The sequence below is a fragment of the Bubalus kerabau genome, chromosome 1 (assembly GCF_029407905.1).
Source record: "Bubalus kerabau isolate K-KA32 ecotype Philippines breed swamp buffalo chromosome 1, PCC_UOA_SB_1v2, whole genome shotgun sequence".
Taxonomy (NCBI): Eukaryota; Metazoa; Chordata; class Mammalia; order Artiodactyla; family Bovidae; genus Bubalus; species Bubalus kerabau.
The window spans coordinates 142,163,430-142,235,518 of NC_073624.1; the positions used below are offsets into that span (position 1 = coordinate 142,163,430).

At 42.5% G+C, this 72,089-nt stretch overlaps 1 long non-coding RNA gene and 1 other non-coding gene across 2 annotated transcripts; both read left to right on the top strand.

Annotated features, from left to right (window-relative positions):
* Positions 1-30,653: 30,653 nt before the first annotated feature.
* Positions 30,654-30,726, top strand: TRNAG-CCC (transfer RNA glycine (anticodon CCC)). The gene has a single exon. It is a non-coding gene; the product is annotated as a tRNA-Gly (tRNA).
* A 13,684-nt stretch (positions 30,727-44,410) lies between these two features.
* LOC129641819 (uncharacterized) lies at positions 44,411-60,378 on the top strand. The gene is made up of 3 exons (XR_008709468.1): positions 44,411-44,549; positions 45,081-45,159; positions 60,334-60,378. It is a non-coding gene; the product is annotated as an uncharacterized LOC129641819 (long non-coding RNA).
* The last annotated feature ends 11,711 nt before the right edge of the window (positions 60,379-72,089 follow it).

The window sequence follows — 72,089 nt, forward strand, 5'->3', positions numbered from 1 at the left end:
AAAGGTCACTATAATCCTTCCAAGGTTGTGTTATCAATTACAACTGGTGAACCATCACCCAGAAATGTTTCCCCTTCCCCTATTCCCACAGCCAACAGGGCTCACAGTCCTCAAGGTAGCCAGTTGTTATTCAAAGCTGAGTGGAAAATAAATGTTACACAATTCCTTCAAGATGAATTTTAAAAAGGAAATCATCAGGGTGAGAAGAACAGAGACTTGACTGACCAGTTGAGGCTGTTGTACCAGGTGCATGAGCATACTTTATTTCTCAAATGCCCTGTGGCACACACCTGGATATCCTGGGTGCCTCGCTTATTGGGCAGGCAATCTGGTGGCATGTGAAACAAATCTGGAACTGGAGGGGCAGTCTGAGAGGATTAGGATAAGAAAAAAAAAAAATGGAAGGAGAGAAAGAAGGAAGGAAGAATTTAGTTTCATCTTGCTGGGCAAGAACATTGTGAAAGGAAACAAGCAGAAAGATATCTGAAATATGCCAATGCGTAGCCTCTGCTCTTGGTCTCATTCTGCGTGTGTGTGTTTGGTCGCTAAGTCATGTCCAATTCTTTGCGACCCCATGGACTGCAGCCCACCAGGCTGCTTTGTCCATGGGATATTCCAGGCAAGAATACTGGAGTGGGTTGCCACTTCCTTCTCCATGGTCTCATTCTAACTCATCATCAAAGTCTATCATTTTCTGCTTGTTCTGTGCATACCCGGTCTTCCCACCAGTAAAGACTTCCCACATTTACCTGTTTACATGTCTTTTGCCTTGACTGAGAATTCTTAGAAGATGAAGCACATTCCTTTATCTTTGTATCCTTGGTCCTAAGCACAACATCCGGTACTTAATGGACACTGTATTTGTTCCAATGGTGGTGATAGAAAGCCGTGTTTCCACAACTTTAATTACTAGCACGCCAACCTTGTGCTTTTTGTTCTAACCAAGTACCATCATCTGTACAATTATTTACTTCTTTCAATTTCTTCATGTTTTTTTTTTTTTAATCTCTGTGCCTTTCTTTGCCATCATATCTGTGAAATCACACAGATTGATGAGTGGGTTATATATTTCCTAATACATTTTAAAATAAGTAGACAACGATTAAACAGTATTCATTCAGGTATCACCTAAATCAGCACATCTGTGGTAGGCAGATCACTTCTGGTAAACACTGATTAGTCTTTGTTCTCTAAAATTGTGACATAGTTAAATGTATCAATTCTATACTTTTAGGCCTTTCAGTAGTAATCCTGCACACAATGTTGTCTTTCTTTAAAAGAAAGTTAATACTCTGAGTTTGAATTTTTCAATGTACCAGTTGTTTAATGGGTGCAGCACAACTTGTATCTAAGGAAGAGTGGTTATTTTTTCATCTTCCAAGTTATTGCGGTTAGGTTGATGTCTAATATTTAAAAGGTATTTGGCCATTTCAGCAGTCAGTGGAGATTTTCTCAAATTCTGGTTTTCTTCTCTGCTTCAACCACCCACCCCAAAGTCTTCCCCAAATCTGGACAGTCTGACTTGGAAATGGCTCTTAAAAACTCTCCAGAAGATAAATATGTGGCTGCTGATGCTAAGTCGCTTCAGTCGTGTCCGACCCTGTGTGACCCCATAGACGGCAGCCCACCAGGCTCCCCCGTCCCTGGGATTCTCCAGGCAAGAACACTGGAGTGGGTTTCCATTTCCTTCTCCAATGCATGAAAGGGAAAAGTGAAAGTGAAGTCGCTCAGTCATGTCCCACCCTCAGCGACCTCATGGACTGCAGCCCACCAGGCCCCTCCATCCATGGGATTTTCCAGGCAAGAGTACTGGAGTGGGATGCCGTTGGAGTGCACAACAATTCGCAAAAGAGGAAACGTAACTTGTCGACGAGGATATGGGAAAATACTCAACCCTACCAGTAATCAAATGAATGCAGATTAAAATTACGCTTAATATATCATTTTAAACACTTTAAATAGGAGGGATTTAAAAAATAATGCTTAATGCAAAGAGGGTGGGCTGAAATTGATAATCTCTTGGTCTGCATGGGGCTATATGATGCATAGAGGGTACGGGAACTGAAAAGCATTTCCAACTTGATATTTGGCAAAATATGAATCAAGGGTTCACAATTGCAATAAGGCCTTTGATCCGGTGGCAATTCTGTTTCTAGAAATCTACTCTATGGGAATAACTCTCTATATGGAAAAGATTATATGTGTGAAAATTCTTGTTGGTATATATATTAGTGAAAACTGAGGAAAGACAAAAATACCAACAATGAAGATAATAAAACTGGTGATCTATATCCATTGAGTGGATGATCACACATCCATAAAAAAATCAGGTTTATGAAAACATTTTATGACATGGCAGAATATTTTGGGTATAATAGGATAGAAAAATTTACACATAATGATGATAAATATGTAAAAGTATATGAGCCCAAGAAGAGACTGTGAGAAAATGGCCTTGTTCCTGGCAGGGCAATGTGTCTAATGGTTAAGTGCACCAGCTCTGCCATCAGATTGGCTCTGTTTGCAGCTCAGCTTTGCTGCTTATTAGCTTTGTGACCTTGGGTGAGTTGCTTAAGTTCTTTAAGACTAAATTTTTCTCCTCTGTAAAATATAATAGCTATCTCACCATGCTGTCCCGAGGATTAAGTAAGATAATTTATTAATATGTAAAACATCGAACAGAAAGCTGACTCACAATGGAACTGACTAAACTGTTATTCATCCTGCAAATATTTATCATTGACTATGTGCAAGATACCTAATATGCTGGCAAATCATGGGATAATATCATCTCTCTTCTGTTTTCTGCAACGCACTTGTATTATCTTTAAAAGGAAATGTTCCACTGGGCTTGCTTTGGTTGTCACCTTATTAGCAGGCTAATCATGCTTCCCGGCCTTTGTGCTCTTCTTATCTTACAGAGGGGAAACTAGTTACATTACTAGTAAATGGCAAAACTGAATTCACACCCAGCTCTAGAGTTTTAAGTTTTACCACATTGCTTCCCTGTTGCTCTTAATTATGTCTCTTGTAAACTTTCGAGTGGTATTTTGTAGCCTAGAGATTAATAGCAAATAATTATCCAAGGCCAGTTTCCAGTTCTAGTTCTGCAGCCTCCAAAGCCTGTGAGGAAGAAATGCCTCAGATGACCCCCTGTTGAAGTTCTAACCCCCAATATCTCGGAATGTGAACTTATTGGACATAGGATCATTGCAGATGCAGTTAGTCAAGTTAAGACAAAGTCATACTGGAGGAAGGCAGTCCCCTACTTCAATATGACTGTTGTCCTTAGAAGAAGAGGAGAAGAGATACTGGAACGTGTGAGGCACTGAAGTGCTGAAGAGCAAGCCAAGGATCTAGAAAACACAAGGACTGACAGCCACCCCCAGAAGCCGGGAGGAGAGGAAGGATTCTCCCTGACAGGTTTCAGAGGGTGCATGGATCTGATGACACCTTGATTTTGGACTTCTAGCCTCCAGAAAGCTGTGAGACAACAAGCTTCTGTTGTTTGGAGCCGCCCAGTTTGTGGCACTTTGTTAGAGCAGCCCTAAGAATCTCACACAGTCAGGAATTGGTGGGGTGGAGGGCAGCGTTCTCTCCCACCCATGGAAATAAACAGACTACGTCCTTCTGTGGGTTTCTGCACGTCAGCCCCACAAGAGCTGCGCTGTCTGCTGTCACTGTGATGATATAATGGCAACCATGACAGTGATATCATGGCGACACTGTGGGCTTCTCCCCAATAGCCATCCTTCCCCACTTTTGCTAACAGATTCCTATTTCACTCAGCTATTGGCCCCACATCCTTTGTGGGGCCTTTTAGTTCTATAACCACATGGACTTTATGCATTTGGAAGCATGCTCTGATTGGGCCCATCAAACTGAATTAACTTCCTTTAAAAAAATTTTTTATTGGAGTATAGTTGATTTACAATGTTGTCTTAGTTTCAGATATATGGTTGAATGGATCAATTATATATATACAGATCTACTCTTTTTTTGGATTCTTTTTCCATACAGGTCATTACAGAGTGCTGAGTAGAGTTCCATGTGCTATAAATTGTATAAATAGGTCCTTATTAGTTATCTATTTTACATATAGTAGCATGGATATGTGTGTATGTCAATCTCAGTCTCCCGACTTATCCCCACCCCTTCGCACCCTGCCTGATGAGCTTCTTGCAGCCCATTTTGTGGATGACACTAGCTCGGAGCTCAGGAGTCTGCCAGGTTTTACCATCCACATGCTGAGACCAAATGGGCTTATGCAGGCTGCATTTTCAGACTGAAAGGATGACATGAATGATTCACTCACCAACCTGAAAAATCAATATGTTTGGTGGCTTGTGTGGCATAATCACCAGCACTTACAGACCCCAACAAGAGTATCACCGGCACACTTAAGGGCATATAAGTAGTCATGCTTGTGCTTCTTCTCCCTCCCCTCCATCAAAACAAAGTGATGGATCAGCTTCTAATTCATATTAAATCTTCTAATTCAAATTGAATCTTCTTCTAATTCATATTAAATCTGATAATTTTAATTTTTAACATCTTTTCTTTTACATACTGCATGATGTGCACACATGCTAAGTCACTTTAGTTGTGCCCAACTCCTCGTGACGCCATGAATTCTGTCCATGGGATTCTCTAGGCAAGAATACTAGAGTGGGTTGCCATGCCCTCCTCCAGGGGCTCTTCCCAACCCAGGGATCGAATTCATGTCTCTTATATCTCTTGCATTGGTAGGTAGGTTCTTTACCACTAGCACCATCTGGGAAGCGAATACTGCATGATATCATTGATATAAAGTTCAGAAAAGGCAAATGAACATATTCCATTAGAAGTGAGGAAAGAGAGGTTAGGGTCACACCAGTAGACCTCAGGAGCCCTGGTACTGTTGTCTTTCTTCAGATGCGTGCTGGTCATACACGTGTGTTCACCTTGTAACATTTGTGATTTGTGCATTTTTCTGCATTTATGCTGTGTTTTGCTTCAGTAATTTTATCAAAGATATTATTTGGGGGGAATTTCCTGGTGGTCCAGTGATTAGGACTCAGTGTTTCACTGCCACGAGCCTGGGTTCAGTCTTCGGTCGGGGAATTAATATCCTGCAAGCCATACAGCATGACCAAAAAGATATCTTATTTTGGCTCCCACTAAGTCTGAGTGAAAGTCGCTCAGTCATGTCTGACTCTTTGCGATCCCATGGACTATATAGTCCATGGAATTCTCCAGGCCAGAATACTCGACTGGGTGGCCTTTCCCTTCTCCAGGGGATCTTCCCAACCGAGGAATCGAACCCAGGTCTCCCGCATTGGCAGATTCTTTACCAGCTGAGCCACAAATGCTTTTTTCCCTAGTACTGTCTCCACTCATGTGCATCCTGAAACAACACCTCCTGAAAGGCTGACTTAATAAAGGATCCCAGATTAAGTCATATCAGAGTGGTAACCTGGACCCCAACTCCTAGACGTTGTTGCCAATCGGGTCTGCCTCCTCTGCTCCCACTAAGTCACCACTTTCTGGTGGTTAACTAAGTAGTATTAACCGCTACTTCCTGATTCACATTTTTTTTAAAATTTTCTTTCTAGAGGACACTCTTCCTATGGAGGTCTTCCTGGTTTGCAGGAGATGATTTAAGTTCTATTCTACCTCATTCTTTGAATATGCAGTTTGTATATTACATAATATTCCCCCTAGTCCTCCCCCCACCCTGCCAAATTACATCTTTACTGCCTGTAGTTGAATTTATTAAACTGATCATTTACGTGAGCAAGGGCATCTCTTTCAAAACCAAGCAGTAAGCAAGTGACTAACTGCTCTCCCATCTGCTCACATGCTGCGCTGGCTTTTAGGGGTGTTTACCTAATACATCTAAAGCAGTTGTGAATAAACAAAATGCAGTTTTCAGAGGAACTGCTCATTATGTATTTCATCACATGACACTTCATCTTAGTTCAAGAAAGAAGCCAAAACAAAATCCCACATCTTCAGACAAATTCTGCTTATTCTGAATGTCATTTTGCTAACCATGGTGGCCAGCATATATAAAATACTAACAGAATAAATATTTTCAAAATTTCATCTAATGCATTCTTTTTTTTATTCATTAAACTATAGTTGATTTACAATTCGGTGTTAGGTTCAGGTGCGCAGTTCCAGATGCTTTTCCATTATAGGTCACTATAAGACACTGAATATAGTTCTACATGCTATACAGTAAATGCTTGTTATTTTATATATAGTGATGTGCATATGTCAACCCCACGCTCCTAATTTATCCTTTCCCCTCCTCTTTCCTACTGGGTAGTCATAAGTTTGTTTTCTGTTAGTGAGTCTGTTTCTGTTTGGTAAATAAATTGATTTGATTTTTTTAGATTCCACATGTAAGTGATATTATAAAATATTTGTCTTTCTCTGCCTGACTTATTTCACTTAGTGTGATTATTTCTAGGTCCATCCATGTTGCTGCAAATGGCATTGTTTCGTTCTTTTTTATTGTTGAGTAATGTCCATGTGTGTGTGTATGCACCACATCTTCTTTATCTGTTCTTCTATTGATGGATATTAAGTGCTTGCCATTTCTTCTGAGATTTTTGGGAAGAGCAAAATAAATCAAAAGTTTCTCAGTTTTCCCACTGAGGACCTCTGTTGTGAAGAATGCTTCATTCATTTGATAAACATTTACTTGTTATGTACTACAGGCTAAACTCTGTGGCTGGTTTTAAATAGATATAGATACATAGATCACTCAGTGGGTTTAAAATTTTTCTAAAAAAGAGAAAAATGTGAAAGAATTCCTACAAAGTAGATAGTAAAGAGTACTGGAAAAGAGGAACTGAGGTCAGAGCCCTGAGGAAGGTAACACAGACTCTTGAAGAACAGATGGGATTTTAAGGGTAGAGACAGGGAGAAAGGAAGGCCATTCCAGGGAAAGGGAGCAACTTTAGGAAATGCCAAAAAGTGAAGGAAGACAGAGCAGGGAAATATTGGAACACAACAACGATACAACGTGGCCAGAGTTTCTGGTGGGAGAGGGTATTAGGAATTAATACAGTCCTGAGAAGAAGGGTGGAAGCCAAATTTTGAAGAGTTTGAATTGAATTGCAGGCTTAAAAATATCTCTCAGGCAAATGGGAGTGAAGGAGTATTGTTGCCAGGCTATGTATGTGTGTGTGTGTGTGTGTGTGTTAAAATAGGCATAGCATGAAATTTACCATGTTCACTATTTTTAAGTGTGCATTCAGTTCAGTGATATTAAGTAATATTCACACTGTTGTAAAACCACCACCAGCCACCTTCAGAACTTTCTCACCTTCCCCAACTGAAACTCTGTACTCATTAAACACTAACTCTCTTCACCCTCTCCCCAGCTCCTGGCAATCAACAATCTCCTTTCTGTCTCTTTGATTTTCACTACTCTAGGTACTGTATGTAAGTGGAATGATATAGTAGTTGTCCTTTTGTGATTTATTTAATATTATGTTTTCAGGGTTTATTTCTGTTGTGGATTGTGTCAGAATTTCCTTCTTTTGTAATGCTGAATGATATTTCGTTTATCCATTTACACTTAGGTTTCTCCCATTTCTTGGCTATTATGAATAACACTGCTATGAACATGGGTGTCTATATATCTCTTCAAGATCCTGCTTTCAATGCTCTCCTGTTTATACCCAGAAGCAGAATTTCTGGGTCATATGGTAATTCTAGTTTAATTTTTTTAGGAATATCCACACTGTTTTCTATAGAAGTTGTACCACTTTACATTCTCATGAGCAATCTATAGAGTTCCACTGTCTCTACAGCCTTACCAACACTTGTTATTTTGTGGGACTTTTTGAATAAGAGCATCCTAAAAAATGTGAAGCAATATATTATTGACTTGATTTGTATTTTCCTAATTGTTAGTGATATTGAACATCCTTCTGTGTATTTATTGTATATCTTTTTGGAGAAAAGTCTACTTGAGTCCTTTGTTTGTTTTTTAATTGGGTTATCTGTTTTAATGTTGTTGAGGTGTAATAGTTGTTTATATAATCTGGATATTAATCCCCTATCCTATATGGGAATTGTAAATATGTTCTCTCATTCTCTGGCTTGCCTTTACCTGGCTTTTAATGTTCTTTCTTCTTTGCTGTAGCCATCTAAAGCTTCCACTCAGAGATCTGCCCTCTTAGACAAGAAGGTTATGATTTTAAAGTCTAGTCTAATTCTATTGCTGTTCAGTCACTGAGTTATGTCCTACTCTTTGCCTTCCCATGAACTGTAGCATGCCAGCCTCCCCTGTCCTTCACTATCTCCCAGAGTTTGTTCAAATTCATGTCCATTGATTTGGTGACACTATCTAACCATCTCATCCTCTGCTGCCCCCTTCTCCTTAGAGTGAAATTCATCATTTTAAAGTGCACACTTCGATGAGTTTTGACATGTGTATAGCTGTTGAATCTACAGGGCCAGGCTTGGAAGAGTGGACTTGATGGCAGTTTTGTCCATCTCACATGGAGAATGTGGGTTTGTTGTTCAGTTGTTTCTCAAAAATCCAACATAAAATTACCATATGAACCAGCAATTCCACTTCTACGTACAGATCCAAAAGTTAGAAATGGGGACTCAAACAGAAACTTACACCAATGGAACAGCAGCATTAGTCAGAATAGCCAAAATGAGGAAATAACTCCAATGTCTATAAATAAATGAATGAATAAACAAAATGTGGTATATACATACAATAGAATATTTTTTCCTTAAAAGGAAATAAAATTCTGACAAATGCTACAATCTGGATGAGCCTTCATAACATCATGCTAAGTGAAATGTCAGATACAAAAGGACAAATATTGCATGGTTTTATTTATATGAGGTACCTAGAATAATCAAATTCATAGAGGCAGAAAGTAGAATGTAAGGTTAAGAAAAAGACAAACTATATGATCTGTATGATCTCAACTATATGTATAATCTAAAAAAATTTAACCCATAGAAATAGCAGATTGGCAGTTGCCAGGGTTGGTGGGTGGGCTAAGGGGAAGGAGGAAGGGGGGGAATTAATGAAGGTGGTCAAAAGGTACAAATTTTCAGTTAAAAGACAAATATGTCATGGGGATACAGTGTACAGTGGTGAATACAGTTAATAATACTGCATAGTATATTTGATACTCACTATTTGCTGAAAGAATTATCTTAAAAGTTCTCACCACAAAAAAAATAAAAGGTAACTATGTAAGGTGATGAATTTGTTAACTAAAATTACTCTGGTAAACCTTTCACAATATATACATAAATCATTACATTGTATACTTTAAATTATACAGTGTTACATGTCAATTATATTTCAAATAAAGCTGGCAAGGGTTGGGGTGGGGAAGGAAGTTACCACGGGCTGGGAGGAGTGGGTAATGGGGAACTATGGCTTCGTAGCCAGAGTTTCTCTTTCCAATGATGAATCTTTTTGGAAATAGACAGATGTGAGGATTCCACAACACCGTGAATGTACTTAATGCCACTGAATTGTACACTTAAAAATGGTAAACTTCATGCTATGTATACCTTACCCATTTTAATATTTTAGTTTTTAAGAAGTGGGTTTGCTTTACCCCCAAGGGACACGGGTGACTCCAAGTCCTCTGGCTAAACACATTACACACATAAAACCACAGGAATAAATAAAAATATAAAATAAATAAAAAAGGATCAAAGAACACTGCAAGTTGGGAGAAGTTGGGAAAAGAGAGAAAACTGAATGCAGGGCCACCAGACAGGAGGCCACCGCGATGGCACCGGCCTGGCCTGAGTGGGAATGCGAGCACAGGGGAAGAAGGACGTACAAGAGGCAGACAGAACGCCAGGGCTAAGTGAACACACGCAGCACGAGGCAGGAGGAAGGGTGAGAACTGCCAGGCCAGGGCCCCACTGTGACTTTTGTGAGCCCTAGCTGCTTTTCTCAGAGGGAACCTTCCTCCACAAAAAAATAAAAAGTAACACTTCACTGTTGCATTGGTATAAGGGTGCATATACATATGTGTGTATGTGAGTATTATAGATTATAAACATTTTTTTTTGTCCTGAAAGTACATTTTTTTCCCCTTCTGATATTAAAAGAAATCAGAACTTTTTGTGGGCCCCTGAATACTCACATCTGGGCTACCTCTTCTGAGCATCCTAGAGCAGGGGGCCCTAGACCAGCCTGTGCCAGACACTGTCAGTCTTCTGCCCAAGACTGCCCTCCTTCCGCTTCCCTGCAGCCTCATGGACTGAGGAACTGCTCCAGGTACTAACGACTGTGTTACTGGGGGTATGTGATCCTCAGGCACAGTTGTAGGCTCGGTGTGGGGTTAAGACTGGATTCAGGAATCAGAGCAAGTTGAGTCTGAATCACAGCAAGTTGAGTCTGAATCATAGCTGCTCCTGCTTGGCTGTGTACACTGGAGCAAGTTACTTAACCTTTCTGAGCCCCAGTTTCTATCTGTAAAATGCGCATAAGAGTTTCTAACATCACAGAGGATTTGTGAGGCTGAAATGTGGTGAGAAACAACCAGTTTAGCATGACATCTGTTCTGATCTGTGGCTGGCATCCCTTAGCTATCCTTAAATCTGGCCCTTACTCAGCACCACTTCTCACTTGGTTTTAAACAGCCACAGTGATTTGAGGGAGGAGGAAAGGTATAAAGATACCTGGAGAGGGGAACACAGAGGGGTGAGGATGTCCAGAGAGCAACGGAAGGAACATGAACTATTTCACACTTTTGCCCAGGACAAGTCCAGGGAGCCTACAATCTCCCATCTACTGCCTTTAGTATTGCCTCTTTAAAAAATATATATAGATAGATAGATAGATTTATTAATTTATTTGGCTGCACTGGGTCTTATTTGTGACCTGTGAACTCTTAGTTGTAGCATGTGGGATCTAGTTCCCTGACCAGGGTTGGAATTTGTGTTCCCTGCATTGGGAGCATGGAGTCTTAGCCACTGGACCACCAGGGAAGTCCTACCTTCTACAGATGCCCTCAAGGTAGTCCCCTCAGAGCAAGTTTCCAAGTCTCTATAAGTCTCATGTCCCTAGGTCCCTGTTCCCTCCTTTCCCCTGCCCTCCTCTATTCTAGACTTGCCATCCCTCACACACCCCCTGTCTGTTTTGTTTACATGTCTTTTGCCTCCAGGGTCTTCTTGGTGAACTTCTACTCATCCTACAAAACTCAGCCCTGATGGTTCCTCCTTCTGCAACTGCTTCAGCAAGATCAGTTCAGTCACTCAGTCATGTCCGACTCTTTGTGATCCCATGGACTGCAGCATGCCAGGCCTCCCTGTTCATCACCAACTCCTGGAGTTTACTCAAACTTATATCCGTTGAGTCGGTGATGCCATCTAAGCATCTCATTCTCTGTCGTCCCCTTCTCCTCCTGCCTTCAATCTTTCCCAGCATCAGGGTCTTTTTCAGTGAGTCAGTTCTTTGCATCAGGTGGCCAAAGCATTGGAGTTTCAGCTTCAGCATCAGTCCTTCCAATGAACACTCAGGACTGATTTCCTTTAGGACGGACTGGCTGGATCTCCTTGCTGTCCAAGAGACTCTCAAGAGTCTTCTCCAACACCATAGTTCAAAAGCATCAATTCTCTGGCACTCAGCTTTCTTTATAGTCCAACTCTCACATCCATACATGACCACTGGAAAAACCATAGCCTTGACTAGATGGACTTTTGTTGGCAAAGTAAATGTCTCTGCTTTTTAATATGCTGTCTAGGTTGGTCATAACTTTTCTTCCAAGGAACAAGGGTCTTTTAATTTCATGCTGCAATCACCATCTGCAGTGATTTTGGAGCCCGAGAAAATAAAGTTTGTCACTGTTTCCATTGCTTCTCCATCCATTTGCCATGAAGTGATGGGACCAGATGCCATGATCTTCGTTTTCTGAATGTTGAGCTTTAAGCCAACTTTTTCACTTTCCTCTTTCACTTTCATCAAGAGACTCTTTAGTTCTTATTCACTTTCTGCCATAAGGGTGGTGTCATCTGCATATCTGAGGTTATTGATATTTCTCCCAGCAATCTTGATTCCAGCTTGTGCTTCTTCCAGCCCAGCATTTCTCATAATGTGCTCTGCATATAAGTTAAATGGGCAAGGTGACAATATACAGCCTTGATGTACTCTTTTTCCTATTTGGAACCAGTCTGTTGTTCCATGTCCAGCTCTAACTGTTGCTTCCTGACCTGCCTACAGATTTCTCAGGAGGCAGGTCAGGTGGTCTGGTAGTCCCATCTCTTTCAGAATTTTCCACAGTTTCTTGTGATCCACAGTCAAAGGCTTTGGCATAGTCAATAAAGCAGAAGTAGATGTTTTTCTGGAACTTTCTTGCTTTTTTGATGATCCAACAGATGTTGGCAATTTGATCTCTGGTTCCTCTGACTTTTCTAAATCCAGCTTGAACATCTGGAAGTTCATGGTTCATGTATTGTTGAAGCCTGGCTTGGAGAATTTTGAGCATTAATTTGCTAACGTGTGAGATGAGTGCAATTGTGTGGTAGCTTGAGCGTTCTTTGGTATTGCCTTTCTTAGGGATTGGAATGAAAACTGACCTTTTCCAGTCCTGTGGCCACTGCTGAGTCTTCCAAATTTACTGACGTATTAAGTGCAGCATTTGCACAGCATCATCTTGTAGGATTTGAAATAGCTCAACTGGAATTCCATCACTTCCATTAGCTTTGTTCGTAGTGATGCTTCCTAAAGCCCACTTGACTTATTCCAGGATGTCTGGCTCTAGGTGAGTAATCACACCATTGTGATTATCTGAGTCATGAAGATATTTTTTGTATAGTTCTTCTGTGTTGTTGCCACCTCTTCTTAATATCTTCTGCTTCTGTTGGTCCATGCCATTTCTGTCCTTTATTGAGCCCATCTTTGCATGAAATGTTTCCTTGGTATCTCTGATTTTCTTGAAGAGATTTCTAGTCTTTCCCATTCTATTGTTTTCCTCGATTTCTTTGCACTAATCACTGAGGAAGGATTTCTTATCTCTCCTAGCTATTCTTTGGAACTCTGCATTCAAATGGGTATATCTTTCCTTTTCTCCTTTGCCTTTTGCTTTAACCCCTCCCTTTCCTGGGCTCCCACAGCACCTGCATCTCCATGCTAAACAGATTACCTTGTTTGATAATCATTTGTTTACATATCTTTTCCCAGCTGGAAGGTGTGTTCCAAAAAGGGAGGGGCCGCTGGATTCTCATTCACAGACTCCCTCCACCACCAGGTTCCCACCCCAATCACTGCGCCACTCCTGCACACCTTGGCAGTCTGTGAAAGAGGGACGGAAAGTTTCTTCATTGTTTATTCGGTTTAGGAATCTCTTCTCACACCTGTTCCAACACTGGTTGGTTCCAACACTGCTGGTTTATGCAGCAAATTAAAGATTCAACCCTTAGCAAAGCCACAATAAGGCATCAAGTAGCAAGAAGCTATGGGCTTCCCAGGTGGCTCAGTGGTAAAGAATCCGCCTGTCATTGCAGGAGGTGTAAGAGACGCAGGTTTGATCCCTAAGATGGGAAGATCCCCTGAAGAAGGAAATGGCAATTTGCCCCTAGTATTATTCTTACCTGGAAAATTCCATGGACAGAGGAGCCTGGTGGGCTCCAGCCCATGGGGCCACAAAAACTAGTAGAACTGTTTCCAGTTGGGACAATATCAGGAGTATTAAGTGGACGATTACACCTGGCCTCCAGGTGGCCATTGCTAAGGGAACAGGAGTGGAGGGAGTCGATGGTACCTCCAAAGACTTGGGATTCATCTTTCTAATTAATACCCAGTGGGTAAGAGGGCAAAAAGCTGGACAGCCGCTTCTCACATCAGCCTCCCACTTCTTGTACATTTCTCACCAAATCCCCCTCTTTCCCCCTAAATGGCACCTGACCGCTTCTCCTTCAAGGCCCTACCCCTAACTCCTCCAGTTTCTCTTTGATCCTCAGTTCATCCAGATGAAAACCCTCAGATTGGGGAGCATTTGTCTCTAGTCCCTAGGAAAGTTCTGGAACTCTTTTCCTGTAGGGGAAGCAGGCTACACTTTGGCAGCAAGCACTGGGCTACACGCACAGGGCAGATGCCAATGCTCCTGATTCATTCTGGAATCCTATTTTATCCTCATCTGACTCCATCACCTGGAGCCTGGAGCAGTGGCATTTTGCCAGAAACCCCTGGCCAAGAGCCACAGGAGGGTTGGGGTGTGCTTATTCTCATCAGGGCTCTGGCGACTGATAAGTGAAGAGTGGCTTCCGAAGCATGATCCTAAGAAAAGAGGCTGCCATGGCCCTGCAGCCCCAAACCCTGCTTCTTCCGGGGCCTCTGCGGAGCCTTTTCTGAATCCAGTCGGCTGGGAGGCATCCTGCTCAGATGCAGCCCTGGGGCAAGATGGAGCTCTGGAAGCTGTGCACACACTACAGACAGCCAGCTTCACCCCCTCAGTTCCTGAGGAACTAGCCATTCCTACCGTCTTCAGCATCCGTTGCCTCCTTTCCATTCTCAAGGCCACCGCCCTGGCTCAAAGTCCTCATTTCACATCTCACCTGAGATCTTGTAATAATCTAGCTTTTCCTCACTTAAACTTTTCTCTGCAGTGCTGCTGAAGAAACTCCCTAAAATATGGACTCTGTATGAGTCCATTTCCATGAAGTGTAAGAACAGATAAAACTAACCTAGGTGTCAAAAGTCCAAAATGGTGGTTACTTGTGTGTGTGGATAGGGGATTCAGAATTGTCTAGGAGGAAGCATGAGGGGACCTCTGGGATGTTTGGAATGCTCCATGTTTTGATCTGTGTACTCACTGCATATACAAAAATTCACAGAAGGGACTTCCTTGGTAGTCCAGTGGTTAAGACTCTACATTCCCAATGCAGGGGTTTCAGATTCAATCCCTGGTCAGAGAACTAAGATCCCACAGGCTGCTCAGCCAAAAAAGAAAAAAAACATACAGTGTTAAACACTTAAGATCCTTGCCTTTGTATATGTTAAGGCTTAATCAGGAAGTAAATAAAATAAAGTGAACTAAATCTGCCTTCATTTAACAAGTATTTTTCAAGCATCCACAGTGTGGTAGGGATTCAGGCGTGAAAGACACAACTCCCACAACCCACTCCTTCCCACACTTGCCTTTCAGACTTCTATTCTTCTGAACAAACACAACTAGACTACTAGCTAATGTGCCAAACACATCCCTTTACCATCGCAGCTCCCTCCAAAACCTTACCTGGGCCTCGCTCCCATCACTACCTGTTTCTACTCCCAGTCCCACTTGGGAAATTCTTCTGCAAGGCTCAAAAATAAGATTAGCTCCTGAATGGAGCCTTCTCGGGGCTTGCCAAGTAGCTCAGTGGGTAAAGAATCTGCCTACAATGCAGGAGACGTGGGTACAATCCCTGGGTTGGGAAGATCTGGAGGAGATCATGACAACCCACCTAGTATTCTTGCCTGGAGAATGCCCTGGACAGAGGAGCCTGGTAAGCTACAGTCCATAGTGTGGCAAAGAGCTGGACATGACTCAGCATGCACGCACTAGGCCGTCTCCTCTGGGGTGACGGTGCTCCACACTGCAACCCTGTGTGCGCCTCTTGGGGCCTCCTGTTTTGGGAGATCTGTGCCTCCTGCCTGACCTTTCCTCATAAACACAAGACTCATCTCTGATTCACCTCCACTCCATGAACACCTGCTGAATTGAAAGACCAAAGAAACAAAAGGGGGAAACACCTTAAAAGCTTCCTGGGCTGCCCAGCTTGGTCTCTGCCTGCTTCATTGTTCAGGAGCCCACAGAAGAAGCAAAAACCCCATAACCATTACACCACAACCCTCCCTGCTCTGAGATCATGCCTCTGGTTTGCATGAGGGATTGGGAAGATCCCCTGGAGAAGGGAATGGCAACCTACTCCAGCATTCTTGCCTGGGAATTCTCATGGATTTCCCTCCTCCCAGGAGGAGCATGGAGGGCTACAGTCCATGGGGTCACAAAGAGCTGGACATGACTGAGTGACTAACACTTTTCACTTTCACTTTGAATGCAAAGGTTTGTTAAGGCCTTCAGTGCTCCAAGCATATCTCCAGAGATCTCAAAAGAAAAAAAAAGTGGTTGGGGGGCGGCGCATGGGGGGAGGAAGAGGACAGGGAAGTGAGCAAATACTCCTGCTCATGCAGGTGGTCCCTCTTGGGGTCTAATCTTTTTCCTTTTCCCTAAGGTCTCTGGGCGGGGGATGGGGGGGGCGCGGTCACTTTTGCATCCAGAGGACAGGTTCTTACCATGTATGTTTCAAATGTGAGAGCAGACCCAATTTCAAGGTATCGACCCTGATACCCAAAAAGCTGTCAACTCTGGGTTTGCACTTCCATTTCAGAGCACCACTTCAAAACACGACTTTTTGTGTTAGCTTACAAATTCGTATGTTGCATGAAGTATGTATGAATAAATATATTTAAATATATTGATTGTCTACCATAGGTAGGGAATTCCCTGGTAGTTCAGATGGTAAAAAGTCTGCCTACAATGCAGGAGACCCTGGTTCAATTTCTGGGTTGGGAAGATCCCCTGGAGGAGGGCATGGTGGCTCACTCCAGTATTCTTGCCTGAAGAAGCCCCATGGAGAGAGGAGCCTGGCCGGCTACAGTCCATGTGGTCACAGAGTTGGACACGACTGAGTGACTAAGCACAGTACAGCAAGCACCTTAGGTAGGACCTTGTGCTGAGGGGGGAAGAGAAGATTTAAAAGCTAGAGTTCACCATTTCTGCCTCCCAAAGGGTTTGTAAGCAATTTGTCAGCATGTATGGGAAGTTCACTGAAGCATTGTTCAAAACAAGGAAAAAAAAATAGAAACAATCTGAATATCCATCATGAGAAGGACCAATAAAATGTATCATGCTGGCTTCCTGGAATACAATAGAGTGCTTTAATGGAACTAACTAGGGATTGTATGTCAACACGAATAGATCTTGAAAATACAGACAGCGAAAAAGATAGATTGTAGAATGATGTATATCATAGAATATCACTCATGCAAGAACACACATAATGAAAATAATACTCTACATATTCTATGAATGCATTAGAATCTGCATTAGATTCTAATCCGCATTAGAATCTAATCTGCATTAGAATCTAAAAGTATGTTTTTTAAATGGTACAGAGGGACATATACTTTCTCTCAGGGAGAGGGGAAGATACAGAGATAGACCTAGATGAAAGAGGGCTTTTGTTTTTTCTGTAATTACTCTCATTTTTTAAAGTAATTAGGAAAGTACTGCCTAAATACATGAGAAGCTAAGTAATGAGTTTATCGATAACTGCAACAACAATCAAAGTGACATCACAGAGCACAATGGATTTACTGTCCTGGGGTTAGCATCTGCGCTAATGGCTGGGAGCTTAGAAAAGGAAGAACTGGGGGCTGGGGAGCTCTGAGGAGGAGCTAAGGAATTAGTACTTCCTGGGAAGTCTTTTGGAAAGGGAATGCTGTGACAGAGGTGGAGTTACATGAAGATTCCTCTGGCCACAGGTGTGCAATATAAAAATTTGCATTATGAGTGTATGTGGGATTTTTTTCCTCATACTTGTCAGGCTCTGGAATTGAAGAACACAGTATTGCACAAACTAAGCTCTGAGAGGAAATCAGATTAGGAAAATGAGGGATGCTTTGCTGTAACCCTTGAGCCAAATGAACTAGGGATCAAGGACTCTTGGGGCTCCTGGGGGTCAGCAATATAGACTTCGTTTCCTTCACTGGACTGTCAGCTTCTCGGGCTGGGCTGTGATGTCTTCCTTCCTGGAGCCCCAATGTACAGAACAGTTCATGATATCAGATCGCAGACATTCAGTGAACACTTGTTGAATGAATGAGTGGGTGAATGAATGAATGGGTGGATGGATGAATATCACAGAAAGGTCAAAGAGAATAAAGACTACAAGGAGGCTTGTGGCTTGAACGGCTAACTCTCTAGCTCTGAGGCACTTCTGTCCTTCTACTTTCTCCTGGATGGTGCCCGTCCCTCGGAGGGGGGCTTTTATTTGCCTCCCTCATCATTTCCCCTCCACAACTCCACCCCTAAACCCTGGGGTCCATCTTAGGATGGGGGGTAGGAGTGACTATCAACTCACAGGGAGGTCGGAAGAAAATAAAATAAAAAACCATTTGAAGAACTGAGCTGGGAACATCCTCACAGAAGTTGGATTGAGGTGGAGCAGTGTACATGAGGGGTGGGGTAGGGGTGGAACTCTAAACTAAGGCCTAGGGGAAATGAGCCTATAGGAAGAGAAGAGCAGGCAGGTGGAAGGACTGGGGCCAGATATCAGAAAACTGGCTGAGGAACCAGTTTACACAGATGGTTTCAAACCTGGAGCTCAGAATCCCAGGATTTCACAGACAACCTCCAGCGGTTTCCCAAACAATGAGGTGTTTTCTGCCAAGGAGAGCTTAAAATTGCCAGAGGGATCTGTTTATCTATTATCTGCCCTACATCCTGGGGTTCTGAGTAAGACCTCATTTGAAGGCAAGAGACAAGGGTGTGTGTGTGTGTGTGTGTGTGTAGAGGTGGGGAGTACAGGGCAGGGAAAAGAGGAGGGGAAGGGAGGGAAGGGAAGGGGAGAAGAGAGAGTATCATTCAGCTAAAACATTTGAAAGAACATAGAGTACATAGTCTCTCTCCCTCTTGAAATGAGGTCATATATAAAAAGTATTCTGTGTGGAAAAGCCTCTCAATGAGTGTTTGTATTGGACTTGACACAGGAAAAGAATTCAATCAAAAAACAAATTCACTTGAAATTACCAAAAATTGCCTAGCCCACCCCATTCACAGGATTGGCATTATCCCCAAAAGATCAAAATTGGGAGATGCAAAGCCCAGAGTAAAGGAAGCAGGGAGGTATAGATGATTGGTGTTGAGTTCTTGTTAATAATCATTAACACTCTACTGAGCACTTTTCAGGAGCTCTGCTTAACTCTCGCCTGCGTAATCTCATGAATTCTCACAATAGGCTAGGAAGTAGGCCCTATGAGCATCCCCACACCAAGGCTTAGAGAGGTGGAGCAACTTTCCCAGTATCACACCAGATCATAGGCAGCAAGGCTGGACTTTGAATCCAGGCAGCCTGACTGCCAAGTCTCTGAGCACAAGATGCAATCATGTCTCCCAAAGACTATGGCCTGAGCCAGTGTGGTTGAAGTAAGGCAGGTGCAGGCACCTGCAGCCTGCAGGAAGAAAGGACAACATCTTCATTTCTGGGAGGGTCCAAGTGACACAGTCCTTCATAGAAAATCCCAGAAACCCTGTCTCTGTTGGAACAGTTGCCTTCCCGGGCCCTGGGGTGGACTGAACACTCCTGGAAGGTTCATTCCCTTCTCGATGCCACATATTCTGAGAGCTTAAAGGCATCTCATCTTGAGCCAATGAAGAGCAGGATGAAGGACCTAGATAACTCAAAAGGAAGATGAGGACACTTAAGGTAAAGAAGAGAAAATTAGAAGGGGAAAGCTATCCCAAACATTCAGCTCTCTCAAAGAAGAGTGACCAAGTTTGTTCTGTGCAGCTCTGGGTGGCAGAACTAGGTTCAGTGGAGAAGTAAGAGGGAGACAAAGTTAATCAACATCACATATGATTTTCCTTAGATCTCTCTGAAAATGAAGTTGGCCTCACTGAAGATACTAAAAAGATAGTGAGCACACTGTCAGAGGAAGCAATCAAGCAAAAACAGTTAGGAATCATATGTCCTGAGAGGGAACTCACGTGTTGGGTAGAAGATTCAGTTAAGTTCAGTCACTCAGTCGTGTCCGACTCTTTGCGATCCCATGAATCGCAGCACGCCAGGCCTCCCTGTCCATCACCAACTCCCGGAGTTCACTCAAACTCATGTCCATCGAGTCGGTGATACCATCCAGCCATCTCATCCTCTGTCGTCCCCTTTTCCTCCTGCCCCCAATGAAGATTAGTTGACTACTAAAGACTCTTCTGACTTGGAGATTCTGCAAATTTATAATTATGAGGTTTCTTCTCCTTCTCAAAATTTCTGAGCCAAATTTCAGTCAAAGAATGAACCCAGGGCTTCCCTGATGGCTCAGCTGTAAAGAATCCACCTGACAACCCAGGAGACAAGCGTTCAATTCCTGTTCCAAGAAGATCCCATATGCTGTGGAGCAACTAAACCCGTGTGCCACAACCACTGAGCCTGTGCTCTAGAGCCCAGGAACCACAGCTACTGAAGCCGTGTGCCCTAGAGCCTGTGCTCCACGAGAGAAGCCACTGTAATGAAAAGCCTGTGTACTACAACTACAGAAAAACCTGCACAACAACGAAGACCCAGCACAGCCAAAATTATATATATATACACAAGGACTCATTGGAAAAGACTCTGATGCTGGGAGGGATTGGGGGCAGGAGGAGAAGCGGACGACCGAGGATGAGATGGCTGGATGGCATCACTGACTCGATGGACGTGAGTCTGAGTGAACTCCGGGAGTTGGTGATGGACAGGGAGGCCTGGCGTGCTGCGATTCATGGGGTCGCAGAGTCGGATACGACCGAGCGACTGGACTGAACTAACTGATATATATATATATATATATATATATATAAAGAATGAATCCAATGGTCACTCCAGCCACTGAAATCATAAGGCCTTATAAATTCTTATATTCTGCGTGTCTACAAAGGGAGCCCCACCTGTGACACAGGCCTATCTGTCTGTCAGCAGGGGCAGCATTTTTCACACTAATAGTACAAGTCAGAATAAATACCATCTCCATTTGGAAGACAGTCTCTGACAGAAGAGAATTGGCCTGCTTGATTAGGAGTATATGTCAGGCGCTGATAATAGGGAAATCCTTTTCAGCTGAGCCCTAGAACCTGAACAGTCATAATGAGACCGATTTAATGAGCCTCCTGTTCTACAACAATATTAATTACAACCCTGTCACAGAAGGCAGCCAACTCGAGATAAAATAGGTAAAATGCACAGGAATTGGATTGCATTCAGCATCTTTCTCCCAAATAGGCTCTTATAGTCATGTATATATGTCTCTAGTGAGCGACTGGATTTAACACCTTCTTTAAGCTGTTTGGAAGAAATGCTCATGCAGTGTGTCTAAACAGCAGAAATGCTTCTGAACTTTGGGTTTCTCCTCAGAATGCATCTACCCCAAGTCTGTCTGATTGAACTTGATCAATCGCAGCTTGTGGCTCCCTTGGAAAGAGAAGAGAAAGATGCAGCAGAGGCCCTTCTTGTTGAGCAGGTAGGCACACCTCCAATGCTTTATTTTGGTCAAGTCTCACAAATCTCTCCCTTTAAAGAAATGGAATTCCTTTCAGGTAAAATTTAAACTTGAAATTGTCATCAGTCCAGTTGAATAAATCATCACGAGGGGCCTAATTATGCTAATATATACTGAGCTCTACCAAGCACTCTGGTAATGCAAAACACCTTGCAATCAGTACTGACAGTGTGCTCTTTATAGGAAGCCCAGAGATGTTAGGCGCTTCATTCAAGGGCATACGTGCAGGTCGGTGGAGCCAGAGTTCAAACTTAGGCTGACCAATTTCAGAGCCAGGGTGCTTAACCACAGGGCCATGCTGTGCATGGTGTTCGCAGTCGGCTTATTCATTCAGCAAGTGTTAACTGAGCACCTCCTATGTACCAGGCACTGTGCTGGGTGCTGAGCAGAAATGAAAGACACAAACCTGTCCAGAGCCATTCCAGCAGACTGTAACAAACTGTCCCATTCCCTGGGCATCAGCAAGGGCTCCAGGAAATGATGAGGTGTAACCAGAGACCTTAAAGATAAGAATTAGGCAGTGAGTGGAGAGGGGCCTGAGAAGGAAGGAGGTTACTGAAGGATCCTTTGGGATCAGAATGGCAGAAAAGCAGCATTGTGAGACCTTAAGGAATCACACAACACAGAGAGGAGAAAGCTTTCCTACAGGAAGGACTGGGTGGAGGCAAAACTTGAGCTAGAGCCTTAAAAATAGACATGGTAAAAAAGATGGGCAGTGTATATGTTGTATACTTTAAAAATCTGCTGAAACTCTCTCATGTGTACATAACCCTTTCACTCTAACTCAGAACCAGGGAACTTTGTCATGTGGACAAGACTCCAAGGGGTTAATCACCTGCCAATCAAAAGAGGCCACAGTGGTTCCGCTCTCACTTCTTACTAAGTCCACGTTGTTGAGATTTTGAGGATTCAAAGATTGTGGGCAGCTTTGGAAGGAATGATGCTAAAGCTGAAACTCCAATACTTTGGCCACCTCATGCGAAGAGTTGACTCATTGGAAAAGACTCTGATGCTGGGAGGGATTGGGGGCAGGAGGAGAAGGGGATGACAGAGGATGAGATGGCTGAATGGCATCACCAACTCGATGGACATGAGTTTGAGTGAACTCTGGGAGTTGGTGATGGACAAGGAGGCCTGGCGTGCTGCTATTCATGGGGTCACAAAGAGTTGGATACGACTAAGTGACTGAACTGAACTGAACTGAATGAAGGCAGCACGGGAAAGAACAGACACGGAGTCCTGAGCCTCAACTCAGGCAGACCGCAGTGACCCCGAATCTGACAGAGAAGCAGAAAGTGCTAGAAGCAAAGCAAGAGTTCCGTAGGCCTAAAAACTCACACCAAGCCCTGGCTCTGACCCTAGAACCCACTGACTTGTGAACCCATGAAATGGTCCACATCCACCCCCCACTCCCATCACCAAAGTGCAGGTGGCCTTGCCTGAATCACCTGGCTCTGCTCCTCTCCATGCTGCCCGCATCTGCAGTGGTTCTCCAATTTTAGTGCATATTGGTACCACCCACAAGGCTGACAGAACAACAGAATTGATAGACCTCACCTTCAGAGTTTCCAATTCCAGTAGGTCTGCAGTAGTGCTAATAGTTTGCATTTCTGACAAGTTACCAGGAGATGCTGATGGTGGTCCCACACTTTGGGAACCGCTGCTTCATGGCACAAGTGTGGGACTACCCCAGTTCCACTGGCTTCTTTTCCCAGTCTTACTACACAATTAAGGTAAACCCACTGCCTCGAGGAGGAGCCAGACAGGCAATGGAAAATGAAGGAATTGGATGAGCTCAGATGTATATGCATGGTGTGGGAGATGGGAACAGTGGCGAACCTGGAACATTCAGGCCCCAATAAAAGGGGGAAACTCACTCAGCTCTAGCCAGTTTTTGATGAACGTCATTACAAGTCCAGGATTGCCAGGTGTTCTTATTTTCAAGAGAAGGTAAAAATAATGATTTCTCTGTAAGATGTTCCAGTTTCTCAAAGTTGGTTTAAGATTTTTAAAGACAATATCAGCGTCAGTCAGGGGATGTCTTAGGCCTCTTGCAGCTTTAATACTTGGTGGTTCGGGCTTGTAGTAAAGGGTTCTGATGATGTGTTCTGGCCTATTCTAACATTTAAGTTTTACTTAAAATAATGAAATCAGTAAGCTATAACGTTTTTCTTAAAAACTAAAAAAAAAATAAAATAAAATTCATGGGAAATCTGATCTATGGGTCACCAGTTTTCAGCTTTTGATTAAAAACAAAAACAAAAAAAACACCTCTTACAGTTCATAGAATCTTAACTCTAGACATGTTCTTTGGTATCCCTGTCTTTGAAATGTTTTCAGAAAAAGCTGGAGTTCCGAAAAGTTTAAATCACTTCTCCAGAAAATCAGCTCCACTTCTGCCCTGCCCTTTTTTCACCACACCCTACTCCTTCCATCATTTGTTTACTTCAGATGCGAAACACCTTATTTCCTGCATCAGACTAGAAGCAATTTGAGGGCATGCTTCATGCATGACTAATATTGGTAACTCAGCATCTCTCACATAACAGGTATCTAATAAAAACTCCTATTTTTATTGTTACATTGAAGAGGAATGCTCTTTGGTATCTCCCTCACTGTATTTGGGAAACAGCTGTCAAATGATTAACTGGGTAAGTCTCTCTCTGATTTCTTTAAAATTAATTTTTATTTGGAGTATAGTTGTTTTATAATGTTGCATTGGTTTCTACTGTACAGCAAAGTGAATCAGCTATAACTATACATATATTCAGTCTGTTTTGGATTTCTTTCCCATTTAGGTCACCTCGGGTGGCACAGTTGGTAAAGAACCAGCCTGCTAATGCAGGAGACACAAGAGACTTGGGTTCAATCCCTGGGTCAGGAAGATCCCCTGGAGGAGGCAATGGCAACCCACTCCAGTTTTCTTGCCTGGAAAATTCCAAGGGCAGAGGAGCTTGGTGGGCTACAGTCCATGGGGTCACAAAGAGTTGGCTGCGACGGAGCACAACAGCAACATGGGTCACCACAGAGCACTGAGTAGGGTCCCCTGAGCCATACAGTAGGTTCTCATTAGTTATCTATTTAATACGTAGTATCAATAGTGCATATGTGTCGATTGCAATCTCCCAGGTCATCCCTCACCCTCCCCAACTGAAGTCTCTTAGCCCAAGGAAGACTTTCTTAGGTTCCTCATCTGTAAAACAAGAGAGTTGGACCTGCTTCTTCTGCCAAGTATGATCCCTGGACCGGTGGCACTGACACCACCTGGAAGCCTGTTCTGACTGAAATTTCAGGCCCCGGCCACACCTACTGAATCAGAGCCCGCTTTTTAACAAGATTTCCTGAGGTGATTTGTATGCTTGTTAAAGTCTGAGAAGCATGGGACTACTTCTCAAAGTTTAGTGTGCATGAAATCACCGGGGGTGCTTAAAAATGCTGATATTCTCTTATATGTGGAATTTTTTAAAAAAATAGATACAAATGAACTTATATACAAAACAGACTCACAGACTTTGAGAATGAACATACAGTTGCCAAGAGGCAAGGGTGAGACAGAGGGATAGATATATTGGGAGTTTGGGACTGACCTGTATACACTGCTATATTTTAAAAAGATGACCAACAAAGCGCTACTGTTAACAATTTTTTTTTAATTTCTTAAAATGCAGATATTTAGGCCCCAGCACAGATCAATGGACAGAAATTTCTGGGCAGGGAGGCTGGGGCTCAGCATTTTTAAAAATTAATTTTTATTGGAGTTTTATTACTTTACAATGCTGTGTTAGTTTCTACTGTACAGCAAAACGAATCAGCTATACATATGCATATATCCCTTCCCTTTTGGATTTCCTTCCCATTCAGGTCACCACAGTGCACTGAGTAGAGTTCCCTGTGCTATCCAGTATGTACTCATCGGGACTCAGCATTTTTTAATGCGTTCCCCAGGGCCTCACTTTGAGAAACACTGCATGGCCTGTGCCCTCTCACCCCATACCCCACTGAACATTCTGTTTTCACCTCACCTTATGGCCTGTCCCTGGCCCCAGAGACCCAAGAAGATTGTATCTTTCAGGTCAGGAGTCCCAGGCTATTGTTCCGGCATATCCACTCTCAGGTAGAGGAAAGGAGACCCATGATTTATAGCAGTTGCCTTGTGGAAATACTGCCATCACGGAGGATTTCAAGCACCCACTGAGAAGTCTCTGAATACAGAACTGGGGACAGATGGGCACACTCAGTTCTTTACTAGGCGTGGGCTGCAGCACACCAGAGTCCGCGGCCCTTGTTGTACCTGCAGATTCTCAGTGAGCCAAGCCTGGCTTTGGTCCTGATGACATGCCAGTCGTGCACTGAATACTCTACTAAAGGTTAGCGAGGACAGCAAAGGGGTATAAAAGATTAGGCAACAGGGTAGAGTGATTAAGCCTTCAGGCCTTAAGACAGGCCTGGTTTCAACTCCAGATCTGTCTCTTATAACCGTATAACAGGGCAAAGGCTAACAGAGTTTTGCCAAGAGAATGCACTGGCCACAGCAAACACCCTCTTTCAACAACACAAGAGAAGACTCTACACATGGACATCACCAGATGGTCAACACTGAAATCAGATTGATTATATTCTTCGCAACCAAAGATGGAGAAGCTCCATACAATCAGCAAAAACAAGACCAGGAGCTGACTGTGGCTCAGATCATGAACTCCTTATTACCAAATTCAGACTCAAATTGAAGAAAGTAGGGAAAACCACTAGACCATTCAGGTATGACCTAAATCAAATCCCTTAGGATCGATTATACAGCAGAAGTGAGAAATAGATTTAAGGGACTAGATCTGATAGATAGACTGCCTGAGGAACTATGGACGGAGGTTCATGACATTGTACAGGAGACAGGGATCAAGACCATCCCCATGGAAAAGAAATGCAAAAAAGCAAAAATGGCTGTCTGAGGAGGCCTTACAAATAGCTGTGAAAAGAAGAGAAGTGAAAAGCAAAGGAGAAAAGGAAAGATATAAGCATCTGAATGCAGAGTTCCAAAGAATAGCAAGAAGAGATAAGAAAGCCTTCCTCAGCGATCAATGCAGAGAAATAGAGGAAAACAACTGAATGGGAAAGACTAGAGATCTCTTCAAGAAAATTAGAGATACCAAGGGAACATTTCATGCAAAGATGGGCTCGATAAAGGACAGAAATGTTATGGACCTAACAGAAGCAGAAGATATTAAGAAGAGGTGGTGAGAATACACAGAAGAACTGTACAAGAAATATCTTCACGACCCAGATAATCACGAGGGTGTGATCTCTCACCTAGAGCCAGACATCCTGGAATGTGAAGTCAAATGGGCCTTGGAAAGCATCACTACAAACAAAGCTAGTGAAGGTGATGAAATTCCAGTTGAGCTATTTCAAATCCTGAAAGATGATGCTGTGAAAGTGCTGCACTCAATATGCCAGCAAATTTGGAAAACCCAGCAGTGGCCACAGGACTGGAAAAGGTCAGTTTTCATTCCAATCCCAAAGAAAGGCAATGCCAAAGAATGCTCAAACTACTGCACAATTGCACTCATCTCACGTGCTAGTAAAGTAATGCTCAAAATTCTCCAAGCCAGGCTTCAGCAGTACGTGAACTGTGAACGTCAGCAAAATGAATGTTCAAGCTAGTTTTAGAAAAGGCAGAGGAACAAAAAGATGTTCAAGCTAGTTTTAGAAAAGGCAGAGGAACCAGAAATCAAATGTCCAACATCCGCTGGATCATGGAAAAAGCAAGAGAGTTCCAGAAAAACATCTATTTCTGCTTTATTGACTATGCCAAAGCCTTTGACTGTGTGGATCACAAGAAACTGTGGACAATTCTGAAAGAGATGGGAATACCAGACCACCTGACCTGCCTCTTGAGAAACCTGTATGCAGGTCAGGAAGCAACGGTTAGCACTGGACATGGAACAACAGACTGGTTCCAAATAGGAAAAGGAGTACGTCAAGGCTGTATATTGTCACCTTGCTTATTTAACTTCTATGCAGAGTACATTATGAGAAACGCTGGGCTGGATGAAGAACAAGCTGGAATCAAGATTGCCGGGAGAAATATCAATAACCTCAGATACACAGATGACACCACTCTTATGGCAGAAAGTGAAGTGGAACTAAAAAGCCTCTTGATGAAAGTGAAAGAGGAGAGTGAAAAAGTTGGCTTAAAGCTCAACATTCAGAAAACGAAGATCATGGCATCTGGTCCCATCACTTCATGGGAAATAGCTGGGGAAACAGTGGAAACAGTGTCAGACTTTATTTTTTTGGCCTCCAAAATCACTGCAGATGGTGATTTCAGCCATGAAATTAAAAGACGCTTACTCCTTGGAAGGAAAGTTATGACCAACCTAGATAGCATATTCAAAAGCAGAGACATTACTTTGCCAACAAAGGTCCATCTAGTCAGGGCTATGGTTTTTCGAGTGGTCGTGTATGGATGTGAGAGCTGGACTGTGAAGAAAGTTGAGCTCCGAAGAATTGATGCTTTTGAACTGTGGTGTTGGAGAAGACTCTTGAGAGCCCCTTGGACCGCAAGGAGATCCAACCAGTCCATCCTAAAGGAGATCAGTCCTGGGTGTTCATTGGAAAGACTGATGCTAAAGCTGAGACTCCAATACTTTGGCCACCTTATGTGAAGAGTTGGCTCATTGGAAAAGACTCTGATGCTGGGAGGGATTGGGGCAGGAGGAGAAGGGGACGACAGAGTATGAGATGGCTGGATGGCATCACCTACTCGATGGACATGGGATGGGTGAACTCCGGGGATTGGTGATGGACAGGGAGGCCTGGCATGCTGCGATTCATGGGGTTGCAAAGAGTCAGACACGACTGAGTGACTGGACTGAACTGAACTGAACCTTGGTCAGATTGCTTAACCTCTTTAAGCAATTTATTCTATATTAAAGTATATGTATGATATATATACTATATATATATACACACACATGATAGTGCCAAATGCTAAATATATATATATATGTTTATATACGTGTGTAAAGACATACTATATACAATATACACACAACCTCATGGAGTTTTTGGTCTAGCCCTTATAAGGAAATATTAACATGTTCTAATTTAAAACCTGAATGGTAGATACTGTGTATTCATTTTTTATTTGTCTTTAATTATAAATATATGGCATATACTCTTTTGAATGTAGTTTGTTTCACAATAAAAATGGCAATACAAGCCCAAATGAAGTTAATCACTAAAATGTGTCATCTCATTATGACAGCTCTTCCATGTCATTATCTTGCTCATCCATGTCACTGTCTTGAAAAGTGGGGTCCTGACCCCCTGGGAACCTGGCTGAGAACTTGGGTCTGTTGATATGTAAGCTATGCTTGATGAAAGTGTTAGTCACTCAGTCATGTCTAACCCTTGGTGACCCCATGGACTGTAGCCTGCCAGGCTCCTCTATCCATGAAATTTTTCAGGCAAGAATACAGGAGCCAGGTGCCATGCCCTTCTCCAGCGGATCTTCCCGACCAAGGGATCAAACCCAAGTCTCCTGCCTTGCAGGCAGATTCTTTACCATCTGAGACACTAGGGAAGCACCAGATGCTTGATGAAGAACATCTAATTCTCTTTGAAGCTTGTGGGTGCAAACTTGAGGAGACATGAAAGAACCCCATTCAACGAAGAGGAACTTTGTTTATGCTTTGTGGGGACCTGAGTCAGAAATTCTACCACTGCCACCAGCAGATGTAATTGAAATATAAACCCACAGGCAGGCTCAGAAATGGGGCAGGAGGAGAGGAACAGTGTGACTCAGGAAAGCATAGTCCCTTCCCTCCTTTCACTGAACCACTCCTCAGTGGCAAGTCTTTCTAACAACTGGAATAAGTCCTTCCTTTTCCTTTCTAGGATCCACTAAATGTCTCAGCCACCTCCCCCCTTTTCAGGCAATGTCTTGTTTTCACACCACCATGGCCAGGCTACTGGTGGACAGCAGGCACTTGAATCTGACCGTTAAGATTGTGGGTCCTTCTTTAGGCCTCAGGCTCTTTCCTAAGCCAGCAAGATGGGTCAGGTGACCTCTCAAACCTCTGATAATTCTAATACCCCATGGTTTAGGCCATAGTAGATTATTCTACCGAGAAGGCAATGGTACCCTACTCCAGTACTCTTGCCTGGAAAATCCCATGGATGGAGGAGCCTGGTAGGCTGCAGTCCATGGGGTCGTGAAGAGTCGGACACGACTGAGCAACTTCACTTTCGCTTTTCATTTTCATGCATTGGAGAAGGAAATGGCAACCCACTCCATTGTTCTTGCCTGGAGAATCCCAGGGACGGGGGAGCCTGGTGGGCTGCCGTCTGTGGGGTCGCACAGAGTCGGACACGACTGAAGCGACGCAGCAGCAGATTATTCTAGTGATGTGTCAGGCCAATTAAGGGGATGATGAATTGACACTTTCAAATCACATCACTCCCTTGATTTCTTATGCTTTTCCTGCTTTGTTTCTTATAGTTTTATGTAGGAAATAAATAGGGGATATAGTACATTGCATTTGGCCAAGTAAATAAAGAAAAAAGTGGGAGGGGGGTGGTGCTTCCCGGGTGGTACTGATGATAAAGAATCCGCCTGCAATGCAGGAGACCCATATTTGATCCCTGAGTCAGGAAGATCCCCTGGAGAAAGGCATGACAACCCATTCTAATATTCTTGCCTGGAGAATCCCATGGACAGAGGAGCCTGATGGGCTATGGTCCATGGGGTCTCAATGAGTTGGATATGACTGAAGTGAGTTAGCATACATGCGTAATAAAAATAGCTAAGACTTAAGTAATGTGCCAGTAATAAAAATAGCTAACACTTAAGTAATGTGCCAGGGCACCACTCTAAATGCTTTACAACATACTGATTCGACTGAGGAATATATTACTGTTATCATTATCCCCAGTTTACACGGGGGTAAACTGAGGCTCAGAGCAATTAAGTGGTTTGTCCAAGGTCATACAACCTGTACATGTCAGAGCCAGGATTATGAACCCAGCTTGGCTCTGGAATCTGTACTTTCATCACTGTGCTGTGTTGCTTTTGAATTGTGTTATCCAAACTGTTCCTGATAGAGCAGCCTTTCTTCAAGGAGGTAAAGCTAGGAGAGCCCATTTTATCAAACTGGGAAACTACTCAGAATCCAGAAGCTTGAAGTCTCTGTTTAGAAATGTTGCTGTCTCAGATTCTAGAAACAATTCTCTGCTTTGGCCTGAAAAGCTATCCAAAAGATATGCCTTCACATTTCCTTAACCATCACTTCTTCACAGATCAGCAGTGGGATGGTTTTAAACACAGGGCAAATCAAGCTGGTGGAGAACCTAGTTAAGAGAGGCACGGACTTCCCTGGGGGTCCAGTGGTTAGGACTCTGCGCTCCCAATGCAGGGGGCCTGGGTTCAATCCCTGGTCAGGGAACTAGATCCCGCATGCTGCAACGAAGACCTGGCACAGCCAGATTTAAAAGAAAGAGAGAGAAAAGCAGAATGTCAGTCATTCAGCTTCTAGCCCAGGAAGCTGTGCACCTGCAGGGAGGTGCTTCACCTCTCTGGATCTCAGATGTCTCACTCAGAAAGTAAAGAAGTGAAAACAGATGACTTCCAAGGTCCCTCGCCTCCCTGAAAGAGATTCTTCCCTCAGCCACACCAGTTGTTGGCAATGAAGTGATAAGGCAAATGACAAGCAAGTTTTGACGGTGCTCTGAAAGCAGACACCAGACATGTAAATTCAGATCCCAGGAATGTGAGAGAAAGCTCTGGCATGGCCTTCCTATTTCAACAAACAACTAATCAATGCAGAAACAGCCAGGTCGTTAAAAACCATTTTAATTTTCATTTTCAGACTTTGTTCATAATGGACCCATCCTTCAAATGATCTATTTTTTTCCCGCAGTTCATCCCAGACCCAGGAAACAGAGATAAGGAGGGACCATTCCCCCTCCACAATCTTTCTTCACATTCCACTTTTCACATTTGGTGATACAAATAAAACCTTTAAAATACTCAACACAAAACGTTTGAGACTTCCAAAGTTTGTGAATCATAACATATCATCGATCTGTTCAAAACTTGACAAATAGACGATAAGTTCCCTCGTTATACCTCAACATCTGATGAAGACGCACTCAATAAATATTTGTTGATTAGTAACAAATGTGTTGATGGAAAGTTCTAATCATTACCAGCGAAGAATCAGGCTCACGTATGTGCTGATTAAACCTCTGATCGCTTCTTCTGGGTTCATCACAAACTCCATTCATCCTCCAACAAGGAAGTGAGACTCCCTTAACTTTTAGCTCAGACAGATTTTACCAGAGCATGTGATGCTCAGACTGCCTTCCCACGTGTTTCACTGAGGAACAGGTAAGAAGGACCCGGCACACAGACACCAATACCTAAATCCTTAAGACTTGATGAGGGTTTGGTGGATTATCCCCCAGCCCTCTTACGCATTTAGTTTTGTAACCGCCAAGAGGTCAGAGCCAAAAGGGTTGAAAAGTAAACGAAAGTGCCCGGGGGGAGGAGAGGAAGGGCAGGATCATTAGCGAATTTAGGAAGTCACAGTACAGCGGCCAAAGCTGACGTCTCTGAAGAACCCAATGTTCTTGCTTTGAGGGACACTGGATCTCAATGATATTGCCACCTGGCTTGGAAAAGCCTGCCTTGTGCAAGCCAGGAGACGAGAATCCATTATCTTAGTCTGTGTCTTTGTAATCATGACACCGGGTCCGAGTAGCCCAAGGGTCTTTTCTGCATGACTGACAAACATCCAAATCAGGCTTGAACCGTGAGTGAACTTGAGAGTGAGGTCTGATGGGATCTATGTTCAATTCAAGAGGAAGATTATTGGTTAGGCTAAAGAAGATCTTTGCTTTAAAATCATCATTTTCGCTACCTGAAGGTAGTAAGTGGCCCTGGACCCCTGTAGGATCTAGGGAAGATGATCTGTGGGGAAAAAAATTCCCTTTGGGAATTTAAGCACATCTCAATTACTCCAAGCACCTGTTAGCCTTACAAAGAAGGCAGGGTTCCTCACTTGAGACCTAGCCTAGGTTAGGAGGGTCGAAGCCTGAATTTTAGTTTTGATGAGTAGAGAAAGCCACACGGCCATTGGCTAAGCTTCCATCCTCAGCTGAGCATTCTTCTCTTAGAAATAATCACAATAACTGTCATAATTCCATCCATAATTGTATCAGTGTATCTATTGTATATAAATATATGTATAAGTGTATCTTCTCAACTTCTAAAACAACTTCCCAAACAGCATCTCATTTGTATCAACCCATTCCACCTCTCTTTATTTTAACATGGCATTCTGTGTTCTTTTTCTTTCTTTGTGTTCAGCCAGTTCTAAAATCCTACTCAGCTTTCTACTGTGGAGCACTCCATGGCCTCCTCGAACCTACCTGGCTTAAGAGAACAAAGGATTAAGAACAGTTCTGTCCTGAGGAACTTTCTGCAAAGATGGAAATATTATGTTACCTACACGGTCTGATAGAGTAACTGATACCACCATATAGCTACTGAATACTTAAAATGAGACTAATGTGACTAAGGAACAAAGTATTAAATTTTACTTCATTTTAACTAATTTGAATGAAAACAGCTACACAGGACTACTGATGCCTGGATGGGACAGTGCAATTCTGAGGACTTTTCACAGCACTGGAAAGAAAAGATCAAACTGTCAGTCATCATTCCTGACTATCGACCATCATGCTACTGATTTCCACACGTGGAAATGAAAAGATTTTTTTTCAAACTTTAAATCAAACGTGTATAGTCCACATGGCTTAATAGCTGGGGTTGTATGCTTTTTCCTCAAATGCAAATATGGCTCAACACAATGTGCGGCAGTAGCAACTTTATTCTTTGGCAGGGTCCAGGGACCTTCACATCCCTGCTGGGAGGGCCCCATGCTCTCAGGCTTATGAATTCTACACCCTGCACCCACACAGCTCGAGACTTCTAAAGAGTGCCCTTTGTCTCCTTGGCTTGTGTGTCAAGGAGGCAAAGGGTTCTGCTGCACGGCAATTAATCAAATGGTCCACTTCTACCTTTGATCTGGGAGAAAATAGTCAAGATAACATTCAGGAGGAGAAAGTGAGAGACAGAGACACGGAGAGGGGAGGGAGAGGAGAAACTGTGCCAGAAAGAGAAGAGGAAAAGGTAAGGTGAAAAGAGAGATAGATGATAGGAAGGGCATGGGTATTTCAAAGAGTCCAGCCTCCATTCTCTGATCCGTCTTCTTTTAAAAACCAGGATGTCTCACGCTACCATGGCAAGTCCGTTTCCTACTACTGGTCAAATTCAAGCCCCCAGCTATCTTAACTCAGAAGAAAGGCCTCATAAAGGCTTATTGGAAATAATACGTTTAGACATACCTATTAACTTCCTACTCCAACACCCGTACGTCTAGTTTTCACTCAGGTCAACAACGGGTGTACTTAAAGGTGGCACTCAGAAACGTCCTGACTAGGAGAGAGCACTCCTCGGAAAATATGGTAAGCCTGCTGGTCTCTGAGAGCTCCTGGAGACATTTAAACTTTCTTTATCCTGACTGAAAAACCAGAAATCCATGATTAACTGCAGAGAAGGCAGGAACTAGTAATCATTTATGATTAACTACAATAGTATAGTAGCAAAACTTTGCTCAAGGTCTTGCAGGGTTTACCTTTAAATGAACTTCTTTACACAATGGTTGGGTGGAGGGTAGCCCTAAAAAAGAGAGAATTGAAAAAGAAATGGTGTTATTTTGTTCAACTGAAGAGAAATGAAGTATTCAAAAACAAGGATTATATGGGCATTTGTTTTGCTTTCCTAAAAAAAAAAAGAGCTATAATATGTGTTCCTTTTGTACGTCTTAAAAACATGTTAGGGACACACTGAGCTGATAGATATGAAAAATTATGAATATTCCACTCAATAATTAAGCATGTCTTCTTTTTGTTGGCCTTTTTCGTGACAGCATTTCCTGCACAATCCCTTTTAATCCAATTCTTTGATATTTAAAAAAAATGGAGATTTCTCTAATTGATTCACAGAAAAACTTTATTTATCCAGAGGAACTGAGAAAAGTTAGGCTTGGAGATATGAGCTGGTTTTTTTTTTATGAGGTTACTGAGCAGCAGCAGCAGCACTGAGTTGGCCTTACAGGGTAAATGACTTAGAGATGCAGCAAATTGATCTGCAGGTTTCTAGAGAACAAACGTGATGATTTCACTAGTTGGCATAAACATACAGACCCAAACACACTTACCCTCTCGACAGTTGTGAGGTCAGCTCGATTTGGGGCCAGACTAACGTTATAAATGTTCTAAATGAGGATCCCAAGCATTGTGGGTTCTCTAAAACACATCCAGTTTTCCCAGACCAGACATTGGAGTCTAGTTATATCTGTCACAGATGAATGAGTTTGTTCTTGGCCTGGCCTATCCAACTCAAACCCCGTAGGAACCTCTTTGAAAACCACAGAACATCATTCCATGCTTGATTTTGCACTAAGATCTTTCAATGGATTGAAACATACAGCACATAAGAGCAGGTGTTCCCAGCTCATGGCCCAGCTCCACGGCTGAGGAGGCCGCAGAGGGCATGTTATTCTCATTAACAATGCACCATCTCCACATCTCTTCCTGAAACAGGCTCTCCTTGTTTCAGACAGGAGAATAAGGACTGAGGCGGGCAATGTCTTGACCACTCCATCTCCCAGAAGAATGCTTAAGTCAAGTTAAGTCACTCACTCAGTCGTGTCCGACTCTTTGCGATCCCGTGGACTGTAGCCCACCAGGCTCCTCCATCTATGGGATTCTCCAGGCAAGAATACTGGAGTGGGTTGCCATTTCCTTCTCCAGGGGATCTTCCCGACCCAGGGATCGAACCCAGGTCTCCCGCATTGCAGGCAGATGCTTTAATTAATACATGACTGCTTACTAGAAACCTTCAGAAAGTCCCCAAAATGTCTTGAGGGCAAATCTTATCCTTGATCTATTCACACCTACCTGATCTATTCATACCTACAACCCTGATCTATTCATACCTACACTGATCCAAACATGTGGGAAAATCTAATGGGTATTTCCAGTGACCCTGGATTACCAAACGGAATTTTAGATATCATGGTGTATGATGAATGGCTGGGATGGTAGGGAAGATTTCCAAATTCAGAGGGCTCAGGGACTCATTCTACTTCTCTAATTTACAAATGAAGTGCAAATTTTGGTCCACTGGTAACTTATACAAGCTGACAAAATAACATCCCTTTCCAAACATTAGCTGCTGCATCCGCTCTGGACAGTTGCTAACCTAAAGTGCTAAGTAACAATGAAACGTTGCAAAATCACAAAGACTCACGCTGTCCATTTGCCTGGGATGTCACGTACAGCACTGAGAAAGAATGCCTCCTGTCACCGGTCCACCCACAGCCTTCACTGCCGACTTGGGGGTGGGGTGACTTTGCAGGCATGGAGCCCTGTACCCAGCTCACTCACGCCACAAGTCTTTCTTCACATCAGCCTGGCTAGCTGACTCCAGGCCTCCAAAAATGGGAGGAAAAAAAGTATCACTTTAATCAAAAGAATTCATAGTGCTGCTTCCAGATACTTTATTCCCTTTGCGCTTCAGTTGCTGTAACAGGAAAAAAAAAAAAGGGGTGCTGCTCCACGAAGTATGAGAGAAAATGACAAGACCACATGAGGGCAAGAAATTAGAAGGTGCGAGAGTCTTTGTTATGAAAACAATTTGTTCTAGAAAAATAATAACACTTATCAAATGCATACTACATGCCAAGCACTGGACATACATTATTTCATTTACTTCAAATACATATTGCCCCGAGATATAGGCATTTGATCTCCGTTTTATAGTTGAGGAAAACCAACTTTTTGTTCAAAGTCACAAAGAAATTGACTGAGAAAGGCAGGGTTTGCATCTAGATAATCTGACTCCCAGGCCTGGCTCTTAACCACTCTGCTGTAACAGCCAGATAGTGCCCCATGAGGGCTCCTTTTAACCCAGCTGACATCTTTTGAGCAAGAGAAAATCTTTTCTATGTCATATTTCACAATTACCCACCATTACATTTTAGGAGGTCAGTCCTCCAGGAGGCTTTCTCCTGGCTCTCTCCCTAGGGACCAACTCAGGGGGAGTCATGTGGATGAGAAATCAGACATCACCTGCATGGCTGCAAAATAAAAATTCCTGCATGTGGCAATGAAGATCGAAGATCCTGCATGCTGCAACTAACGCCCAGTGCAGCCAAACAAATAAATAAATATTTTTTAAAAATCAGACATCAGTCACAGGTGACTGGCACAGGTTCACAGGGGCCAAGTTAGGCCAGATGAAGGTCAACACATTTTCTTTTTAATTGAGGTTATTAGTCTGCTCAATCAGGGAACATGGTATGTCTGATTTTCATCTAGATATTTGGCCAAATCTCTCAGGATATTTTGGTAGACAGGATGGAAAATGTGGTGATTAGAGTTGTGGGAAACTGTCTTCCCTAAAGAAGATCAATTAATGGATTGGTGTCAGTCTCAGACACCACTGACCAACATTTTTACAACCACCCAGACACTCGCCAATCCCACAGCTGCTTCCACTGCCCTTCTCCTGGTACCTGTCTCTGCTAGACCCATCTACGTGTACCCTCCACCCACACCCCAAGCTTTATTTTCTTTCGTCTTTGGTCTTTGACTCATGTGATTTCCCAGGCTGGAACACTTTTTTTTTTTTTTTAATATTTTTAAAAATTGTATTGGAGTATAGTTATTTCTTGCCTGGAAAATCCTATGGACGGACGAGCCTGGTAGGCTCCAGTCCGTGGGGTCGCTAAGAGTCGGGCACGACTGCGCGACTTCACTTTCACTTTTCACTTTCATGCATTGGAGAAGGAAATGGCAACCCGCTCCAGTGTTCTTGCCTGGAGAATCCCAGGGACAGAGGAGCCTAGTGGGCTGCCGTCTATGGGGTTGCACAGAGTCGGACACGACTGAAGTGACTTAGCAGCAGCAGCAGCACCATAGTTGATTTACAGTATATGTTTGTTAGTTTCGTTGACAGGAAGGTTCTTTACCACTAGCACCACATGGGCAGACCCATAAAGTCATGTGGCTGTAAAAAAACAAACTATGTGAGGACACATGATTTTAACAGCACGTGTAAAAAAAACATGGGATTTTTAAATGACTATGAGTTGAATGTGACTGGGCCACCCAAAAAGATACGTATTTTCAGTCCTTATGCTTGTGTGGTTGCTAAGTTGCTTCAGTCATGTCTGACACTTTGTGACCCTATGGGCTGTAGCCCACCAGGCTCCTCTGTCCACGGGATTCTCCAGGCAAGAACAATGGAGTGGGTTGCCATGCCCTCCTCCAGGGGATCTTCCTGACCCAGGGACCAAACTCACATCTCTCGTGTCTCCTGCATTGACAGGCAGGTTCTTTACCACTAGTGCCCCCTGGGAAGCCCACAGTCCTTGTAGTTAGGAGAGAAATATCTAGAAATCATGAGTTCTGAGTTGGTCAAACCACACTGAATACTATGACTATTTCAGGTGTCATTTTTTAATACAAAAAGAAAAAAAAAAATGACCAAACAGACTTCACTTAGAAGAAAAGAATCAGAATGAAGAAAATTGAAAATCAAATTACACAAAGAATGGCAAAGTACCTTGGGTTGTTCAGGCCAAACAAGAACAGTTTAGATAGAGAGCATGATTGTTGTCATGTGGAAAGCAAATTGACCTTGTTCTGAATCTCTCTTGAAAATAGGATCAGGGACTTCCTTGGTGGTCCATGGCTAAGACTCCGTGCTCCCAATGAAGGGGGGGGCCAGAGTTCGATCCCTGGTCAGGGAACTACACCCCACATGCCACAACAAAGAGTTTGCAGGTCCCAACGAAAAGATCCCTGTGCCACAACTAAGACCCAGCACAGCCAAATAAATAAATTAAAAAAATAAGTAGTTTCAAGAATAGAGAAGGCACTGGCAACCCACTCCAGTGCTCTTGCCTGGAAAATCCCATGGACGGAGGAGTCTGGTAGGCTGCAGTCCATGGGGTCGCTAAGAGTCAGACACGACTAAGCAACTTCACTTTCCCTTTTCCCTTTCATGCATTGGAGAAGGAAATGGCAACCCACTCCAGTATTTTTGCCTGGAGGATCCCAGGGACGGGCGAGCCTGGTGGGCTGCCGTCTATGGGGTTGCACAGAGTCAGACACGACTGAAGCGACTTAGCAGCAGCAGTTTCAAGAAGGAGGAGGCACATGTATACCTATGGCTGATTTATGTTGATGTATAGCAGAAACCAACATAATATTGTAAAGCAATTATCTTTCAATTAAAAAATAACAAATATTGAAAAGAAAGAAAGAGTAGCCTCGGCAATAGAAGCTTAAGGTGGGGAGGAGAGATTTCCAGCTCAAAAGGAAAGTAATTATAATGGGAAATAAGCTGTTAGAAAGTGGACAGAGAGAGGGGCTCAGGGTGGTTGGGGACATATTTATCCCTCAGTGAGTCAGTTCAGTTGCTCAGTCATGTCCAACTCTTTGCGACCCCATCAATCCCAGCACGCCAGGCCTCCCTGTCCATCACCAACTCCCAGAGTTCACTGAGACTCACGTCCATCGAGTCAGTGATGCCATCCAGCCATCTCATCTTCTGTCGTCCCCTTCTCCTCCTGCCCCCAATCCCTCCCAGCATCAGAGTCTTTTCCAATGAGTCAAATCTTTGCATGAGGTGGCCAAAGTACTGGAATTTCAGCTTCAGCATCATTCCTTCCAAAGAAATCCCAGGGCTGATCTCCTTCAGAATGGACTGGCTGGATCTCCTTGCAGTCCAAGGGACTCTCAAGAGTCTTCTCCAACACCACAGTTCCAAAGCATCAATTCTTTGGCGCTCAGCCTTCTTCACAGTCCAACTCTCACATCCATACATGACCACAGGAAAAACCATAGCCTTGACTAGACGGACCTTTGTTGGCAAAGTAATGTCTCTGCTTTCAAATATGCTATCTAGGTTGGTCATAACTTTTCTTCCAAGGAGTAAGCGTCTTTTAATTTCATGCTGCAATCACCACCTGCAGTGATTTTGGAGCCCCAAAAAATGAAGTCTGACACCGTTTCCACTGTGTCCCCATCTATTTCCCTTATTGCCAAATTCAGACTTAAATTGAAGAAAGTAGGGAAAACCACTAGACCATTCAGGTATGACCTAAATCAAATCCCTTATGATTATACAGTGAAAGGGAGAAATAGATTTAAGGGCCTAGATTTGATAGACAGAGTGCCTGATGAACTATGGAATGAGGTTCGTGACATTGTACAGGAGACAGGGATCAAGACCATCCCCATGGAAAAGAAATGCGAAAAAGCAAAATGGCTATCTGGGGAGGCCTTACAAATAGCTGTGAAAAGAAGAGAAGTGAAAAGCAAAGGAGAAAAGGGAAGATATAAGTATCTGAATGCAGAGTTCCAAAGAATAGCAAGGAGAGATAAGAAAGCCTTCCTCAGCAATCAATGCATAGAAACAGAGGAAAACAACAGAATGGGAAAGACTAGAGATCTCTTCAAGAAAATTAGAGATACCAAGGAAATATTTCATGCAAAGATGGGCTTGATAAAAGACAGAAATGGTATGGACCTAACAGAAGCAGAAGATATTAAGAAGAGGTGGCAAGAATACACAGAACTGTACAAAAAAGATCTTCACAACCCAGATAATCACGATGGTGTGATCACTCACCTAGAGCCAGACATCCTGGAATGTGAAGTCAAGTGGGCCTTAGAAAGCATCACTCTGAACAAAGCTAGTGGAGGTGATGGAATTCCAGTTGAGCTATTCCAAATCCTGAAAGATGATGCTATGAAAGTGCTGCACTCAATATGCCAGCAAATTTGGAAAACTCAGCAGTGGCCACAGGACTGGAAAAGGCCAGTTTTCATTCCAATCCCAAAGAAAGGCAATGCCAAGGAATGCTCAAACTACCGCACAATTACACTCATCTCACACGCTAGTAAACTAATGCTCAAAATTCTCCAAGCCAGGCTTCAGCAATACGTGAACTGTGAACTTCCAGATGTTCAAGTTGGTTTTAGAAAAGGCAGAGGAACCAGAGATCAAATTGCCAACATCCGCTGGATCATTGAAAAAGCAAGAGAGTTCCAGAAAAACAACTATTTCTGCTTTTTTGGGGCTTCCCTGGTGGCTCAGAGGTTACAGCGTCTGCCTGGAATGTGGGAGACCTGGGTTCAATCCCTGGGTGGGGAAGATTTCCTGGGGAAGGGAATGGCAACCCACTCCAGTACTCTTGCCTGAAGAATCCCGTAGAGGGAGTCCACGGGGTCTCAAAGAGTCAGAAGCAACTGAGTGACTTCACTTTCTTTCTGCTTTATTGACTATTTATCCCTAGAAATCTTCAAACAAATCTTCAACCAAATCGATGCCCACTTGGCACCAGGGATTTTAAGAACTGAATGCAAGTTTAGACTTGATAACCTACACAAAGACCTTTCCAGATAATTCAGGAAAGAATCTATGGTCCTCATATTTCTGCATTTCAGTAACATCCTCAAATTTACATGTTTGAGGCAGCCACATGGCTCAGTCCCATAAACCCTGAGCTATTTTACTTCTACGTTGTCTTGTCTCACCTAATGCCTCATAGCCTCATAAACTAAAAGGTAGGAGAACCCAGTTTCTAGTCCCAGATTTGTTACCGGTTAGTTGTGGGTTTATCATCTCGTTTAAGCTCAATTTCTTCCTTTGAAAAATAAGGAAGTTTGGGCTCATTACCCCATTTAGTTCTTTTCACATTAAAATTCTAAAGCATTAATGATTCTCAGACTTTGTCCTCAGACCATAAGCATTAAAATCAGCAAAGAAGGCTGTTTAACATGAAGGTACTTGGGCCCCATCATATTAATAGAATTCAAGGGGAACCCAAGAGCATGAATTCTTAGTAACGCACCATAAATTGTTAACATGCACGCTGAAGATCCAGAAACAACCCCTAAGAGGCTGTGTGCCCTTGAGATTGGAACAACAGAGAAGCAGAATTCAGGCACAGGAAGGTTCATTCAGTTGCCCAAAATCTCAAAGTACAACCAGAGTTGTTCCCAGAAGAAAATAAAACGGATTATTTCCTATTGTCTTAAAGGACCTGAAGACTTAAAGTGAGGAGGTATGAGGAGAACTAGAATAGTCTCCAAGGTGTGTCTAGTAGAGCTGGAAAAGCCCCAAACCCTGTCTGGTGAGGAAGGAGTCAGAGCTTTGTTAACAAGAAGCAGCCTTACATCCTGCAAGCCTTCGAAGTAGGTGTGGCCTCCAGGCTGCAGGAAAAAGTGGAATGCGCAGGGTTGGTCCTGCAGGGTTGAACTGATACAAGTCAGGATTTGAAAAGCTGGGAAAACAGAAAAGCAAGTAGTGCTTTTAACTAAAAATGATCCTCGGCCAGGCCCAGATCAGCAAGCCTCTGACTCTATCATAGGAATGTTCATTATTTAGAAATAGCCCAGCAAAATATTTTTATTTTCCTCCCCAGTTCCAAGGCCCCAGAGAGCTGTTTTCCAAAATCGCCACAATAGGGACTTTCCCTAGTGGACCAGTAGCTAAGACTCTGAACTCCCAGTGCAAGGCTTCTGGGTTCGATCCTTGGTTAGGTAACTAGATCCCCCACACTACAACTGAAGATCCCACGTGCCACATCTAAGACCCAGTACAGCCAAACAAATAAATACTTTTTTAAAACATAAAAAAAACAACCAAAATTCCCATGACACATTCTTGATTTGAAGACCTACTGAAAATAGTAGAGTTCTTTATTTGAATTGGAAAAGAGGAGTTGGTTTTTGAAAGTCCATTTGGCTGCAGACCCCACACAGATGTAAGGTTGTTATTACTAACATGTCCACTTTCTTATATATATTTTCACTGAGGTTTTCTTATATGCATATTTTCACTGAGAATCATCAGTATAACTTTTTCTTAATTTCTATTTAAAACACACATGCCATCACTGATTTTGAAAATTCCATTTCTGTCCTATAAGCTTATTATTCAGGCACGCACCCTAAAATAACAAATAGTTTCACTAACTCAGTGGCTTGCATAAGGCTCTCTGTCTGATAATTAAGCTTAAAAAGCCCAGATATTGGCACATTCATTATTTATACATTTAGCAACCACCTCAAAGCCTTCCCCCACCCGCTCCCCAAAAGCAAATTTATAAATGCTTATCATAAATGTAACTATTGTCTAGTACAGGGTTTCCAACTGTTCAGATGAGGCACCCTGAAACGGTCAAGACCCCAGACATGCTCACGAACATGTCACATATGTGGGTCTTGTGCAAACCTAAAAAACTTCTGGTGCTCTTCTCCCTATAAAATTACAGAAAGGCTTTACTTATAAGTTGTGGGGACTAGTCAGTCACTAAGTAATTATCATGTTGAAATCTCTGGCAGCAATTCCTTAAATGACACCATCTACCTCTCAGCTCTAAAAGTCACTTAAGTGTCTCTATCAAATTATCTATAAAGCAAATAAACTCTAGGAAGATATCTAACACAAATACTCCCAAGGCTGAGAAAAATAAAAAGAAAAGCTTGCTTATAAAGAAAGCTAATTTCATATTCCTATCAGAGAGCCATCAAGTAATACTGCTGGAAAAAATAAAAAGTACCTTACCCAAACAGTTGAATTAAGCAGATGGATTTTGACAGGACCCGAATAATTAAATTTTCTGCTGCAGCTTTAGAAACTCCTGTTCTGAAGCCCATTTTGTCAGCCAATGCTAAAGAATGTTTTTTTGGCTCAGGAACATACAATCCAAACAGTCCCAGAGGAGAAGATGCCTCTCGGTCTCGACACCTTCAGACACTGCCCTTCAAAGAACAACTCTTTTCCCCTGGAAAAGAATCTGCCATGGACATTGTCATGTTAATTGGCCAAATTCAAACACAAGTCATCTCTAGAAACTGCGATAGGAAAACCTTTGGGTAGACTGTTTCAAAACTTTTTCCTAAAGGATAAGAGACATGCTAATAAAAAGTCAACCTTGGCATATTAGACTCTTAACAATTAAGAACCCAAAACCAAAATGCTTTCTGTTGGCTACTGCTGGCCAAGATTTTTTCTCTCTGCTCTTTATTGGGCAGCAAGAAAAGTCACCCAGACTTCAAAACTCTACATGATAATAAATGTTTGGAGGTGGTATGTATCTTGTCACCCTGCTTATTTAACTTATATGCAGAGTACATCAGGAGAAACGCTGGGCTGGAAGAAGTACAGGCTGGAATCAAGATTGCCAGGAGAAATATCAATAACCTCAGATATGCAGATGACACCACCCTTATGGCAGAAAGTGAAGAGGAACTCAAAAGCCTCTTGATGAAGGTGAAAGGAGAGTGAAAAATTGGCTTAAAACTCAACATTCAGAAAATGAAGATCATGGTATCTGGTCCCATCACTTTATGGGAAATAGATGGGGAAACAATGGAAACAGTGTCAGACTTTATTTTTGGGGTCTCCAAAATCACTGCAGGTGGTGACTGCAGCCATGAAATTAAAAGACGCTTATTCCTTGGAAGGAAAGTTATGACCAACCTAGATAGCATATTGAAAAGCAGAGACATTACTTTGCCAACAAAGGTCCGTCTAGTCAAGGCTATGGTTTTTCCAGTGGTCATGTATGGATGTGAGAGTTGGACTGTAAAGAATGCTGAGTGCTGAAGATTTGATGGTTTTGAACTGTGGTGTTGGAGAAGACCTTTGAGAGTCCCTTGGACTGCAAGGAGATCCAGCCAGTCCATTCTGAAGGAGATCAGCCCTGGGATTTCTTTGGAAGGAATGATGCTGAAGCTGAAACTCTAGTACTTTGGCCACCTCATGCAAAGAGTTGACTCATTGGAAAAAACTCTGGGATGCTGGGAGGGATTGAGGGCAGGAGGAGAAGGGGACGCCAGAGGATGAGATGGCTGGATGGCATCACTGACTCAATGGACGTGAGTCTGAGTGAACTCCGGGAGTTGGTGATGGACAGGGAGGCCTGGCCTGCTGCGATTGATGGGGTCGCAAGGAGTCAGACATGACTGAGCAACTGAACTGAACTGAATTGATGGAGAAGTTTTCAACCACATATAATCCAAAACTTTGTATCAACCAGCAGTCTTGCTTTTGCTTGAATCTGAAGCAAATTTCATTCCAGATCTGTTCACAAGGAGTAGAAATCTATATTTAAAGGTGAGCCACTGAAGGTCCCACGGAGCCGGGCTCCCGTGTCCAGGCTCCTATACAAGGCAACCAGTGGAGGGGACCGAGGGACAAACACAGAAGAAAAAGCCCTCTTTGATGAGATAAGGTCAGGCCACTTAAGGTGCCAGTTCTCTTGCTCTCTGTACGTCCCCTGCTTGCCCAGCGCCTGCTTCACCTACACCTACTCGAATAACTGACATTCCTTTCCCCCAGCTCCAACTATTGATTGTTCTAATCTGTACAGCAGAACATCTCCACCTGTAACAATCAAAGGGGTGATGAGGGGCATGCCCCTCTGCTAGTTTCCCTGGTAACCACTGAGTCAATCTGAGGTTGGTTCCCCATATAACTTGAATCCGCCCCCTCCCACTGGGAGCAAAGATGGCTCCCGTGCCCCACCCGTCATGACACGCCCGCACACTGTGGCTGTCCCTTTAGGACCTTGCTTCCGACAGGTAAGCTACCCAAACCCATTAAGCCACTGATGTCTCTTTCGCTAACTCTGGGCTCTTTCTTTAGTCCAGAGGCTGAGCAAGTCCAGAGCTTGCAGACCTGCAGGGAGCAGGCTGAGGAAACTTCCATGAGTGCTGAGAAGCTGGTAAGTAAGGACGGGAGTGGGAAGTTGTGAGGCCTCCACTAGCATGTGAGACTCAAAAGTTTCAGGGGATAATCCCAAAAGTCACAGGGGCAATCCCAGGGTGGCTGCCATTAATCTGTGGAGCCCCATGATGGCTGTCCTTGAAGAGTTGGGGGCTGGCGAGAGAGAACGGAGAACTCATAGATGGCCCTGAGGCTGTGGTGGAAATTCTGGCCACCATTACAGTGGGAAAAAGAGGTTAGACCATAAGGCAGTGGCCACAGTTCTGGGCTGGCCCCTGCTTTTATATTAAGAAAGGCCACAGGCACCAAGCAAACAGTGGAGATGGAGGTTAGGTGCCCAGGTATGGGAAGACATTATGTTAACTGGCCAAGATGTATCAAAGACGGCCTCTGTGACCAGCCACCCAGCCCTCCAGCAGCACTTATATGGGGCCATCTACGAGGGCAGACTTCTTTCCCTGCTCTCTTGGTTAGTAGCCACCTGCCTGCCAAGGAAGAGGATGTGATCAGTCCTCATTGGCAATCATAGAAGATGTATAAGAGAGCAACACCTCCTAATGCTTCTGATACTGTATCAAAGTGAGCCTTTTGGAAATGGTTGGGATTTTATCTTGGGTGTGCGTCTGAGTGTCTCAGTACCTGAGACCAAATCCTGTGTTCTCCTCCTGGTTTTAACCCTCTTTAGGGTGTCCTAGTAACTTGAATGGTGATTCATGTTCCTCAGAAAGTGAGGCATGTGAATATAAATGAATGATACATATGATTGTCTATTACTGTTATTCATTTAAACAGAATTGGCTGTTTATAAACTGAAGAAATTCCTGAAAGTGTCCAGGATGGGACTCGATGTTTTAAAACTGGTTTTTGCACATGTGGTTAGAGGAAGCTAGCTTTCTATTAATAGAAGGAATTGGTATTTCTCTTCTTGTGCCTTTGAGATATAAATGATCTACCTGGGCTTTCTGGAACTTTAATCACCTGTGATTCCTGAGAGTGAAGGGAAAAAAGCCTTTTTAAACTTTAGTAGGAAAACTGTGAGATCTGTGTCTATGTATGTAGATATGTTCATGTGTATTTTATAAATGTGAAGTGTCTCTCCTTCCAAATGACTTTGCCAAAATTGGTTTGTGGATGAGTTCTGTTTAATTGGCTTAAAAAATTTAGCACTCAAATAAATTCTCAGAAATATAGAAGAAACTCCAGAATGAAATTCAGGTTCATGTGATCTGCGAAATATTAGAATTAAACCCATATCTGGTATTGAAACTAGCTTAAGCTTGTTAGTTTGATTAATATAGACATGTCTTTAGTCATCAGTGTTAAATATATCTGTTGTGCCTAGGCTTATCTGAGACCAAATATGACCTTATTATACCTGTTGCAAATTTGTCAGCAGCGAAAATAACTTGATAAGATGAAACTTTAAGTAAATAAGAGCCTTTAAGTAAACTCTATAGGAATAATTATGTTTTGGGAATGTTTATCCAAAGCGGTTCCTCGAGATTTTGGTAACCATGACCTGCCCACTGTCTGTCGCACACAGTAGGATGTGTACCTTGTTTCAGACGTGTAAGATCCCCCTCGCCATTAAACCACTGATGTCTCTGTTGCTGTCTGGGCTCTTTGGTCTCAAAGTTGGGCAAGTACAGGGCTTGCAGGCCTGCAGGGTACAGCCCAACAGATGGATAAAAGGTGCCATTCCCCCCAAAACTACCCTCCCTGCCTACAAAAACAAAGCAAAGTGAACAACATTCTTGAGATGAGATTTAGATTTCTGGGCCTGAAGGTAAGACATGTGCTACCGAAACCAGCACATTTCTGAGTCATTCCTTTCCTGGCTCTGGAAATGACCCTGGCAGAGCCTGGAGAAGGATGAATTAGTTTCTGGGGCTCCATAGTTGGGAACCTCTGTAGCTTAAACCCTATCTCATCATCTACTGGACAATAAGTTATTTTTGATAGACTTTTTCTGCCTGGTTCATATCTACTGAGGACATAGCTTTTTAAATCATTAAAAGAAATAAATGACAGTTGGAAAGAAAAACTTGAAAGATCTCCTCCATTTGGAAAGAGTAGATTTTAAATACCTGAAAACATGTCAACTTTGGCTACAAAACAGTTTGTGTAAAACTCCTCCCATTATTTGAAACCCCCAAGCATTTGTTCGGAGGAGTCACTCCGAGAGACTGTTACTCAACTAGCTGTGAGGATCTGGTCTTGGCAAGTGCGCAACATGTCTCTTTTGTTTAGAAATCATACTGTGTCAGGCCACCAGTGTTGTGAAATAGTCTTGCGTCTTAGGAACAGTACTGAAGACTCAGTCTGTGTGTGCCTGAAAACTGGAAAAGCTCAGGAAACTGATTCTCTAGGCCAGAAATGAGCAAAGAGGAAGAGCAAGGTCTGATTAAGTGACCTCCAAGTCACTGCTGTCTTATGTTGGGGAGTTGTCTTATGTTGGGGAGGCTCCCTGTACCAGTTCCAGGAGGCCAGGCACTTTGAACATTCCTGGAGGACAGACACTTAGGCCTCTTAGGGATGGATGGACATTATTGTGACATTGCCTCCCAGGTAGAACTGGGGGTCAAGAAAGAAGGAGCAGAAAAGGGTCCTTCGGGTTTAGGAAGACTATAAAAGTTGCTTGATCCCAAAGTGTATACAGTGGAGGGGTATACACTTTATTTTGGGTAGAGTTCCGTATAACTGATGAGAAAACAAAAATATGAATATAGAACTGTACCTTAGCACTGTTTTTTTTTGTTTGTTTGTTTTTTTTAGGAAAATACTTCTTGATTAGCATTTTGCCCCAAGACAGTGATAACATCCTAACAAAAAAAGTAAAAGGTAATCTGATGTGGATTGACTAGGAATACAAAATGCTTTCACCAATAATTTGGTCATACATTCAAACTTAACAACCAAGCCCTAATGGGTACTGCCATCATCCTGATCATCCAAGCCTAGGGACTATTTTGTGAAATTGTGTGGGATACTGAGAAAGAGATTTTCAGTCAAGCAAATCTAGCAATAAGATCCAGCAGACTAAACTGTCAGTATTGGTTTTAAGCAGAGCTGGAAGAAACCAGTAGTTCCCCAAAGGCTGATCCAGTTTTCAAAACTACTGTCTCCTATCTTATCACCCAGTGCTCATATACACATACACAGGCACACACACATACATATACATTTTATACACGTGAAATCAGGCTGAAGAATGATAGGTACAGTCAGAGAACACTGAATCTTACCTGCTTAAGTGACCAAAGAGAAAATTGAGGTTAGAGACTTCTGTGACTTACCTAAGATGGAGGCAAGACTACAGCCCAGCCACCCAGTCTCCTAACCTAGTACTCTTCCTGCTGCACAAGCTGAAATGTCAGACAAAGGCTTTAACCACAGTAATAATAGCCATTCTCCCACTCTCTCCACTTATAGCACCTGTGATCACAGCCAGGCATTTCAATGGCCTGAACTCTCCCTCAACATGACTCCTACCTCTCATCCCTGACACTTCACCCTTTCCACACCCTGACCTCCTGTCTGCAGTCTGTCAGCTGAGACACCAAGGGTCTCTCAGCTCATTTCAGCAAAGCCACAAAAACACAAATATGAGGAGGCCAGGAATGGTGATCACAGAGTTGAGTGGGGCTGGAGTACAGTGTGTTTATGGAAGGAGGTAATGGGACTGTTGGAGAGGAAAGGTATTTTGAGGGTATATTGCAATGGGTCTTTTTTTTTTTTTTTTAATCTTTTGGCCATGCTGCATGTGGTATATGGGATCTTAATTCCCCGAGAAGGGATCTAGCCCAAGTTCCACAGAGTCTTAACCACTGGACTGCCAGGGAAGTCCCTGTGGTGGGTCTTGAATGTCCTGCTGAGAGGTAGAGAATAAAAAAGGCCAGGAACTTTTCTAATACATGGGTCCAGTCTACTTAAAAGAAAACATCTGATCCACCATGACAATTGTTATTAGTTTCTTTCTCTGTTTAATACGTTTGATCTCACTAGAGTAGATGCCCCATGAAGGCAGGGACAATGCCTTATCACTCAGCACCATAGCCTAGGTGACTGACAGAGTGCCTGGCTTACACAGGTCCTGCCTTTGCAGGACTGATATAACAGTTACTGATGGATGCGAACACAACAAATACAGACATGCAGCTCCCCTTACACTTGTCAAATGCAGGCTCTTAGAGTCACTGGCCAACATTTCTATTTTGGGAAGTAAGAATAGCTTACCTGGCATTCTCCCCTCCACCATCCCCATCCCTATAGTTTTCCCCCACCAGTTATAAGAATAGTGGTAGAGTTCTACATTCGTATTTCTGTTTCTGCCTCAGTTACATGGAACCTAACCCAGAATACAATATATTCTCCCCATTTTAAACCTTTCTGGATCAAGCAATTTCTATAGCCTTCTGAAACCCCAAAGACAATATCAAGAGGGTAGAACAATGGTCTAGGAATATTTTCCTGGTGGTTCAGTCTCTGACTCACACCTGACCAAGAACAAATCATTTAACCTCAGTTTGGCTTGTTTTTACTGTATGCAAAATAGAGCCTATAACAATATAAGCCTCCTCCCTCCCTCCAAGGGCTATTCTGAGAATTGGGGAGATGCTATCTTGGAATGATTAGAGCTCCTAAGAACTGGGCTCTCAATACAGAAGTGGTGTTGTTCCCAGGGTGTGTTACAGCTGCTGTTTTCCAGCATGAAAGGTAGAGTTGTCAGGCCTTGTTGGCAAGGAAAGCAAGTTGTGGCTGTGTTGTCACGGTGATACAACAAGCAGGAGGGCAGGTACCTCAAAGGTTTAATGGATCTGATTTCATTCATTGATTTCCTTCTTCTTTACCTCAAACCTCCATTTCCATTATTCTGCATGGATAGGTGTTATTTTTTATTTTCCAAGTTTCCCCAGCTGCCAGAACATCTAGAGAAAAACAAAGCTCATTTAAGACATATAGTTTTCCTGATTGAATCATAGAACCCCAGAGGGTAGTGAAGGTAGGGGACATTGCTTCTTAAGGCATCATTTAGTTAATTCAGTTTAACAATCAGAGAATTTCGGAGTGTTTTCTATAACAGGTATATAAAGAGGAATAAAAGTTGAGACTATGTTTTCTGAACAGATGTATGGTCAGATAGCCATGAGAATACTTAGGAGTGCGTGTGTGTGTGTTCAGTTACTCAGTCGTGGCCAACTCTTTGTGACCCCATAGACTGTAGCCCACCAGGCTCCTCTGTCTATGCAATTTTCCAGGCAAGGATACTGGAGTGGGTTGCCATTTCCTCCTCCAGGGGATCTTCCTGACCCAGAGATTGAACCAACGTCTCTTGCATTGGCAGGCAAATTTTTTACCGTGGAGACACTTAGGGGAACCAGTACTTAGGGGAACAAGTGCAAAGACCTCTGTAAACATCATCACAATCTTTTTAACCTGAACATGACAGTGATGTGAGTTTTTACACCAAATTTGAAATGTCTCAGTAATAAATTTGTTCATTTACGTCTTCACTTATTCATTCTGTACATGGTTTGACTACTTGTCATGATTATAAGTTCCTCAAATGAATGATTCATTTCAACATTCAACTAAGTTTATGTGAAGTAAAGAAGTGAAGTCGCTCAGTCGTGTCTGACTCTTTGCCACCCCATGGACTGTAGCCTACCAAGCTCCTCCATCCATGGGATTTTCCAGGCAAGAATACTGGAGTGGGTTGCCATTTCCTTCTCCAGGGGATCTTCCCAACCCAGGGAACGAACCCGGGTCTCCCGCATTGTAGGCAAACTCTTTACCGTCTGAGCCACCAGGGAAGCCAAGCCCTGTTATGTACCTGGGAAGTTTGTTATGTACCTACTGTATACTAAGCTCTGGGCTAGGCTTTAGAGAAACTGAGGTAAACACTGATTTCATGAATTGTACAGTCTAATAGGGGAAATATATATTAAAGAAATATTTTAACATTTAAACATTTTAATTGCAGTTCTTCTATGAAGGAGTAGAATAGGCACCATAAAAACAATCAGACTTAGTCTCATCGACCCCCATCAATCCCTATAAACTTGAAGTATGGGAGGAGTTTGCGTAGCAAAAACTGGGGGGAAGAGTCTGGCATGAAAGAGATCAGAAAGAACAGTGTGGCCAGAACCTAGTGAGCAAGGCAGAGACTAGCAGGAGGTGAGTATGGAGTCTCAGAGATGAGCCTTCTCCATTTCCTATAATTATTGCCCTCGCATCTAGCAGAGCAAAGTTCTGGAACAAATGAACCAATGCAACTTGGAGCGCTAGAGGTGTCCTGGCCTGTTGGCAAAAGGATGTCCCCCCCAGGGTGGGATCCAGCTTTACCTAATGGTATGAGGCTGGACAGAAGGCTTTCTTAGCTTTGCTTATGCCAAGAACAGCCCTGTAGAATAGAAAACTGCAAGAGTGAAGGTATGAGCTCTCTCACCCACTTTATTATTCATCGTCTTATGATAGTAAAACTAGTGTTGGGGTTGCTGCCGTGGTAAAGACATGCAAAACCTCCGTAAGTCCAAGTGTGGCTTAGAAATTTGGTTTCAAGGTATTGAGTTGCAATAATACAGCATCTCTTAAGCAACTTTATTCTAGTGAAGAGTAGAAGAAAGTAGGGTCAAACTCTGAATGACAACTCAACTTTTCTCGAAGCATGATTGCCCAGTAAGTATATACATAGAAAAAGAGAAGGGTATCTGGACATGCTGGACTTTCCCAGTGCTTTTTGCCATACATTTTTTAAACAAGAAACAGAAGTCACCCCACGATAATTCACAAGAAGAGACTTGCATGACAGAAGTATATACAGAGTTGAGGGCAGGGTTAAGGGAAAGGATAAACAAGAAATGTTGAAACTACCAGGGAGTAGAAAGAATGGAGGCAGTTCTGCTGGGACTAGGGTTTAGGGGATGAGAAGAAGGAGCAGCGCTTCTGGTACCCAGGACAGAAGCAGTAGTTGTGGAGGAAAGAGGTTATGAAGGAGCAGGAAAGATACATCCTGAGACCTCTCTCTCCAGCTCTCCAGGGTCCCTGCAGTGCCTCCTATTGCTGAACCCAATGCAAGCTGGTCAACAAAGGGGCTTAGATAACATGGTCCAGAGTCAGGTCAGCCTCCAGGGTACAGAGCATGGTGGGAGAAGGAAATGGATCCAAAAAGGGAAATAGAGCACATAAAGAATCATCAGCACTAATAATATTAAGGCTCTAAGTATGAGGAGGAAAATATGGTATAGCTATAACAGGAAAGGGACAGAAAATTGCTGGTTATATAATATATACACATACATATATAGGCTTCATATATATACATGGGTTTCATATATATATATAGGCTTCCCTGGTGGTTGGTGGCTCAGTGATAAGAACCCACCTGCCAGTGCAGGACATGTGGGTTTGATCCCTGGGTCAGGAAGATCCCCTGGAGAAGGAAATGACATCCCACTCCAGTATTCTTGCCTGGATTATCCATGGACAGAAGAGCCTGGTGGGCTATAGTCCATGGAGTCACAAAAGAGTCGGATATGACACTAAACAACAACAAACAACATATGTGTGGGTATATATACACAAACATACACACTCTAAACAGTAACGTATAATACACAATGTGATATACAATGTAAATATAACATGTGATAAATTCACAAGTACATCTACGGACTTTTATGTCTATGTCAGCTGTTATAGGGCTTCCCTGGTGGCTCAGGAGGTAAAGAATCTGCCTGCAAAGCAGTAGACTTGGGTTCAATCCCTGGGTTGGGAAGATCCCCTGGAAGAGGGCATGGCAACCCACTCCAGTATTCTTGCCTGGAGAATTCCCATGGACAGAGGAGCCTGGCAGGCTACAATCCATGGGGGTGGCAAAGAGTCAGACACAACTGAGCAACTAAGCACAGCACACAGCTGTTATATACATATATCTTGTGTGTACATTGTGCAAATGTATAATGTATACATGTTTTCATCTGTAGTTAGGCTGAAGATAGGTTTGCATGGGCAGGATGTTCTGGCTACATGGATGGCTGATGCTGAAAATGAGAGGGGAACTACCTGCTATGTTCATGTGTCTGGCATAATCACACACATTGGTTTCCAAAGAAAAGAGTTGTAACCTGACTCTAAAGTCAGTTCTGTATAAGGTAAATACAATAAATACTTTCTGAGGTTCACAGAGTCCTCTCTCCCTGGGGGGGAGAGGAAAGGAAATTCTGATTTGTAGGAAGTGACTCTCAAAAGCCATGTTGACAGACACATTTCTTTTAGGGCAAATGCCCTTCTTCTCCATTCCTATGCATTCCACATTTCTCTTTGCTTCAGGTCTCAATTCAAACGTCATCTTTCCAGCTTTTCAGAGTCATGTTCTTTATATCTTTCTCATATTCTTTATGTGATATCTTATAATGATCTGTCTGCTCAGGGAGCAAAGACATGTCTTGGATTCATTTGTTTCCTCCTAATATTTGGCATCAGAGAAGGCAATGGCAACCCCACTCCAGTACTCTTGCCTGGAAAATCCCATGGATGGAGGAGCCTGGTAGGCTGCAGTCCATGGGGTCGCTAAGAGTCGGACACGACTGAGTGACTTCACTTTCACTTTTCACTTTCATGCATTGCAGAAGGAAATGGCAACCCACTCCAGTGTTCTTGCCTGGAGAATCCCAGGGATGGGGGAGCCTGGTGGGCTGCCGTCTCTGGGGTCGCACAGAGTCGGACACGACTGAAGCGACTTAGCAGCCGCAGCGGCAGCAATATTTGGCATAAATGAAACAAATGAGGGGAACTTGTTTAAAATATACATGAGTGGATGAATCACTTTGTGAATACCACAATGCTTGACTCACGGGGGTGGGGGGAGGCATTCTTATCCATTTGGAGCCTTTCTCTGATGATTTAGGGTCAGAATCTATATCACATTTATAGTCTTTTTTTCCCCTTTCTAGGGAGAGAATTGGAGAAGGCAATGGCACCCCACTCCAGTACTCTTGCCTGGAAAATCCCATGGATGGAAGAGCCTGGTGGGCTGCAATCCATGGGGTCGCTAAGAGTCGGACACGACTGAACGACTTCACTTTCACTCTTCACTTTCCTGCATTGGAGAAGGAAATGGCAACCCACTCCAGTGTTCTTGCCTGGAGAATCCCAGGGATGGGGCAGCCTGATGGGCTGCCGTCTATGGGGTCGCATAGAGTCGGACACGACTGAGGCGACTTAGCAGCAGCAGGGAGAGAATGGTAGAAGAGGATAAGGTGGGAAAGAGACTTCTAAGCTCTTAAAGCATGCAACTCTGGTATCTAGATCAAATGAAACTAGGACTTTGGTGAAAGACACAGATGAATCCAAACAAGCACAGAAGTATAGAAGGCTATAATGCCACTCTTTCCACCAACCAGTGACACGGCAAGCTTGTTCAGGACTGAACTCAGGGCAGAGAACTTCTCAGCCATGGATACACTTCCTTACCTGGTAGCTAGAGAAGGAGGTGCCAGCTGCTCTAATGTCCTTTAGGCCAGCAATCCATAGGGAGGTCACTAATCTATAGAGGGGTCATAACAAAATGCAATCCTAGCAAGCTGATGTCAAAAAGGACTCGTAATCTGTCTTTTCCCATGCATAAGTAACTGTACACTGCACATCAATGAGTTTTCCCTAAGCAGCTAAGTCATTGAAAACCATTTATGTGATGCTGGGTATGTATTCTAATGGTTTTAGTCTAAAGGTCAAGCAATGCACAGAAAAGCAGTCAGGAAGCAGGCCAACAGCTCAGGCAGGTAATTGAGCGTGCAAAAGCACTCGCCGCTGTAGTGACTAGTCATCTTTTTGTTTATTTCTCTACTGCGTGGTGTGGAAGTTGGTGTTCTTTCATTTTTTCTTCTCTATTTATGTTAGAAATCAGCCATCAAGATAAGGATTTCTAGAAATAATATTGCTATTGGTGATAATGTATCAGCAGAAGTTGGGCTTTCACTTGGGAAAAGAGAGTCAGGGAGACTTGGGTATCAGTTCTTAAACTAAACCTCAGGTATCCCAGTGAATATTGGAACAAAACAAAACTGAATAGTGGAACAAGAACATTAAAAATATGGAAATCCCCAGCTTCCAGTTCGTTTGGAGACCTGGTTGACCAGATGGTTGGGGAAATACTTTTATAATCTATTTCAGTGTCTGCCTGCAGAGGATGGTGATTCCCCTCCATCTAGCCGTCTGTCTGTCCCTTCACCCAGAAAGCATATATTTAGCATGTAAACAGTAGTGACAATAATGAGTAGCTAGAATTTAATTTATTCCTCATTATGTTGCAAAATAGGTTCAGACGGTAAAGCGTCTGCCTACAATGCAGGAGACCCAGGTTTGATCCCTGGGTTGGGAAGATCCTCTGGAGAAGGAAATGGCAACCCACTCCAGTACTCTTGCCTGGAAAATCCCATGGATGGAGGAGCCTGGTAGGCTACAGTCTATGGGGTTGCAAAGAGTCGGACATGACTGAGCGACTTCACTTTCACTTTCATGTCGCAGAAACCAGCCTCGTTGACTTATATATTTTAGCTCATTCAGAATGCTCCCAGGAGATCACAATTAATAACGGTTATCCAAAACCAGTGTCTTATGGACCCCATGTAGAAAAGCTCTGTGAAGTGAAAGTCGCTCAGTCATGTCCAACTCTGCAACTTTAAGGACTGTGGCCTGCCAGGCTCTGCTGTCCATGGAATTCTGGCCAGAATACTGGAGAGGGTAGGCGTTTGCTTCTCCAGGGGATCTTCCCAACCCAGGGACCGAAGCCAGGTCTCCTGCACTGCAGGTGGATTCTTTACCAGCTGAGCTACCAGGGAAGCCCAGAAGGGCTCTCTACATGGGAACAAAAGAGAAGAGCTGGGTGATAAACAGCCAAGACAAGGAAAACATGTCGTTGAAGAACTATTGTATGTGAACGATTCTTCTCCTCAGACTCAGAGGTCAGACGAGCTTGTCTTCATTAAATTATCTCAGAACACGCACACTGAAGAAGTATCAGCCCAGCCTGAAAAGGCCTACTAACTGTTGAATGGTCCAGGAAGAGAACCTGAGAGGTACTCATTGCCCTGTGGATCCATATTTTGGAAGAATCTTTGCTGGGGAGATTCCCTGTCCCTCTTTCTCGTTCCCTCCCTTCATGGCAGGTTGGTGGCCAGGACCCAGGCTGCATTTCACTCCAGTCCCTAAAGCTTTGTCCCAAGGCCTCCTCCACTGGCTGCACAGTAACTGGATATGCAACACCCAGAAACAGATAAGGATATTCCTGGAAGTGACCACTGTTTTGCTCTGGTCCCACTGCTCTGCTCAGGTGCTACCAGAACAACCAGCCTCAGAATAGATGAGAAAGATAGAAGAAGAGTCTGCCTAACTAGCCAGAAAATCTCACCTCTTCTGCTACCCCCATCCCTTATACATTCACTCCGTCTTGCAGGGTGCAGGCCTCTGGCAGGCTGACTGTTCTGCTGGGACCCTTTGCCCTACTTCCTTCATTCACTCTGCTACAGAGCCACAAAACAAGCAAAAAAAATGCTTGTCAAACTGGGACAGATGAGAACACTAAGTCCTAATTCCCTCAAATTTCCATGTGCGGGTAAGGAAAACACAGGATGACACAGCAGAGCCAGAGTAATGCCCCTAGGTAAGGCCTGAGCCCCAACAGTAGTTTGGTGCCTAAACTCTTGGTACTTTTCTGAGATAAAAGTGAATGCCATTAAGAAGTGGGGGCAAAGACAGAGAACGAAATGTGGACTTTTATTATTAGTTACTGCTGAATATTTGCATCCTATGTATCACTGATTGTTGGCTATGAAAAAACCAGGTAAAGACATTTGGCCACCTGAGTGTCTGGGGCTTTCGATCAATAACAAGCAAGCCTATCAGAGGGCCCCATTTCTGACTGCTCAGACTGAGACAAAGGTCCTTTGTAAACGTAATGCCCCAGAGCGCAGGCTTAGAACTGTGTTGGTGCAAGCCAAAGGAACAGGGAGAGAGAAAAGGAAAAGAAAATCTTTAGCTTTTCTCAGTAGAAACTTAATATTGAGAGCAGAGACTTTATAAAGGAAAAGGCTGTTGGGGAATGATGAGGATCAGGATATGCTAACATCTTTTACAGATTTCCTTCCTGGATTGATAATACAGTCTTTTAATAAAGCTGTATAAGGTGCAGAGCTGGATATGAATTTCCAAGTATGCCAGTTTGATGGCCCTTTGGTGCTGTCTTCTCTCGGATCTGGAGAGGTTACCTACCTTTCTTATTCCTTTTATCTTTTTGGAGGGGAACTGAGTAGAGGGGAAGAAAGAAGTCAGATGGGGGCATGTTCAAAATAAACCCAGGACTCTAAAGATCGTTTTTAGTCTGGAGAGAGAAGAATAATTCTTTTGTAGAATAATTAGTTTTCACTTACATAGATGTCCCTGATTTGGGGATTCCCCAAAGTGCAAGTCATTGCTGGTGACAGTTGTGCCATTCAGGGTCTACTTTTATCTCTGATTGAATGGGCCGTCCGGAATAAAATCAGAGCAGTCAAGTGCAGCCCAAGAATTAGGAGCAAATGTGAGAATTTAGGAACTTTAGTCTCTAACCATGAGTATAAGAGCTAAGTTGGATTCAGCTTCATTCTCTCATCATTTTTATTCAGTTCAGTTTCTCAGTCATGTCTGACCTTTTGCGACCCCATAGACTGCAGCATGCTAGGCTTCCCTGTCCTTCGCCAGCTCCCAGAGCTTGCTCAAACCATCAAGTCAGTGATGCCATCCAATCATCTCATCCTCTGTCGCCCTCTTATCCTCCTGCCTTCAGTCTTTCCCAGCATCAGGGTCTTTTCCAGTGACTGAGTTCTTCGCATCAGGTGGCCAAAGTATTGGAGTTTCAGCTTCAGCATTAGTCCTTCCAATGAATATTCAGGACTGATTTCCTTTAGGATGGACTGGTTTGATCTCCTTGCAGTTCAACGGACTCTCAAGAGTCTTCTCCAACACCACAGTTCAAAAGCATCAATTCTTCGGCGCTCAGCTTTCTTCACAGTCCAACTCTCATATCCATACATGACTACTGGAAAAACCATATTTTTGGCTAGATAGACCTTTCTTGGCAAAATAATGTCTCTGCTTTTTAATATGCTGTCTAGGTTGGTCATAGCTTTTCTTCCAAGGAGGAAGTGTCTCTTAATTTTATGGCTGCAGTCACCATCTGCAGTGATTTTGGAGCCCCCCAAAATAAAATCTGTCACTGTTTCCATTGTTTCCCCATCTATTTGCCATGAAGTGATGAGACCAGATGCCATGACATTTGTTTTTTGAATGTTGAGTTTTAAGCCAGTTTTTTCACTCTCCTCTTTCACTTTCATCAAGAGGCTCTTAAGTTCCTTTTCGCTTTCTGCCATAAGGGTGGTATCATCTGCATATCTGAGGTTACTGATATTTCTCCCAGCGATCTTGATTCCAACTTGTGCTTCATGCAGCCCAGCATTTCACATGATGTACTCTGCATAGAAGTTAAATAAGCAAGGTGACAATATACAGCCTTGACGTACTCCTTTCCCAATTTGGAACCAGTCCATTGTTCCATGTCTGGTTCTAACTGTTTCTTGACCTGCATACAGATTTCTCAGGAGGCAGGCAAGGTGGTCTGGTGTTCCCATCTCTTTAAGAATTTTCCACAGTATTTTGTGATCCACACAAAGGCTTTGATGTAGTCAATAAAGCAGAAGTAGATGTTTTTCTGGAATTCTCTTGGTTTTTCTATGATCCAGTGGCTGTTGGCAATTTGATCTCTGGTTCTTTTGCTTTTCCTAAATCCATCTTGAACATCTGGAAGTTCTCGGTTCACATACTGTTGAAGCCTCACTTGGAGAATTTTCAGCGTTACTTTACTAGCGTGTGAGATGAGTACAATTGTGCAGTAGTTTGAACTTACTTTGGCATTGCCTTTCTTTGGGATTGGAATGAAAACTGACCTTTTCCAGTCCTGTAACCACTGCTGAGTTTTCCAAATTTGCTGGCATATTGAGTACAGCACTTTCACAGCATGATCTTTTAGGATCGTTTTTATTAACACCATGCTATAGTGAAGGAAAAAGTCTGGTGTGCTGCAGTCCATGGAGTTGCAAAGAGTCAGACACGAGTGAGCGACTGAACAACATTTCCTGGGAATAATCTGCAATGAGAAGAAATGGGGGTTTCAGAGCTTTTTTTCTCAGTCATCAGTGGAGCTGGAAACACTGCTTCCATGTAACACTGGACCAAGTGGAGGGAAGAACCCCAAAAGAAAGGCTCAGGTAATGTTAACCAGGAAAGAATCACAAGTAGGCTGATTTGGGGGCCACAGGAAGGTGGAAAAGAAGCCCACCTTCCTGAGAAGCTACCCTGGAGTCTCCAATAAGGGCAGCAACATGGATTCAAGTCTCCTTGTGTTAATTAGTCACTCAAATCATCACCCACTGGACTATTCCCCAGAATGAGTACCAGGCATTTCTTTTACTCAAAAACTCTAACCCTAGTATAGCTTTTAAATTCACATAGTATAATTAAAGTTAGCCATTCTCTGCCCCACTTCAACCGCTGGAGGCTTCTTTCTCCCCAGAGGAAACCACCCTCATTCAGCTCCTGCCTCTCCCTGACACCCCTGTATTTGTGTAATATAGGGTAATTACACAAGGTAACATGCTTACCTTGCTGTTTCTTATTTATTTATTTTAAGGATTATTTATTGGATTCCTGAAAAGAAGATGGGAATGTTGCTATTTTACACACAAACACATATCCACTTTCTTTCTCCCCTCACTCCCAAATAGCAATACTATAATATTGTTTCTTTAACAGTCAGTAGTTGGTGCTCCCTTTTGACGGTGCAAACATGGCTCATCATTGATCCAAGCAGTACCTTGAGCTAATGCCAATGTGCACCCTTCTCTCCCAAATGACTGCCTTTGGGAACTCTGCTTAATTCCTGGAGAAGAGATGTCCAGTTTAGTCTCTCCATTAACTCATAAACATGACTGTCCACTCCCAGCATGCTGCCTTAATTTGCATTGGTCTGCTGCCTCTCTCTATCCTTTCAACTCCCAACCGTAATGACACCTCATGGACCATTTTCTCCAAGAAGCTTGAATCCCACTCGCCCCTGTTGATTTCTGTTGCTTCTAAACAGCCTGGACTAAACAGAATTCTAAACACAATCTGGACTACACAGAGGAGAACACGGACACCCCAGGTAAGAGGGAGCCCATGTCCCTCTGTCGCTGTGGGGGCTGGAGCTGGGCTGCAGGGTGAGGCCCCCAGGTCTTCCTTGGCATCTGGACTACACGATTGAGCTGTCAATTAAATTTGTTCTTACAGTATCTGATGCCATTTTTTGAGTTATTCTTGCCTCCCCAACTGTAAGTCCTCTGAAGGTAGGTCTTCTTTTGTCTTGTACCTCCTCTGTATCCATCCCCCTCGGGAAAGTCCTTTCACAGCATGGTCCTCAATACTTTCTCTAAGGCTACTTCTCAGACATCACTAAATTCTTTCTTTGGGGATCATTATTTTTGCAAGCATGAGCTCTTGACAAATTCTTCATGGCAACCAGTTTTCTCTTAAGCCCTCCTCCCTAAAGAGAAATGGTTGATCACAACCCCGGGGGGAATGATGACCAAGGTAAAACCCTCGGATGGGACCTGACAGTGTGCTGTGCCTTACTTACGCCACATCTGATCAGTTACGGTTTTAGGGCTGTAGTGCCTTCTCATTGTGTTCCTACTGCCTCTTTCTTGCCCCACCCCCATCTCCCACCCCCCAATTCGGGCTTTCGTTTCCTGTTGTCTGCACTGTTGTATGAGCTTCCTGAATCACCCCCTCCTTCCTGTCTTTCACCTCTACACCCATCTGCCAGATCAATTCTTCTGCAGCGCGGTTCATCTCTGCAGCGGTTCCTCGTTGCTGTCCTGTCCTATGGTCTAGCCTCCCTGCCTGGTGTGTATAGCCTTTCGTTCAGCCTAAGCTCTTGCTCCTCTCATCTCATTCTCTACACTGCTTCCAACTGAGGATTCACCGTTTTGCAACCACAGTTCCGTGCTTTCTGGCCTTTGCATATGCTGTTCACCATCGGAATGACCTATCTTTATTCCTGCAGTCACCTCCATCATGAAGCCTCCCCCTTTCCCCTTAGCTCAGCAAGATCCCGCTCAACTCTAGATTCCTATAACTTTTTATTCCTATCTTTCTAGAGGAGGTTGTTACATTCCACTTTTAAAAATGGAAGTACAGTTGATTAACAGTGTTGTGTTAATTACTGTTCTACGAAAGTGATTCAGTTATATACACATATATATATGTATATACACATACGCACACATTCTTTTTTAGAATATTCTTTTCCATTATGGTTTATTGTGGAATATTGAATATAGTTCTCTGTGCTATACAGTAAGACCTTATTGTGTCTCTATTCTATTTACATCTTCTAACCTCAGACTCCAACTCCATCCCTCCCCTAACCCCGTCCTTGGCAACCACTAATCTGTTCTCTATATCCATGATTCTGTTTCTGTTTCATAGATAGGTTCTGCTGCTGCTGCTGCTGCTAAGTCGCTTCAGTCATGTCCGACTCCATGCAACCCCATAAATGCCAGCCCACCAGGCTCCTCTGTCCCTGGGATTCTCCAGACAGGAACACTGGAGTGGGTTGCCATTTCCTTCTCCAATGCATGAAAGTGAAAAGTGAAAGTGAAGTCGCTCAGTCATGTCCGACTCTTAGCGACCCCATGGACTGCAGCCCACCAGGCTCCTCCATCCATGGGATTTTCCAGGCAAGAGTACTGGAGTAGGGTGCCATTGCCTTCTCCGATAGATAAATTGATTTGTGTCATATTTTAGATTCCACATACAGGTGATATCATATATTTGTCTTTCTCTTTCTGACCTATTTCACTTAGTATGATGATACCTAGTTGTAACATTCCATTTTTTATTATCATTATTTGTGGGTCTACTGATTTCCATGACAAGTATGAAAGATCACGGAAGGCCTAGAATTGATCACTTAATGTTCTGTTTCTCCACAAACATGGCAAATTGCACAGATTAGGAGATACTGAGATTGAATAAATGTTTCTTAAGCAAGTGAATAAATGAAGTAAGACCACATTCTTCTCTCTTGAGCCTATAGGTGCTTCAAAAGATCACTCTAGTACTCTTTACTCTCTCTCTGGTAAGTGGCAGAGATGTTTCAGTACCCCACTTCCAGTGAATGGAAGGGTCTAGCTAAATACAGTGCTTGCCAAAAAATAATGTCCTGGTGTTAAGTCTAATGCCTTCTACTCTTATGCGTGGCCCAAGAGGTCAAGCTATTTCCCAACCCAAAGACCCTCTTGGGGATGGGGTTTAAATTCAGGGAGACTATAACTCAGAGCTGTCAACACTCACCCCACTTGCCTCAACCTCACAACTCAGCTCTAACTACAAAGCAGCGCTCTCCCCATCTGTAAGTGGAAAAGGAAGTTTCTGTCTATTTTTACAGGATTGAGGGGGCGGCAAGAGGAAGCATTTCATTTAATTTCTATTTCTTGTCTTGGCCTCTAACTCTCTGGCCAGGGTTTTCTATTTCCAAAGCTTTGTATTATGTAAACATAGGAGGGCCCTTCTCAAAAACAGAAGCAAGTGCTGCTAGTTTCCAGTCTCCCTTCTGGCATTCTCAGGAGTCCTTCTGAGCATCTCGATCCACAGAAAATATATCTTTGGCTACAAGTCGCTTGTAATGGTCAACTGTGGGTCAAGAGAGTCAACTGACTCCATGTACCCATGATATTTGCAGTACTGTCTTGGATGAAAACTTTCCTAGAGAAAAAATGATACTGCCCATGACTTTTCTCTTAGGCTGTTTCACACAAAGCCAAACATGCTTCCATTTGTTCCTTTGAACAGAATCTGCCAAAGCCAAGAATAATTCTTAAGGAAGCTGCTTGTAACCCATTCCAAAATTACACCAATAATTCAGGCAAAATCTGACTTGAGAACTACATTATCCATGTCTTGATGCTGTATAGAATATGTAGCCTGAACTCGTTCTATCCCTACCCACCTCCCATATGAAGGAGAAGAGGCTGAGGGTAGAAAAACACACAGGTGCAAACTCCAATGAGGACTATGTCATTTTTAAAATGTTCCAACACAAACATGCCTTTGAGGTTGCTACCAAAGCTGGACAATCTTCATAGCTCTGTGTCAAGCACAGAGAACTGGGCCAATGCCCAAAAGAGGTGAGATATAACATTAGGGAGCTCACCCTGATGCACCAATGAACCAGTGAAATTATAAGAAAATAAGAATGATTTTTATTTTCCCTACCTTTATCCCACATCACTCCTTTACCCTCAGGGAAAGAATTTCTGGAACCAGGATACTAATAATGCTGATGAGGTACATTAGATAGCTTGGAACTATTCTAAACTCTTCATCTTCCAGTCTGCAAAGGGTGGTAGCAGATGGCACAGGACCCAGCCTGTTTTCCGACGTTGCATTTGTGAGTGGAAACAGGCACTTTGGACAGATTCCAGCTGGTAGATTCAATGAAGAATAACATAAGCCTCAGATTCCCCACCAGTAAAACAAAGGAGGTTGGGTGAGATATTCTCTCCAGGCCCTTCTAGCTCTAATATTTTATGATTCTCAGTGGTAAAAATGCAAGGATTTGGAATGACCAGTCTCATTTCTCCCATTAAGCTCTGGGTGAACTGAGGGCCAGTATTACATTGCATCATCTCGTGTACAGTAATATGTGAATGACATTACACAATGCCCGCTTTTATTAATGGGAACACTCTTCCAGCAATAATGCAATACCCTTGAGCTCATTCTGGCCTTCTTTGTTAGTACCCAACCCAGCTGCATTGTCAGGAGCTACAAGAACATGACATAGACGCTGGAAGTAGGAACACTTGAAGAAGGCAGGCATATCAGGGAATGACACAAACTAACAGCCCATAGCTCACAGTGGATTCTCAGTGAATGCCTGGTGACTAAGAGTGAGTAATGTAGAAACACTAGTAGATTTGTTAACTGCCCAGAGTCAACACCTTAGCACCTTGCTAGTTTCCTGGGGCTGAGTCTTGCTGGGGGTGGAAGTGAGGGAATTCACATTTGGGAGTACTTTTAGAGTTCCCTTATGTAGGGGACTCTCATTCATGGGTGTTCCGTCTCCTAATTATATAGGATGGGATCTCATTAGATAGGCATGCCATTCCTAAAAGGCTTGACACAGGCACATATTGGGTGAAATCTACACACTTCATTCCTGCCTTGGGCCACGGTCCTAAGTCTCTGACACAGGGTACACTGGAATGAAAATCAGAGATAAAGTGTTTCATCATGTCCCTTTCTGGAATGAGTCTAAGTAGTTCTCCTTGCTTGCTTCCCTTGAAAGCCCTCTGGTCCCATAAATCTCTCAACACCCCTGGCAAAGGGCAAAAATCTGTAGCCTCTGAAATTAAAGAAGGAGCAGTCAACATGCTAAGACAGTATAATCCTCTTTCTTCTCTTTACAAATGTCTCAGCTGCCTGACCCTGACCTTGATAAGGTGTTGAGTTCAGCATTGTCATTAAATAGTCCTGTTATGCCATTTGGCTTTGGGAAATGTGTAGCCAACACCCATCCTATGAATAATACTTTTCTCAAAGGTAGATGAATCCTCTATAGACCCATTTTCACAAGCCCTTTCCTTGAGCTCTTTACTGAAGTTAATCCATTATTGTTTCCTGGAACCATCCATTCTCTCTCCTTTGGTCCCTGAGTGCCAGAGAACAGGGTAACATTAAGAACAAGGTCAGGGGCTGTAGGGCCAAATAAAACAATTGGCCACATAGAAATTATGTTTGAGGCATAATAAACTTTGATAATAAGTTTATTTGCTATATGGAATAAGAATGTTAGGCTAGACTAAGTTTTCAGTCCATTTTGCCCTACTGTCTCTCCAAATCTTATCACATTCATAATGTCAGAGGAAGAGCTAGTTAACATTTATAAAGTGTGACTACTCAGCACAGCTCCTTGCTCTGAGATTCTGACTGATTTCTCTCTGTGCTCAATCCTTCTTTGTGGGTGTTCTTCTCCTCTTGTCAACTTATATTTTACTGTTTTCCCTTTAAATGTGTTGAACAGGTTGATATTCCTCATGCTGTAAAGGTGTGGGGTGCATTTGGCCTTGGACAAGCTTGGAGGACTTTTCCTTTACAGGGAACTTAAAGTTGACACCTTCCATCAAGCCAGCCATTCTTTCAGGAAACCTTTCACATCTCTTGCAATTGAAAAGAAGCTAACACTGAAGTCTCTGCTTAGAAGTCCTTACAGATTGCCTCATTAAGAGAGATTTGAATTCCTACATGGCTAGAAATTTAAATAATTTCCAAGAAGTAGAAATATAAAACCTAGAATGGCCACTTGGGTGATGGGGCTGAGATGAAAGCACCCAGATGAGAATTTTTATCATTTTAAAGGTTGTACAAATTCTTAGAAATTCCACAGAAGTATTGAAGAAATGGACCTTGATAGATCCTGTAGTGACTATCTAAGGCACATGTTATAATTATCTTTCAGACTACTGGGCCATGTGGAGAGAGCTGGGTTGGGGTTACTGGTATTCTCCAGGAGGTCTGGAGGTCTTGTTACCATGTTTGGACATTTGGTCTGTTTTGCCCACAAATAGTTTTCAGAATCATCTCCAGGAAATGTCAAGTGCGTGTGATAATCCAGGCTCCTAGATGTGACTGTGAGGTGAGGTTCCAGGACCTAACCGTGTTATGAGGAAGGTTGTTCAGCCAACTTGTGCTTAAAGTCATCTAACATATCTGATAGAGCTGTTTGGTGGTTTTTGTTGTTTTTTTTTTTAATTTTTGGACTAAAGAATTCTTCATTCTAATTCGACTCAAAAACAAACTATTAAGCTTTTTGGTGTTTCTTCTTACCAAGGAAGATGTACTACACGCCTCCTCATCCTATTCCTCAGGCTCACCACTTCCCTGAACCTTACCCCATCGTTGTCCCTCGCGTCTTTCCTGTATCCCTAGGTAAGGCTTGAGTGTGGTGAGATTCTGACAAAATAGGACCAGTGATAGTGTGTGACATGAGGCTATGAAGGGGATGCTTATTTGGTAACAAAATATAGAGATGTCTGTTGCAAAAATAACTTGCTAATTATGATTATCTTTCAGACTACTTTTCAGGCTTTTCATTTTTGCTACAGCCAAAAAGGCACCATTAAGATGCTCTGCTTCATGCCACACAACTTGAACACAACACTGATTAAATAAAAGCATTGTTCAGAATCAGCACTTTGTGACAACAAAAGCCAATGTCCAGGCAACAGTCCCTTCCCCACACCACCTGCCTGCAGGAGAGTTAGCAAAGCAATCAAAAACCCTTCTTCTCTTCCTAGATTGTGAATGGATGGAAATATATTGACACTAAGGCCTATTTTGTTATGGATGAAAGTTAGTCTGGGGGTTGTGAATTAACTGTACAGCCACAGTGGTTTTTTAATTTATGCCTGAGTGAATCAGACTTACCCACCCAGACACTGGTGGAGCCGGGCAACCCGTAGCTTATAGCCCCAGACAGACTCAGGTGCTTCACCTCAAGGCAGAGTAGAAAACAAGTTTGACCTGAGGACAGGCTTTTCTGAGAATGTAAGGAAAAAGATACACCATCCTAACAGTACACAAAAGAAAGCTGAAGTGACTATTTGTATCACAAAACTGGTATTGAGTTAAGAAATATTTCCAGGGATAAAGAAGGTCTTTCATAAGTATAAAATGGTCAATTCATCAGAGGATGTAACAATCCTAAACATTTATGTACCTAATCAGTTCAGTTCAGTTCAGTCGCTCAATCGTGTCCAACTCTTTGCAACCCCATGGACTGCAGCACGCCAGGCCTCCCTGTCCATCACTAACCCCCGGGGCTTACCAAGACTCATGTCCATTGAGTCGGTGATGCAATCCAACCATCTCATCCTCCATCGTCCCCTTTTCTTCCCACCTTCAATCTTTCCCAGCGTGAGGGTCTTTTCAAATGAGTCAGTTCTTCACATCAGGTGGCCAAAGTATTGGAGTTTCAGCTTCAACATCAGTCATTCCAATGAACACTCAGGACTGATCTCCCTTAGGATGGACTTATTGGATCTCCTTGCAGTCCAGTGGACTCTCAAAAGTCTTCTCCAACTCCACAGTTCAAAAGCATCAACTCTTCGGCACTCAGCCCTCTTCATAGTCCAACTGTCACATCCATACATGACTACTGGAAAAGCCATAGCCTTGACTAGACGGACCTCTAGAGTTTCAAATTTACATGAAGTGAAAACTGACAGAATTGAAAGGAGTTAGACAAATCTACAATTATAGTTGGGTATTATTCATCTCTCAATTATTGATAGAACATGTAGACTGAAAATCAGTAAGGATATAAAGCAGGGGTCACTACACTCTGAACTTTGGTCGAAATTAAGCTCATGGTGCGTCAAATACAGTCATATCTGTTGAAGCTCTGACTCAATAGAACTTCAAATTTGAGTAATTGTGACAAGGAATGTATGGTCCACAAAACTGGAAATATTTACTATCTGGCTCTTTACAGAAAAACTTTATAAACCTCTAGATCTTTGATGTACAAGATAATATTATCAACCAACTTGTCATAATTGACTTTTTGTAGAACACTCCATGGTACAGAAGAACATGCATTCTTTTCAAGTACACACGGGACATCAAGCAAGATACACCATATTTGAGCCCTAAAACAAGTCTCAATAAGTTTTAAAGGATTCAAGCATGCAAAGTATATTGGAAGTAAATTACAAATCAGTAACAGAAAGATCTCTGGGAAATTCCCAAATATTTGAAAACTAAAAAACTCACTTCAAATATTTCATGAGTCAAGGAATCAAAAGGAAAATTAGAACATATTTTGAGTTAAATGTACAAATTAAATACATGCAAAAAATACAAACAGTGGTAGGCTACTGCTAACACAATACTTAGAAGAATATATATTGCACAAAATACTTAATATAAATAGAAATTAAAATTTAGTAGAAATTTTTAAAGATCTTAAATCAATGACCTCAGCTTTCACATTAAAGAGCTACAAAAAAGGAATATTAAATTGATTCTAAATCAAATGGAAAGAAAGATTGGGGAAGAAAGAAATAAAATGCAAAATCAAAAAATAATTTTTATAAAATGAAAACATTCTTTGAGGAAATCAATAAAGTTGATATATTTCTAGCCCAACTTATAAGAAAAAAAAAAAAGAAGACACCAATTACTAGTTTTAGGAATGAGAGAAGTGACATCACTCTGGATTTTATATGTATTAAGAAGATAATATGGGAGTATTATAAACAACTTTATACTTATCAATTTAATAACTTAAAGTGCAAAACTCCCTTGAAAGATACAAAATCCACAACTTACTCAAGAAGTTGAATAATAATCTATAATCTAAATAATAAATAATCTAAATATCCCTAAATCTATTACAAAATTTAATTTTAGTTTAAAACTTTACCCAAAGATAACTCCATGCTCAATTGATTTCATTAGTGGATTCTATCAAATATTTAAGGAAGAAATAAGACCAATTCTATATAAGCTCTTCCAGAAAACTGAACTAACTTCCTAATTCATTCTACAAGACTAGTCTTATCATGACACCAAAACAGACAAAAATATTACAAGGAAAACAGCAGCATCTACAGACCAATATCCTTCATGAGTGTAATTACAAAAATGCAAAACAGAAGTTTAACAAATTCAATACAGTGATATATAAAAAGATTAATATATTTGACCTAGTGAAGTTTATTCCAGAAAGGCAAGATTGATTTAACATTCAAAAATTAATCCATAGTTCACCATATTAATGAACTAAAAAAGTAAAATGATATTATCATCTCAATAGATACAGAAAAAGTGTTTGACAGGATTCAATATAAATTTCTATTGAATAATTTTTAACGAACTAGAAGTAGAAGGGAAATTCTCTAGTCTTATAAAGGGAACTTATGACAATCTATAGCTAACGTCATACTGAACATCATGCTGAAATGAATGTTAAAGATATCCACTTTACTTCTTTATGACATTGTATTGGAGGTGCTAGCCAGATCAATAAGGCCAGAGAAAGAAAAAGCATCTAGATTGCAAAAGAAGTAAAACTGTGTTAATTCATAGATGGCATAATCATGTATAGAAAATTGTATGGAATCTGTAAAAGAACTCCTGAAACCAGTAAGTTTGGCAAGGTGATGGAAGGCAAGATGAATACACAAAATCAGTTGTAGTTCTATAAACTGGAAACAAACAATCAGAAATTGTATTTAATAAAATATTATTTACAACAGCATTAAAAATATGGAAGTCTAATAAAAGATGTATAAGCCCTGAACATCAAAAACTATAGGGAGGTGGGAAGGAGGTTCAAAAGGGAGGGGACATACCTATCTACCTATGGCTGAGTCATGTTTATATATGGCAGAAACCAACACAATGTAGTAAAGCAATTATCCTACAATTAAAAAAAATTAAATTAAAAATATATCACTGAGGAAAATTAAAGAAGACAAATAAATGGAGGAATATACTTTGTTCATAGGCACAAGTCCTAATAGTGTTGAAATAAATTTTTCTATAATTGATCTATAAATTAAATGCAAACACAGTAAGGAAAAAAACACACACAAAAGAAACGCAGCAGGCTTCTTTTATCTTTCTTTTTAGAAATTGACCAGCTGATTCTTATTTTTCTAAATTAATATTTTGTTGGAGTATAGTTGATTTACAATGTTGTATTAGCTATACACACACATTTATCTACTCTTTTTAAAATTCTATTCCCATATAGGTCATTTCAGAGTATTGAAAAGAGTTCCCTGTGCTATTTAATAGGTTCTTATCAGTCATCTATTCTATGTATGGTGGTGTGTATACGTCAATCCTAATTTATCCCTGCCCCCCTTTCCATTCTGCTGCTAAGTCACTTCAGTTGTGTCCAACTCTGTGCGACCCCATAGACGGCAGCCCACCAGGCTCCCCCGTCCCTGAGATTCTCCAGGCAAGAACACTGGAGTGGGTTGCCATTTCCTTCTCCAATGCATGAAAGTGAAAAGTGAAAGTGAAGTCACTCAGTCGTGTCCTACCCTTAGCATGGACTGCAGCCTTCCAGGCTCCTCCGTCCATGGGATTTTCCAGGCAAGAGTACTAGAGTGGGGTGCCATTGCCTTCTCCGCTTTCCATTCTAGTAACCACAAATTTGTTTTCTACATCTGTGACTCAACTTCTATTTTGTAAACAGTTTCATTTGTACCATTTCTTTAGGTTTCACATATAAGTGATATCATATGTTTGTCTTTCTCTGACTTACTTCACTCAATATGGCAATCTCTAAATCCATCCATGTCACTCTAAATGGCGTTATTTCATTCTTTTTTATGGCTTAGTAATATTTCATTGGGCTTCCCAGGTAGTGCTAGTGATAAAGAATCTGCTTGTCAATGCAGGATACATAAGAGATGTGAGTTTGATCCCTGGGCTGGGAATATCCCCTGGAGGAGGGCATGGAAATTACTCCAGTACTCTTGCCTGAAAATTCCCATGGACAGAGAAGCCTGGTAGGCTACAGTCCTAGGGTCATGAAGAGCCGGACATGCTTGCACGCACAGTATTTCATTGTGTATATACCACATCTTCTTTATCTATTCCTCTGTTGACTGATGTCTAGGGTGCTTCCGTGTTTTGGCTATTGTAAATAGTGCTGCAGTGAATATTAGGGTGCATATATCCTTTCGAATTGTGGTTTCCTCTGGATATATGCCCAGAGATAGGATTGCTGGACAATAAGGTAGTTCTCCTTTTAGTTTTTTCAGGAATCTCCATACCGTTCTCCATAGTGACTATACCAATTCACATTCTCACCAACAGTGTAGGAGTGTTCCCTTTTTTCCACACTTTCTCCAGCATTTTATGATTTTTTTTGTAGTTTTTTTTTTTTATGATGACCATTCTAACTGGTGTGAGGTGATATCTCATAGTTTTGATTTGCATTTCTCTAATAATTAGTGATGCTGAGCATATTTTCATGTGCTTTTTTGGCCATCGGTATGTCTTCTTTGGAGAAATGTCTATTTAGATCTTCTGCCTATTTTTTGATTGGTTTGTTTGTTTTTTTATTTTTTTGACAGCTGTGTATGCTGTTTGCATATTTTGGAGTTTAATCCCCTGTTGGTTGATTTGTTTGAGAGTGTTTTCTCCCATGCTGTTGGTTTTCTATTTTGTTGACGGTTTCCTTTGATGTACAACATGACTAGCTGACTCTAAAGTACTTATGGAATTAAAAAAATCTAGAATAGCCAAAACAATTTTTGAAAAAAGATGAAGTTGGACAACTGATACTACCTGATTTCAAGGCTTGCTATAAATGTATACTAATCAAAACAGTGGTATCGACATAATGATAGGCATCTGGGGTCAGTGGAATAGGACTAAATGTGTAGAAACACATCCATACATAATTTTCAGCAAAGATGAAAAGACAATTCAATGGAGAAAGGATAGTGCTTTCAACAAACAGTATTTTTTTCAACAAATAGTGTTATCTATCACATTTAATCCTCCTAAGAAGTCTGTGAGGTCAGAGGTATTATTATTCCCATTTTCAGATGAGGAAACTGAGGTCAAGTTAACTTGCCCTATATTTCAAACAAGTAAGTGGTGGAACTGGGATATGAACTCTATTTGACTCCATAGTCCATGCTCTTAATCACTTCACCATATGTCATAATGTGCTCTCTAGGAAAACAAAACACCATATGCCCACAAAACCATTTTTAAGTCATCTGATTATTTACTAAGTAATTTAATATTTTTAAATTACAGAGA